The following is a 53,188-nucleotide window of genomic DNA, read 5'->3' as shown; positions in this document are numbered from 1 at the left end:
CTCCACAACGGGAGAGGCCACAACAGTGAGAGGCCCGCGTACCACAAAAAAAAAAAAAAAAAAAGAGTGAGGGGTGAAGCATCAAGCTGAGAGTGAGGGTACCCGGTGTTTGGAGGGGGCGGAGGGTCCAGACTCCTGGGTCGTGATCCCGGAGCGGCTGGGATTCTGGACTCTTGAGTCCTGGGGTGGTGGGGGCGTGGGGTGGGGTAAAGGACTGTTGATCCTGAATCCTAGGTCCCGGGGGTGAAAGCGCTGGGAGCGCCGACTCCTGCCTGGGTCCTGGGAGGAGGGGGCTGGGGACCCGGACTCCATGCTGTAGAAAAAGAGGCTGGATCGAGTCCTTGGGGGCGTTGTTTGAAATCAGCCAAGGTCTGGGTGGGCAAGGTCCGGAGCTTGGCCGCAGGAATGCACTCTGGCCGTGACCCTGCCCCACCCTGGGATTTCCCGAGTCGCCACCCGGCCCGGGTCCCCGGGCTGAGCAGGAATTTCCCTTGTGCGGGGATTCCACGAGCGCCACGCTTGGCCACGCATCGCGTCTCGGAGCGGGACACCTGGGTCGCCGGGCGGAGAGGAAGAAGGAGATGGAAGATTCCCTTGCGTGAGCGACGTGACGTCAGTGCGTCGCGTCTGGGCGGTTTCCGAGTCCGCCCTCCGGCGCTTAACCCTTCCTATGCTCGAGCGGAGCTCGGAAGGGTGAGGGCTGAGGGCCCGGCCTTCTTGCGTCGTGCGAACAAGGAGTCTGGAAACTGGGATTACCAGGTCCTAGAGGGGAGTAGGCTGAGGGCCCGGACTCCTGGGTCCTGAGGAAGGGTATGCGAGTCTCCCAGACTCCCGTGAGGTGGGGCTTGGACTTCTGGTTCTGAAGAGGGGGGCGAGGTCTGAACCTTTGGATTCCTAATGAGCTAGGGGGCTAGTGACTTCGTGGCTCCTCAGGGAGAGGGGCTGGGGACTCGGATGCCTGGTATCCCGAGGAAAAAGTATCAGGGCAGCTTCTAGGGCAGAGAGATATTGGGAACCTGGATGTGCGTCTCTGGGGAGTGATGCCCGGCGACGCCCCGAATCCCTCAGAACTGGGAGATCTGGGGGTGGGGTGGGGTGGGATTTTTCACGGAAGTGTTAGGCAGAGGGAGGGGGGCTGCAGAGGGCGCCCTCCACCTCCTTCCTCAGTTTCCACGACGCTGGTGGAAAGTTGGGTCAGAGGGGAAAGTGCGGAGCAAAAGGAAGGAAACCGCGGAGGCGGCGCCGCACCCGAAATCTTAGATTGGCTTTGGAGTTCTCAGGCGGCATCAGTGTGCCAGTTTTTCCGCGCGGGAGGGCGAAGAGGGCGCTCAGATCCACTCCCCGGCGCACTTGGGTGACGTAAGGACCCCTGATAACTTCCCTCCCTCCTCACCCAGCAGTGAGCCGGAATGAACGCAGCCACTGCCCATCACAGACGGTGAAGAAGCTCCTAGAAGAACAAAGGCGCCGCCAGCAGCAGCCTGACGCTGGTGGGCTACAGGTGAGGCCCATGAAGCGCTGTAAACTACACCTCCCGTGAGGCCTTGTCCTGTTGGGCAAGGACTTGCTGCCTTGCTGGGCCCTTGGGGCTGATGAGAGATGTAGTCCTGACTTAGATGCCCTGTAGGTGGGGAATGGATGCTGAGGAATCTGCCAGGTAAATTCACCCTTGTTTCTCTTTGCTTATGCCTCTACAGGGACAGTTCCTGGCTCCCCTGGCCCAGCCCCTGACCCCAACTGTGAATGAGGGTGAAGCTGGTAAGTCTGGAAACTCACCTGGTTCCCTCAGCTCCTAGCCCCAGCTTCCCTCAGGGACTCAAACATCCCAACTCTTAGAACTTTCAGGAACTTAGGAGTTAGACCCTCATTCTTGCTGAGACCCGCAGAGGAGAGCCAGATTCTCTGGAGCCCAGTAGTCTATGCACATAGTCCTTCAGGGGCCCAGGCTCCCAGCCTGGAATCTAGGCCCTCAACCCCTCAGTGTCCCAGGCATTTAGGTCCCATAAGTCCAAGCTTCCAGCCCCTTGGTGCCCCAGAAGTACTAGCTTGCAGTACCTTGGGGACTCCAGGCCCTCACACAGGTCCTGTCTGGGCTGTGACTTCCCTAACTCTGGTAACCAGGCCTGCCTCTGCTCCTCCTCTCACATGCAGGCCATACTCACTTCCCAGCACACCAGGAGACTGTGGGTTCTGGACTTGGCAGCCTGGCGCCCCCCATGGGCTTTCCAGACTGGGACCCCAACACGCATGCTGCCTACACGGACAGGCCCTACTCTTACCCTGCTTCTGCTGCTGAAGGTTTCCTGACTCCTGACTTCTACTCACACTCGGACCCAGGGCGGCCGTGTTCATTTCCCCTGGGGATGGAGGTGAGACACAGAATGGGAGGTGGGTGCTGAAGGGCTCCTAAGATTCCCAGTTGCCCTTATGCAGCATTCTGAGATGTCTGGGGTTGGATTAGGATCCCATTCCTCAGATGGGCAAAACTGAGGCCCAAAGGTCCAAGGTCACTTGGCGCAGATGGGACGCCCAGCCACTCTGCCTGGCACTCTGTATGTGTATGTGTGTGTGGTAGAAAGAGGGAATTCTCAGCTGACTGGCTCTCCCCATCACCTGTACCCTTCAGGGCCCCCTGGATACTCGGCCCTATGCAGAACCTCCCCTGCCACAGGCAGGATCCTGGAGAGGTTCTGGACTCCCTTCAGGACCCCCACAGTTGCCTCCTGTGGTCAACGGACCATCCCTGGACGCTGCCCGTGCTCACATGCTGGCTTTGGGGCCACAAAAGCTGCTGGCCCAGGATGAGGAGGGAGACACGTGAGTATAGGGGAATGGAGTCTGCAGGCTCTCCTGCTCAGCTGGGGTGCTGTGCTCATTGCTTCCTTCCACCTATCCTCAGGCTCCTGCACCTGTTTGCGGCTCGAGGGTTGCGCTGGGCCGCATATGCCGCAGCTGAGATGCTCCAAGCGTACAGACATCTGGACATTCGTGAGCATAAGGGCAAGGTGAGGGCTGAGGGCCTGGACTCCTGGATCTGAGGGCAGAGGGTCTGGAGGCCTGGATTCCTGGTTTTCAGAGGGGAGGGGGCTGGGGGCCCAGACTGACCTTTCCTGACTCCTGCAGACCCCTCTTCTGGTGGCTGCTGCTGCCAACCAGCCCCTGATTGTGGAGGATCTACTGAACCTGGGAGCGGAACCCAACGCCACTGACCATCAAGGGCGCTCTGTCTTACACGTGGCCGCTACATATGGGCTCCCAAGAGTTCTCTCGGTATGTTCACCTGGCAGGTGGGATGAGTGGGATGGACTGATTGCCTAGATCCTGGCTTTCAGGGCTAGGAGGCCTGGGGAGACCCTAATCCAGCTCTCTACCTCCTCCTCCTCCCAGGCTGTGATTAACTCAGGGGTTCGAGTTGACATCGAAGCCAGAGACTTCGAGGGTAAGTTGGGTGGTGGGCAGGGTGGGTGGGGCTGGTGGCTGGGTGGGGTCGGTGCTCCAGATGTAGAGTCTTCACTGTCTCTACTCTGCAGGCCTCACCCCTCTCCACACAGCCATCCTGGCCCTCAACGTTGCTATGCATCCCCCCGACCTATATCCCCCAGTACTGAGCACCCAGGCCCAGGACAGGCTGGCTTGCGTCAAGATGTTGCTGCACATGGGTGCTGATCATACCAGCCAGGTGAGCTGGGCAGTGGGCAGCTGGCCTCCAGGAGGGCACGCGGGATGGGGGCGCCTGGATATCCAGGGGCTCGAAACAAATTCTGACTTGCCTCTTCCCAGCTGTGTGACCTTGAACATGTGACTTCACTTCTCTGTGCGCCAGTTGTCAACTGGGAATAATATTACTGATCTTAACTTGTATTTACCAAGCACTTACTATTCATCAAACACTGTTTCATGGATTAGCTAATTGAATCCTCACAAACGCACTTTGATGTGTATACTATTATTACTTTCTCTCTTTCACTGATAAGGAAACTGAGGCTCAAGGACTTTGCCTTGTGAGTGTCAGAGAGGGGATTTGAGCCTAGGTGGCCTGACCCCAGAATCCAGCTGTGAATACGTATAGTCTCCTCCTTCCTGACAGTGGCTCCTTCAAAGGCTGGCTGAGAGAATTAAACATCTACTCATTGTTTTGGATTTTTACATTTTAGTTCAAGAACTTTGAACATAGATAAAGTACAGAAAATAGTATAATGAACTCCATGTAGCCAACATAAATAACCAGCAACTCATAGCCAGTCCTTTCCCATCCACTTCTCCTGTATTATTTTTAAGCAAATCCTAGCTTATAGTTTTACCCATAAATATTTGTCTTTAGAAGACAAGAACTCTTGTTAACCTCAGTACCTTTATTCCACCTTTAAAAAAATTAAGTCTCATAATATCAAATATCCTGTGTTCAAATTTTTATTTGGCTCTAAAGTGACATACATTTATTTTTTTCATTTGAAAAAAAAAACGAAAACAAAACTAGGATTCAAATAAAGCCCACACATTGCCGTGATACGTCCTTTTAAGCTCTTAATTTAGAGCTTCCCCTCCTTTAGAGTTTTCTCTTCATAATTTTTTTGATAGAGCCAGCTAGGTTGTTTTGCCCTATATAAACCCAGAATTCTTTTTAAAATTGCAGAATAGTTGATTTACAGTGTTGTGTTAGTTTCTGGTGCACAGCAGAGTGATTCAGTTGTACACATATACACATACTCTTGTTCATATTCTTTTCCGTTATGGATTATTACAGGATATTGAATCTAGTTCCCTGTGCTCTACAGTAAGACCTTGTTGTTTATCTGTTTTACATGTAGTAGTTTGTATCTGCTAATCCCAAACTCCTAATTTATCCTCCCCCATCCCCTTTCCCCTTTGGTAACCATAAGTTTATTTTCTATGTCTAAACACACAATTTTTAATGTTTATTATCATTACAAATTCTTTAAAGGCACATAGTAAAGTTTCATTGTGGAAAATGTCTTTACTTGCTTCAAAATATGAAGAGAGGGGCTTCCCTGGTGGCGCAGTGGTTGAGGGTCCGCCTGCCGATGCAGGGGACACGGGTTCGTGCCCCGGTCCGGGAGGATCCCATGTGCCGCGGAGCGGCTGGGCCTGTGAGCCATGGCCGCTGAGCCTGCGTGTCCGGAGCCTGTGCCCCGCAACGGGAGAGGCCACAACAGTGAGAGGCCCATGTACGGCAAAAAAAAAAAAAAAAAAAGAGAGAACAGTTCAGTATGGAAGTAGGTACAGGCTTAGATAGGCCACTGATTAATGCTGCTCAGTTCCCATCTTTATAGATAAAATACAGTCCATGAGGGATGTGGGCGCATTTTACTGTGTTTAATAGAATGTGGGCTGGCCAGGGCAGCTGCTAGTCCAGAGAGCTCCTTTGGAGGAATAGAAAAGAAATCTTTTTCTCAAAGATACTTGGGCTGGAAAATTGTCTTAATAAATGTACCGTTTGGTGATGTGTGTGATCTGAACGGCACCCCCTTAAATCTGGTATTCCTGTAGAGTGCACAGCACGTACAACTGTATAAGGCACTCCTGGGTGCTTGAAAAAGAGAGACGGGGTGTCTAAAGGCTCTTGGGTTCCATGGGTGGAGGCTTGGGTGTGAGGACTGGCCTGACCTCTGTCGTTCCCCTCCTCACAGGAGATCAAGAGCAACAAGACAGTTCTGCACTTGGCTGTGCAGGCTGCCAACCCGACCCTGGTTCAGCTGCTGCTGGCGCTGCCACGGGGAGACCTGCGGGCCTTTGTCAACATGAAGGTAGGGGCCTAGGCTGGAATGTGCAGATTGGGTGAGACGTGGCAGAAAGCGGGCAGTGGGATGTTGGGAGTCCCACGGGCTGTGTCTGGGGAGGGGCTGCTGTGTGGGACGTGGACGGGGCACGTGTAGGGCCTAGAGGGGTGTGTGGAATGTGGCCCTGGAGGGGGCTTCTGAGGGATGTGAGGAGGGACATGTGGGACCCGGGTGTGACGGAATATGAAGTGCGCCGTCGAGGGCCCAGGCCAGCTGAGCCTGCGTCTTCAGCAGGGCCCCCCTCACCGTCCCCAGGCCCATGGGAACACAGCCCTCCACATGGCGGCCGCCCTGCCCCCTGGGCCGGCCCAGGAGGCCATTGTGCGGCGCCTGCTGGCAGCTGGAGCGGATCCAACGTTGCGCAACCTGGAGAACGAGCAGCCCGTCCACCTGCTACGGCCGGGGCCGGGCCCTGAGGGGGTGAGCACTGAGCCCGCCCTGACTGCAGGGTGCACCCCCGACCCCAACATTCCTGACTGTAGAGGGTGACTTGTAATCTCAGAAGGTGACCTTGACCCTTATCCAACCCTGACTTCAAAATGTGACCTTGAGGGACTTCCCTGGCGGTCCAGCGGTTAAGACTCCACGCTTCCACTGCGGTGGGCATGGGTTCCATCCCCGGTTGGGGAATTTAAGATCTCACATGCCATGTGGCACGGCCAAAAAAAAAAAATGACACTGGACCTCAGTGTTTGCTCCCTTGCCTGATAATGGTGACTCCTCCTGACCTCTACTTTCAACCCTGTATCCTGACCTCAAGGTGTGACCTCTGATCCCCAAGCATGACCTCCAGCCCCTGACTTTTAGTCCTGACCTCAGAGTGGGACTTCCGACCCCCAAATGTGACTCTGGCCCCTTGCTTCTCCCCTTTGACTCCCAGTCCTCAATGCTAATCCCAAGGTGGGAACGCCCAGCCAGCAACACCTTTGCTCAGGAGCCTTGATTCATTGTGTGAACAAGCCTTCACCCCCAGCCCCGCATCTTGACTCAGAACCTCTGACCTTCAAACCCAACTGACCCTACTCACTTCTCTCTGACCCCCAACTTCACACCCCAACGGGCTGTGCCTGTTCTCCTTGCAACCTCTCAAGCTTCTCCCCCGTCTTGTCTTGTCCACAGCTCCGGCAGCTACTGAAGAGGAGCCGTGTGGCACCCCCAGGCCTGTCCTCTTAGGACTCAAACCCAGAACCTGGACTGATTTTCCAGTCCCCACCGTCCTGTGGGACAGCCAGCGTATGCTAATGTTGCAAATCCGTCATAATGTATGTGCATAATGTCCTGCCATCGGGGTCTTACATTAAAACCCCAAAATGGCTGTTGGTGGGTAAACAGTCCCCAATATTTGGGGTGGTGTGATACCCTTCCTCCACCCACAAGGAGCCCCCTTGATGATTTCTGTGAAATCGAGGCCCCTTGATTGTTTCTGTGAAACACACTGGACCCCCAACCCTTTCCCCACCAGGATCTTTTGGGGTCCAGATGTAACTCCCCTATATGGTACTTGGGGTACGCCAAAAGAGCTTCCAGTACCATCCTAGTAGAGCTCCTAAGATGACCCCTGACCTCCCCAGGACCCACCCCCTTCAGGTCCTTAACCCTGAGACATAGGAAGGACTCTCGATCATAGTCCCCTAGGTCCTACTGCTTTAAGTCAGAACACAACCAGGCCGCTGACCCAGACCTCAGTATTTCTAGTGAATCCCTCCCCTATCTGAAACTCTTGATTAAACTCAGTTTGGACTAGAACCGTTACTGTCTAATCTCTAATCATTGTGCAGGGAAGCGGCTGAGGAGCCGTGTTGGGTGGATGTGTCTGGGTGGAGGGTTGTAGCAGACACGGCGGGTGCCGAGTCCATATTCTGTCCCCCTCACCCTGTCCACACCTGGTGGTCTAACTGCCAGGGCCGGCACGTGACTCTGCCTGTGGGCATTCTCAGACGACTGGTGCCCGCTTTGCCCTGGGTATGAGTGTGGCAAGACTTCCATGCCAGAAGGATCGTGCCTCTTCCCACTCCAGCAGCTCTCAACCAGTGACTGACTGAAGGGAGACGGTATGTAAATCCTCCAGGTCCCCTGCCTCCGTGGGGATAACTGGGAAGTGTGTGTTCCGCACGGGCTCTCCAAGCTCCCAGTGGAAGGAAGCTCCGGCTCTCCACCATGGTTCTGGCTTGAGAACGTACCCTCTCTTGGCAGCTTCCCCTTCTCTGGGCCCCTTCCTGCTCCCCTATCAATGTTCTCCACTCCTTGCAGGTAATCCTGTCCTCAAATCCTTGCCTAAGCCTCTGCTTCCGAGAAACCCAAACGAAAGACGGAAGACCTCCACAATGCCCCCTTGTACCTCTGTCCCACAGCCTCTGCTCTGTCCGTCCCAGTCTCGTCGCTCCAGAAAGCCCTCTGACGCACGGTAGCCCCCACTGCTTGGAGCCTCTCACGGACAACAAACCAAGCACACTTCAGGGCATATGCCAGTGTCTCTACCCCAAAACTTAAGGCTTAAAACAACCACCACTTTTGTTTTTTGCTAAATTTATTTTGTTTATCTTTGGCTGCATAGGGTCTTCGTTGCTGAGCGCAGTCCTTCTCTAGTTGTGGCGAGTGGGGGCTACTCTTCATTGTGGTGCACGGGCTTCTTTGCGGTGGCTTCTCTTTGTTGCGGAGCACAGGCTCTAGGCATGCAAGCTTTCGTAGTTGTGGCACCCGGGCTTCAGTAGTTGTGGCTCGTGGGCTCTAGAGCGCAGGCTCAGTAGTTGTGGCGCATGGGCTTAGTTGCTCCGCGGCCTGTGGGATCTTCCTGGACCAGGGCTCAAACCCGTGTCCCCTGCATTGGCAGGCGGATTCTTAACCACTGCACCACCAGGGAAGTCCAGCACCGCTTATTTTGTTCATGATTCTGCGATCTGGGCTGGGCTGAGCTGGGCAGTTCTGCTATCTTGCTTTGGTCTCACACGTGGCTGCCGTCAGCTGGAGGCCCGATTGGCCTAGACAACAGCACTTACGTGTCTGATAGCTCAGCTGAGATGGCTGGAACTTCTGAGAGTGAGCCGAGCATCCCTCTCCCTGTGGTCCCTCCAGGAGGGTAGGAGGATCTCCTCACGCAGGAGCTCCAAGAGGGAATATTCCAAGAGAAAAAGCCCCTGCTTGCATCATGCCTGCTGATACCCCATTGGTCAAAGTCAGCCATGTGGCCAAGCCCAGAATCAGTGGGGAGGAAGGTACTGCACTAGAACAAGAATATTGGGAGGTGGAGTTACTGGTGGTGCCAGCACAAGTCTCCCACGTCAGCTGCCTCGGACCAGCATGAGTGTGCTCTTCTGTGTGTACTCACATAGGGGCAGCTGACCCACGGAAAATTCATAATAGTATGTTGTATTTCATTAATTCTAGGAAGAACTTAATTGGAATTCATCTTACATCAGGTGGCATAGTTTAATGTCTGCGTAGTTTTCCTTGTGGTACATAAAATAATGGTATTTCTTATTATTATTTTTTTTTGCGGTACGCGGGCCTCTCACTGTTGTGGCCTCTCCTGTTGCGGAGCACAGGCTCCGGACGCGCAGGCTCACCGGCCATGGCTCACGAGCCCAGCCGCTCTGTGGCATGTGGGATCTTCCTGGACCGGGGCATGAACCCATGTTCCCTGCATCGGCAGGTGGACTCTCAACCACTGTGCCACCAGGGAAGCCCGGTATTTCTTATTTTTGATGGCATCTTAGATTCTGTTGACATATAAGATGTGTTTCCTGACATGTATCAGCGCGCACGCACACACACACACACACACACACACACACACACACACACACACCACTAACGTGATAACAAGTCTCTAGGAAATTTTGCTTTACTAAAAGAAGAATTAAATCGTATTCAGTGGGAAAAGAAGAGTGGTTTAGGGGCACAAGAGCATCAAATGAGCAATAGTAAAGTTATTTTTCCTGCTGGAATTTCAATAAAAACAGTGTTTTTGAACTAATTACTCTAAGTATTGCCATTAAAATGCAAATATTATTAGGGAATCATGCACTGAGCGTATTGAGCAAAATGGCCTTTCATTTCCTATCCCACCTGCTTGGAGCTCCTTACCTATTGTTAGCCTGTTAACCACCCTTGGCTGTGAAAATACAAAGGCAGTTTTTCCCCTGCTTGTGGTGCTAGTTATAGATTTCTACTAGAATGGTCTGAGTATACCTGATGGTAAAGCCGGTATCAGAATGATGTTGCAAACTGGGTTCTTAAGAAAGCTGTGGCATTGTATCCAACTTGCATCGTGTAGGCATTTTCCTCCCAATACCTACCACATCTATATTTAATATACATGACCTATAATTCATGTATATATTATGTAGAGCTCATCACTGTGAGCTCATCGGTCCGTTGGAAGAGTTAAAAATACGTGCTCCCTCCCTTAGCCATCTGTCAGAAAATTGTGCTCTCCTGATATTAGAACATGGCACACTACTGCTATCTGCTGGGAAGTTGTGGTAAAAATGCAAATCTACAATGTCTAGGAGATGAATGGTATCACTTAAAATTTTGCAAAAAAAAAAAAAAAAAAAATTTTGCAGTGAGCAACCCAAACACCATATGAGACGGCCATGAATTATTAGGCAGGAATGTAGCAAAATGGCCTAGAGTACGGGCACTGGAGCCAGGTTTCCTGGGTTGGATTCCTAGCTTCATCCCTTCCTAGATGGTGACCTTGGGAATGTGACATAACTTCTCTTTGCCTCCATTTCCTAATCTATAAATGAGAATAGTCATAGTACCTACTTCATGGGGTAGAAATAACGATTAAGCGTGCCAGTGCGTGAAAGCCTTGGAGCAGTTCCTGGCACAGGGTGCCGTATGTTTGCTGCCATGTCATTTTAGAATTTATTCAACAAGTACTTGCGAAATGCCAGGCACAATTCTAATGTCCCAACAAATATCACTCCTTTTAATCCTCATAACAACCCTCTTGAGACAGGTAACAGTATATGTAGAGGGACAACTCTGACATGTCACAAAATGAGATGCACTTGCAGACATCACATAACCCTCTCTGGGACACATGGCTGGATTTCCACACTCCAAGGGGATTCTTATCACCTCCCCCAGAAGGGCTTAAGACTCAAGGATGGGAAGAGCAGTTCAAGATTCCCTGTCCCTCATCGAGTTCACAGGTTGGGGGTGGATGTTGTATGTGACGGTGTATGAGGGTGAGTGGGAGGCAGGGGAAACTTGCTAGAGCCCAGCCTCCTTGGAGTCCACCCTGGAACCCAGCTGATACAGGCTTAGAAGTGGCTGCCCATTCAGTACCACGGAAAGCTCCTGGGTGGGAGCCTAACCTAGATCTCTGGACCCCGCCCCTTCCCAAGGCCCCGCCCAGATTTAAAGATCTCTCCAACAGTTTAAAGAGGTGAAGGAGGTCTGGGCGGGCTTGCACACCAATGTCCAGAGCTGATTACACCCTGATTCCCCCACAGAGACGGAGGATGGCCTGGTGGGGAAGAGGACTTTATTGGGATATTAGTGGGGGACACGTGGGACGGTGAGTTCAAGGGAACAACAGACAGTGGGACCAACTGGTGGCCACCTTAAGGAACAATACATAAATGTACAAAATAAATTAAAGTGAGGAGGTCCCAAGCGGGGAGGCAGCTGGGAATACCTGGGGATTTCTTAGGGATTAAATTTGGAATTGGACAGGGGAAATAAGAATTTCCAGCCCCCTCACAAAGGGTGTGAAATGAACTTTTTCAAGACCCTTCTCCCAGGCTGGGAGCTGGGGTTCTGGGGCTCCAGGAAGAGGGAAGGTCTGGGCTCAGCCAAAGGGGTGAAGGGGGCTGGTTCAGGGTCGTTCCTCCAGGAAGCGGTAGGTGGGGTTCTCATAGCCGTGACGCTGCAGTTCACGCAGCTGCTGCTCCTCCAGGGTCAGCATGGGGTCCACCTGCAATAGGGGCAGGGGAGGCAGAGTGGGCCACAGGGGCCTGACCGCAGACCTCACAGCCACTCTACTCCCAGGCTCTGGAAGTCCTCCCCATTCCAGGTCTCTTTGCCTCTCACCTCCACCACTCCATGGCTGATAGCCCCGTAGGGTTTCTTCCTGCGCAAGAGCAGCATGGAGAGGATGATCAGGGAGCCACCACCCGCTCCCATGATCAGCAGACCAGACACAGCCTCTCGGGACATGCCTGTTCCAGCTGGTGCCTGCAAGGAGAGGAGATGGGGCCGGGGTCATCTTGGAGGCTCACCAGGGCCCTGTGTGGCTTTGGGAGTCACAGCCTAGCCACTGACGTCTGACCTCTTCCCCTAAGTACCCACAATATTCCTCCTCTTACCAGCTCATCTCTCTGAATCTCCGACGAGTGGAAAGGAAAACCCCTTGGAACAGACACATTCACCTGGGGGAGCAGGAGGTGTCAGGGACCCAGAAGTCTGGGCCCCTGCCTCCCCCTCCCCTGGGCCCCGAGAGGGCATCCCCCAGCCCTCTTCTTCCCTAGGACCCTGAAGTCCATGTCCTCAGTCCCTTCTTTCCTCTGAGGCCAAGGAACCCAAACCCCTAGCACCCTCCTTCAGACCTAGCAGTCCAGGCCCCCTGGCCCATCCTCCCTCCGATGCCCGTGGGTCCGACCAACTTACCTTTCGTTCATACTGCTCCAGGGGGGACATCTTCTCTTTCTCAGAGGATGCAGCATCTTGTTCTGTGGACCCTACCCCCCAAATCCTATCTCATTCCTGAGAGTCCAGAATGGTGCTACCCCCGCCTGAAGAGGGGGTCAGAAGGGGCACCGGACTCCACCCCAGGAGGCCTGGGGTTCCCCGTGTACGGGCCCTCTTCCATTCTGGGCTCAAGGACTCAGAGGGATTTGGTGGCTGGGGGCTACTCTGCGAGATACTCACCTTTTGGAAGGGCCATGGGGGTGTCTGCTGGCAGTCAGAGGAGGCAAGACAGGTGGAACAGTGAAGAGAGGAGAGCATCACCAAAGACAGTGTGGGCAAGCCCCCTCCCAGGGGCCGAGGATCCTACAGAGGCCTCTACAACCTCAGACATTCCTTCCCACCCTCTTCACTCACTGTGGTGGCTAAGACACCCCCAGATTTTAGGGGATTAGAATTGAGGTTGGGGACCTGTACCCCAAAGTCTGGGATTATGTAGATTTGGGTTAACTCACCATCCTTGGAATCCAGGGGCTGCAGCCCACCCTTGTCCTCATTGCTGCCCCCCGGGGCAGGGACTTCCAATTCACTGGGGCCCAGGTGTTCAGAGTGGAGGAGCTCCTCTGAGGGGAACATGCAGAAAGGTGGTGAGGTTGTGATCACAGGGATCCACAAAACAAAAATGGGTGAATGGATGGCATCCTAACGATAGAGCGATCGGAGGGGGGAGCCATACGTGTGACCTGGGGAAGTGGAGCTGAGTGTTGGAGGATGGAGGTTGAAGTTCAAGAGAACAGCCTCCTTAAAGAGCAGGAGAATTAGGGTTTGGCATGGGACATCCAGGAGGAAGTTGCAGTAGATCTGGGGGTTACACTTTCTGGTATTCATGCTCTTGTGAAGGCCCTGCAGCTTGAATCTGGACTGGGTTTGTGACTTGCTTTAACCTACAGAAGGTGGGCCCAAGTCTTAAGAAGGCCTGGCAGTTTCCACTTGCACGGTATGGGGAGCCTGAACCACCATGTAGGAAGTCCAGCTCCCTTGTTGGACAGACCACGTGGAGGGGCTCCATGGAGAAGAGAGGCCCTGAGCCTACACAGAGAGGGAGAGAGGCTCATTTGTGCCAGAGTCCCAGCCCTTAGCTGACCTGCTAGCCAAATGTAGTGACATGCTTGACTACTGACAAGACCGGCAGAAGAAGCACCCAGCAGAGCCCAGAGCAGACGGCAGAACCATGAGCAATGAAAATGGTTGATTTAATACAGCTGTGATACCTAGTCCATGCTGTCCTATGACCAGAAGTTGAAGATTTCCTATCCTCAGTGTGCATTTGATTTACTCAAAGAAGTTGTTAAATGCAAATTTTCCATCCATGTCTCAAAAGATTCTAATTCAATAGGTGTGGAGTGAGGTCCCTAAACTTGCATTTTTAACAAACTTTTCAAGTGATGCTAATGAAGGTCCTTGAAGAACTGTGGACCATTTAAATTTAAAGAAAGACTGGAATAAACCTTGGTTTTCCAAACTCAAAAAAAAAAAAAAAAAAAGAAAGAAAGAAAGAAAGAAAAGAAAAGAAAGTGGTTGATTTAAGCCACTAAGTTTTGCAGTTTGTTACACAGGAATAGATAGCTGAAATGGCAGGGGAGTCAAAGGCTGGGGGTCAGGACTGGGCACTCACGGATCTGGGGCCGCAGCTCCTGAGCCAGGCGGGGGTTCTGGTCAAGCAGCCCCAGGCTCTGATTCATCCTTTCCTCGATTACTTGAAGGTGAGTCTGCACCTGTGGGGGAGTGAGTACGAGGGATGAACTGAGCAGTGCAGGCTAGAGATGGGGAAACGGAGGCAGGGTGAAGGAGGAAGGTCAAGAGGGTCCAAGCAAAATTAGCACATAAAATGTACAGGAAGTAGGGTACAAGGGCAGGGACTTGGCCATGGGAGGAAGGAAACTGGAGAAGGAGAAGTGGAATACAATGAAAAGGAAAAGATGTACAGAAGACAGGCTGTGAGCGTCTTGGGAAAGAAAGTAAGGAAGAAGGAAAAGGAGTAGCTGCTAGGAAAGGTGGGGCACAGGAGACAAGGTAAGTATAGGGTACAAGGAATATGGTATAGAAGATGGTAAGTGGGTAGGAGGGGCAGAGAGTAGGGTCTGAGGAATAGGAAGTGAGGCTTGAGGAGGTTCTGAAGAAGGAAGAATTGGAGGGTCATATAGAAATGATGTGGTTCAAGGGCAAGACTTGGAGTTCAAGAGCACAGAATGGAGTATTCTGGGACAGGAAGAGGACATCCAAGAAACAGGAATTAGGATCTGAGGGCACAGAGCAAGGGTTCCAGGGAGAACAAGTTGGGTTAGGGAAAAAGGAGAGTTGAGGGGCAGGAACAGGGTTCAAGGCACAGGAGGGGGATTCTAGGAAAGGAAGAATCCAAGGGACAAGAAGTGGGGTCGAGGGACAGAGAGTGGGAATTCAAGAAAGGGGTCAAAGGCACAGGGGTCGGGGAGGCAGCATTCCAGGGTCAAGAAGTAAGGATCTGAGGGACTGGAGTGGGTCCCAAGCACAGAAGCACAGAGGTTCCAGGGATAGGAAGGTCCAAGGGATAGAAAGAGGGTATGAGGGGCAAGAGAAGAGTTAGAGGTCCCAGAGGCCGGGGTCTGAGGGCTAGCTGAGAATTTGGGAGCTGGAAGAACCTGAGCACCTGGAGGCGCGTCTGCTGGGCCTTCTCGGGGTCCACGGCAGCCACGTGCTGGTAGTGCCTCAGCGTGTGCCTTTGCTCCTTCCGTTCTGCTCGCAGGTAGCGCCGCAGGGCCAGCAGGACGCGCTCTGGCTGTGGAAGCGATGAAGGCTGCCCAGGCCTGCCCCAGCCCTTTCCACCCCCTGCCCTCTGCCCCCACGGCTCCCGCACCTGAGGCGGATCCTCCTGCAGTGCCGCCAGGAAACCTTCCAAGGCAGCCCGGCGCTGGTCGTTGATAAGGGCAGTGACTCGGGTGGCATGGGTCTCCACCAGGCGCTGTCGCTCACCAGACACCTGCTCCTCCAGGGTCTGCAGAATGGACTGGAAGTGCTGGCGAGGGGGTGGGCACAGGGCCAGGAGAGGTGTAGTGGGGTGAAACCCGGGTCAAAGGCAGTCTGGAAGGGTAGGGCTATGGGGTCAAGTGGCGGGGGAGAGGGAGGCGTGCAGTGGATCTAGGCCTGGGCAGAGTCAACCTGGGGTGGGACTAGATGACAGGAGACTGACTGGTGGAGCTGGGGCTTCAGGGCCAGGTGGAGTGGGGGCAGGGCTAGGCCTGCTGGGAGCCCCGCTGAAGGTGTTCACTACATGGGTGGGAACAATCTAGGCACAGAGCTGGCCTGTGTCGAGATGAAAGGAGCCAAGTATTGTAGGAAAGGTAGGGCTCAGGCCTGGGCAGGACCCACTGGAGACAGGCTGTAACTAAATAAGACTGAGCTGGGTAGGAGCAAGAGTCAAGTAATGGGGCGCAGACAAGTGGGGTCTACACAGGGTAGGGCGGTACTAAAGTGAGGCTGAGAGAGGTGGGGCAGAGAGTCATGAGGCTGGGACTACTGAGGAGGGACTGAGTAAAAGGGAGATTACAGGGGCAGGATCAGAGTCAGGGAGCAGGGCCGAGCATCAAAGAGAGGCTGAGAAGGACCGGGCTGTGTCTGCAGGGGCCCAGCTTGGGAGAGGCCTCCAGAGCCAGCCCTCAGAGGCTAGGATCAAGTTAAGACAGGGCAAAACATGGCCAGTGGGAAGAGGAGGGAAGCAAAGTCGGGTTAGATGTAGGCCAAGAGGGGCCCGAGCCGAGTGTAAGGGTGGGGCCCGGAGAGGCCCGCGCAAGTAGGAAGGGGTGAAACTGGATGAGGCCAGACAAAGCCAGTGTGCCCCAGGGAGTGGACAGGCCTGAGCAGGACACCCTGGAGGCTGTCCTACCTCATTCAGGGCCTGTCTGTCGGCTTTAGGCAGGTTCTTGGACTGGTTGTCCGCCATGGCCCATTCACGCATCACCTGGGGACAAGGCGAGCTTCAGGATCCTAGAATCCACCCTGCTCTACCCACTGCATCTCCCCCGCCCCCATCCTTCCTCAGAGTCTCCAGATCCCTTAAGTCCCTCTGCCTCTTGGATTCCCGAGAGGATTCAGAAAGAATTTAAAGTGGAAGAGTACCATGCATCAGAGTTTCCATAGAATCTGGTGGCATCTCAGTGGGATTCTAGGTGGGTCAGAGATCCCTGGTCATCTTAGGGGGGGTGTTGAGGACTGGGGGTTAATGGGGACTTGGGGACTCTTTAAAGATAGTCTCAATGTGTCCCTGAGGAATTTCCTGGTATTTAGGGAGCTCTGCGTTATGGGGGGTCCTGGGGCCCCCGGCACCATCACCTCGTTAATCTGACGCATCCTGCGCTCTTCCAGATCCATCTTGGCCCGCAGGAACCCCTCGTGCTCGCTGATTTCTCCAGGCATGCCAAAGTACACGTCCACACCATCCGTGGGCCTCGGGGTGGGAGTCACTGCAAGGCCAGGAACCAGGGAGTCAGCCAGAAGCCCAGCTCCAGGTCTCCTTCCCTTCCCAGAGAACTGCATTTCCTAGAGCGCACTGGAGACCCTCATGTGTTCACTTCAGCCATAGCTGCTGCCTGGCCTCATGCGAAATGTGGTTCTGAACTGGGCCTGTTCTTGTAAAGCTTAGGAATCCATTACACTATCCTCTAAGCTTTCCCCCCAGTAATCCTTCAGACCCGCCAAATGACTCCTCCACTTCTGGGCACCCCCAAACCACCCTCCCCCTTTGCATTCCTCACAGGCTGCCCCTTCCACCTCTACTTTATTCAAAGCCATTCCCATCCCTCCCATTTCCCCCAACAGGGCTTCTCCCCCACAGGTCCCTCCCAAAGAGGCCCCTATACCAAGGCTCCCTTAAATCATCCTCCCCCAAGGGTGGAGGGGACTGGGGGTGCAGAGCCTGCCTCACCTTTGCTGACCCCTGCAGGGTGATGGGAGCTTGAGGGTGGGACTCTTTCCTCCTCTTCTTCCTCCTCAGCCCGTGGGGGCTCCACAAAGTAATCATCTACTGGCTGTAGGAAGGATTCCTCCTCTTCCTCGTCCTCACCCCCCTCAACTCTGCCCCCGGGGGGCCACGACCGAGTGGAAGGATCCCTGAGGGAGCAGAAGACCCAAGGCAATGAGAACCTGGGCCCAGGCCCCCAGGCTTCCATCTCCTGCCTCAGGAGCCTTGGGTTGGGCATGGAGGCTTCCCTCCCACTCACCCAACTGCTGTCCCAGACGGGTTGGGGGTCACTGGAGGGGGGCAGCACACATACTCCACACCTCGGAACCGATCCGCGCCACAGGGCAAAAGCATGCCCGAGCCATGCAGGATGAGGCCCTGGGAGCTGCAGGCCTGTGGGAAGAGTGGGCCCAGATGCCAGGACTGTGGGGTAACAGAGGGTAGGGGGTAGCCTGGATGCCTGGGTCTTGGGGGCTGATGGGGCTGGGAGCCTGGATTCCTGGTTCTGTCCCATTGGGAAGAGAAGGCTGAGGCCCAGACTCTTGGGTTCTGGAGGAGGAGGGTGTTAGAGGACTGGATCCCTGGGTTCTGGGGGGCGGTGAGAATGAGTGGGCTGAGTCCTGACCTCCTGTGCCTCCTGACGCCTCCGGGTTGAACTCTCGCACTGGTCCATGCGCTCCTGGTGCAGGAACCGGCAGCCTTCAGGCACCAGCAGGGCCTCGCTCACAAATTCACCCTCTGGCAAATGGGGGTCATCGATGTGAGACACTGCCGCAGCCACTAGCCCTACCCTCCTCAGAATCCAGATCTCTTATCCTCATAGGCTTTTCTGTCCCACTCTGGACCCAGGCATCCATCTCCCTAATGTGAGCCTGAAACCAGGGCCAGAATCTCACCCCTCGGAGACGCCCCCCCCCCCCCCCCCCGCCCCTTCCGTTCCCCTCCCCCAGCCTGTGACTCACCCAGGCAGCGGAAAGGCACAACCTGGTGGTGGGGGTGGGCACAGCGGCCACCTCGGGCATCCCCGCACCATTGTTCCATGGGGATGGGCTGTGTCGCCTGTTCCACACGTGCAATCTGCAGCTCCGGGTACATCTGGGGGCACCGGGTGGGGCTGATCAACCCACGGCCCCGCCTGCGCTTCTGCACTGGCCATGTCCCTTTTCAAGTCTCTAGTATTCATAAGGACCTCTCCTCCCTAGGCCCCGCTTCTCTGTAGAACAGGTCTTAGATATCTAAGCCCCTCAAGCCTGTTGGCCACGCCCCCTAGTACCTCTCCCTTAAGCCACGCGATCCTTAGGCTCCGCCCCTTTGCCTGTCCAGTTTCTTAACGAAGGTCCCTCCATTGCCCAAAAACTCAATCCCTCTAAGCCCACCTCTCTTGTAGTCGCCTCTGCCCCTTCCCCCTATCAGGTTTATCTCCCCATAGATTCCTCCCTTCGTTAAGCCTCGGCTCTCTCTCTGGCCTCTCAGTAAGTATCCTTTCTTTGTGTTAGACCTGCTTTCACAGCCACGCCTCCTAGCTTTCCACTCTCCCATTGGGTTCCACCCCGTTCCCAGTCACGCCGGTCCAAAGGTCTTTTTGTCTTAGCCCCGCGTCTCCTTTGGTCACGTCCACCTACACCTGCTCTTTAAGGAGTCCACCACATTATTGCTAAACTCTGTCTCTTCACTGGACACTTTCCTCAGCGGGCCGTCTTTGCACGGTTCTTCCCCTTTCCTGACCTAGTTTCTCAGAAACAGGTCCTGTCCTATCCTAACTTCGCCTCTTTGTTGGCCACGTCCCCTAGTTTCCCATGCCTTCTTGGATCCCTCATCTCCCTGGACCTTGTCTTTGCACGACTAGCTTCTCACGCGCTACCCGGCCCCAAGCTGGATCCCCTTTCTTGCTGGCCACGCCCCTCCCAGTAGGTCCCGCCTACCTGTCTGCAGTACTCCAGCACGCGTTGCGGGTCCCGGAGACAGCGTCGTGAGAGCTGTGGGTCTGGTTCCCAGCGGCCGGTACGCAGGTCCCGGTGAAGCGTTGGGCGCCCGCATAGTCCAGCCACCTGAGCAGACCCTGGGGCCTGGGGGTGGGGACGGAGGGGTCAGCGAGGGCACGGGGGACGCGGGCATGTGACTCCCCTGGTCCTTTGCTCCCTAGGACGCAGATATTCACACCCCCAGCACCAGCCCCCTCCACCAAGCACCGCGCACCGCCTCCATAGACGTTCGGTTCCCCGGGAAACAGCTCCCACAGGGCGGGGGCGCCCCAGCTCTGCCGTTGCTATGGCGACCCGGGTCCCCCGGGATTCTCGCGGCCTTGTTGCCGCGGAGACAGGCTCCGCCCTCACCCCAGCTCAGCCGCACTAGAGCTGAAAGGGTTAAACGTGAATGGCGGGGGAGGAGGTCAGAACCCAGGCGTTCTGGCCCCTCCTCCCTCCATCCCTAGTTCATGCTCGCATTCTCGGGTGCAAAGACCACAAGGCCTGGTTTCAGGGCCCTGCAGGCCTGGACACCAAGTCCTTGAGGGATGGAGAGCTACATCCTGGGTTGGGGGGCGGTGGCTGGAGGCCTAGACTTCTGGGTCCTAGGAGCCTTGCGGGAGGCCTCATATGGGTCCAGAGGATGCAGGGGGCCCAGATTCCTGGCTGTAGGTGCCTTGCTGCCTGGTGGGTCCTGTTCAGGTGGGAAGGGTCTGGGGCTGAGTCACCTAGGTTGAGAGGGTCTGGGGGGGCTGGACTTCTGGGACCAGGGGCTCTGGAAAAGCCAGTTCCTACGCTGCGGGCTGGAGGGGACTGGGACGACAGATGATGAAGGAGATGGGGCCTGGACTTACGGTTTTCTGAATGCCTAGTGCAGTTAGCGGCGCCGGGGGGCCCGGCCACCGAGCTGGAAAGACTGCGCTTTCTGCTCTGGACCTGTCCGCATCGGGGTCCAGAGGCCCGGTCCCGCCCCTTCCCCCATCCCCTTGGACCCGGCCGGGCCTCACCTCGGCAGCGCTGGGACTCCCACCGGCCAGGCTCCCGACGGCGAGCTGCGCGCGCAGAAGCAGCAGCAATAGTGGCAGCAACAGCGGCAGCGGGCCCAGACCGCGAGCGGCGGGGATGGCTGGTCCCATGTCCCGGCCCTCGCGCCCTCACGTCCCCAGCACTTCCGCCCGGCCCGGCCCGGCCCCAGCGGTGACAGGAGCTCCCAGCGCCACGGCCGCCGCCGCCTCCTCTTCCCGCCGCCCCCGGGCTGCGCCGGCGCCGCCAGCCCCGCCCCGCGCTGGCCCCGCCTTCCTGGCCAGGACAATAGCGTGGCAGCTCTGCGCACAGCGGAGAAGCTTGGAAACCCCGGGTGGGAACCTGCGCCAGGCCCCCGCCGCCTTGAGATTCTAGGCGTCCCACCCCATGCAAGCGCCTAGCCAGGAGTCTGGGTCACGGGTTTCCTGGTTGGGGATTTTGAGTTCTCCCTGAAGACTCTCACCACCAGTGTTCCCCTCCCTCGGATCCAGATAGTCACAAATCATCTCGCTTCTCCTCTAGGGATGCAAGCATTGGAGAGCGGCCCCCACCCCCAAATCGTCTCTTGAGGCCCCAGGAATACAGGCCTCCAAAGTTTCCCCAATCAAGAACATAGCACTTGGGCTTCCCCGGTGGCGCAGTGGTTGAGAGTCCGCCTGCCGATGCAGGGGACACGGGTTCGTGCCCCGGTCCGCGAAGATCCCACATGCTGCAAAGCGGCTGGGCCCGTGAGCCGTGGCTGCTAAGCCTGCACGTCCGGAGCCTGTGCTCCGCAACGGGAGAGGCCACAACAGTGAGAGGCCCGCGTACCGCAAAAAAAAAAAGAACATAGCACTTGAGACCCAGTCCCCTTCTCCCTCAGATCCAGGAGTCTGGGTCCCAGGTACCTTCTCTCTCAGGACTAGAGACCAAGCCCTCAGCCCTTTCTCCCTAAGACGCACGAGTCCAGGCCTTCTGCTCTGCTTCCCAGGAACCCCAGTCATCTAGACCTTTAACTCCTAGATCAAGGATTCATGAACCAAAGCCCCCAGACCCTTTCTTTAAGGATGAGCTGAGTCAGGTAGCCAGCACCTCAAGATAAGAGTTGACCCCCATCCTTGCTGTAAGGATCAGGGCATTTCTATTTTCCCACCCCTAGCCTCTCCTTCGCCCCCTCCCCTTCAGGGCTCACTTCTTTGTCTCCTCAAAATGCAGTGTAGAATTGTCTTCCCCAGGCTGACTGGGGCAGTCCTGTCATGTGTGTGCATCTGTGCATGTATGTTTGTGTAGATGTATCTTAAAAGAGCCTAGAGTGCTCAATGGGTAGCAAAGGGCTGGGGGGTGGCTCACGGTTTTTTCTACAGCCACTTCATAGTCTAGGGTAAGAAGAAGGGCCTTGGGGCAGCTTCGATGGACCCCTTCTTTGATAGACAGTAATAATGCCAGGAGAATCTCTAAGACATTCACTTCGCAACTTTTTTTATTAAACATAAATATGCTTATTCTCAGATTCCAACACCACCCCCTCACCACCCGCCCCCAACCCCACAACAGCTCTCACCCTATCCTTACTCCTTGGGTCCAGTTCTTCCAGGGCCTTTAAGGAAGGTAGAAAAAATCAAGATAGTGACCATCTTGGATTCCCAGGGGGTGAATGGCCATTCTGGCTGCAATTCCATGGGTGAAGCAAAGTGCCCCTTGGGGAGAGCCAGGACAGGTCCTCCATCTTAATCTGCCTTATGTTGCCTTTCTTCTCAATGCAGGTGGTCATCTTGAAATATCTTCTTTCAGTGTTGGGAAACAACTTCCTTCTCTGCCCCTAACTCCCATCACCCCCTGCCCCCCCATCCCTCTGCAGAGGGTCCATGTGCCATCTTGCATCTCTTTTACACAGGGGAAGAGGTAGGCACAGTGGCCTTCTTGCTCCCACTTGGGGCATCCCCTTTGGCTGAGCTGACTGTATATCAATGACCCAGACAATTGTAACGATCTTTCCCTCCCCTCAATGTTCAATGTTGGAAGAGTAAGGTCGCCAACTTGTTCTGGTTCCTCAGAAATCAGGACAATCCATTATGGCAAGTTGAAGATCCCAGGACTCTTCAGTTGGAGAGATGTCACACATGAGTCTGGAGACGTGGGTGGCTGGGGGCGGGGAAGGCAGCATATGGGAAGGGGGGAGTGCTGGGGGCCAGATCTGGGGGTCCAAAGGATGTGGGTTTGATGTAGCTGGTAAAAGCTCGAGGATGGGGTGTGGTGAGATAACCTGCCTTGGCTCTATATAACCTGCAGGGGGGGACAATGCCCACATGTGTTTTGAAATCATAGAAGGTAGGGGTCCCTGGAGGTCCAAGAGGGGAGGAGGGTGGTAGGAAGAGACCTCCTCCAGGGGCTTCTCCAAGGCTCAGGCTCACACTGACTCCTCGGACCTTGTAGTAACCATTGGTTGGGTCCTGAGGGGACAAAATGGGACTTGGTAAGGTATGTAAGGGTACAGCGGGGTGAGGGTCACTGATGGAGAGACACACTGAGATAGAGCCAGACCTAGGGGGAGACGAAAAGATAGAAACAGGAGCAGTCAGAGACCCAGAGACATATGGACTGGTAGAAGAACAAAGTGACACAGAAAAACAGTGACAAGAGATGAAGGGACAGAGGAGATGGGCAGAGAAAGTCAGAGACAGAAGGATATAGGCCTGCTGAGCGGTGGCGGTGTGGAAGGAGATGCAGAGGGAACAAGAGAGAGAAATGGAGATCAAGACATTCATTCATTCATTTGCCCAACAGCCTTGAGGCTTTGATTCTGAGTCATGCCCTGTGCTGCATGCCTAGACATCTCTCACTAGGATAGACCTAGCCCTGTCCTCATGGAGATCCAGGCCAAAGGAGAAACGAGGAATCACTAGATAGAGCCAGGAAGGTCAGGGTTGTGATGGAGGAAGTTCAGGGAGTGACTGGGACAGCTATGGGGGGATCTTCAGACTGAGATGGGGAAGCCTAGCTCACAGTGGTCATGGCTATGACGGGTGAAACACAGACAGAATGATCAGGGCTACGAGGAGGGAAGCAAGAGCTTTCTGGAACCAGAAGTGTTTGAGTTGAGACCAGAGGAATGATGGAGAGAACTAGGTAGGTATGTGAAGAAAGGTAGGAGTGTTTCGGGCCAAGAGAATAGCATGTACTAGGTACAGAGAAGAGAGAGGAGGGCTCTGGATTGGGGACTGGGGTCAGTGGGGCCTAAAAGAGATGGGACCCTAAAGGATATACAAGTTTGGGGAAATGTGAGGCCAGTGTGGAACCTGGTAGGTAGAAGGGGCCTGGGTGAAGCAACCAGGGAGAGGCATCTAGGAGGCCTGAAACATGACTGTGTTGGGGAAAGCACAAGCAGACTGAACCTTGATCTGGGGCTCAAGATGGAGGCCAAGGCTGGGGCTGATATGTGGGCATAGTCAGCAGATAAACAAACTGAGACTGGAGTTGGGTGAGGCAGCCCAGGAGGCAGCAAGAAGTGGGTGGAAGGGGTTAGGTGCCAGCTCTGGGGGCAACAGAATGAAAAAGGAGGGAACAGAATTGGAGAGAGGGACTGCTCTGGTGGTGCAGTGGTTAAGAATCCACCTGCCAATGCAGCGGACATGGGTTCGAGCCCTGGTCTGGGAAGATCCCACATACCACGGAGCAACTAAGCCCGTGTGCCACAACCACTGATCCTGTGCTCTAGAGCCACAACTACTGAGCCCGCATGCCACAACTACTGAAGCCAGCACGCCTAGAGCCCATGCTCTGCAACAAGAGAAGTCACTGCAATGAGAAGCCCACGCGCCGCGAGGAAGAGTAGCCCCTACTCGCCACAACTAGAGGAAGCTCGCGCGCAACAACGAAGACCCAACACAGCCAAACATAAAAAAATAAAAAATAAACAGAAAGAAGTGGAGAGAGAGTTGGAGATACAGTGAAGGGAGCCCCTCTTTTCCCAACACTCACCTTGGTCTCCAGAGCTCCCTCCTCATCCAGAGCCAGGTCGCTGTGGTCTGTGTGCACGATGGGGCCCTGGGGTAGGGTGCTTAGTGAAAGGGAGTGTAGAGGATCCTCTGGCCCCAGTGCCAGACCCCAGAGACCCTCAGCTGAACATCTGAGGCCAGGCAGGAGGGACCAAGGGCACCTGAGAGCTGGGGTCTGGGCTCAGGACAACAAGGAGCCTTAGGGACTTATTGAGTCTAGGGAATAATTGGGTCAGGGGTGTATTTGGATTTGGGGGATATTTGGATCTGGGGATCCCTGTTGGGACTACGGCTCTTTTTGAGTTTGGGGCGCCCAGTTGCGACTGGGGTCACAACTGGGACTGGGTTACTATTTGGGTCTTGAGGTACTGTCAGGTCTGGGGACCCTGGCATCCTACCTGGTCCTTGCTGCTGCCTGTCTCCTCCTCGGGACCCCTCGAACTGGAGCCGTTGCTGCTCCCTGGGATTCGCACCAGATTCTTTTGCTTGGAGAAAGAGGCTGAGGCCAGGGACATTGGGGGTGGGGGCAGAGGTAAACGATGGGGCTGGATCACGGTCTGTGGAGACCAGTGCGCAGGAAGAGAGAGGACTGGGGCAAATCAGGTCGGGAGACTGGGAGAGAACTCTGGCCTAGGAGAGTAAGGGGTGTGTGACCCTGAAGAGACGGAGTTAGAGCTTGAGCAGGGAATCAGGTCCTGGATGTAAGCCAAGGCCAGTGAGGGTCTAGAGAGGCAGGACTGGGACCAGGTCCCAAGGCCAGGCCAGTCAGTGGGCAGGGCCTGTATATGGGCCTGCGGTGGGGCTCAGGTACTGACCCTTGCCGTGGCACCAGCAGCAGAGGGCCACCCCAGTGCCGGCCATAAGGAGAGTCATGGCCACAGCGGCCACTCCAGCCACAATCCGCACAGCGGGCAGCAAGTCTGTGGGAAGAAGAGGGGGTTCCTGAGGATGCTGAGCAGGAACTGGGGAACAGGGCTTGGGGCTTTTGTAGGGAATCTCTGGGTTCAAAGGTCACCAAGTTTGGGGATTCCAAGTTTTGCAGTCCCCTAGCTTGGGGTCCCTTGGGTTTAAGGACTCATGAACTTGAGGTTTCACAAGTTTAAACTCCCTGGCTTTAGAGAGTCTTAGACTTTGAGGGTATTTTTACTTTGCCTATATTTGGAGGTTGCCTTCTTTGGAGCCCCTAAGTGTGAGGGGTCTCTTAGTTTAGGATTCCGTATTTGAGGGAAATTATTGTTTGGGGATCTCAGGATTCAATGGACTCATAGTTTTGAGGCTCCCAAGGTTTGGGGGTCTCTGCACTTGAGGGTCCTCTGTTTGGGGGTTGTGGCATTTTGGGGGCTTGAAATATTCAGATTTGGGGTCTTCGGGCCCAGGGTCTCACCTCTACGTCCCAGGCTGACCTGGGTGCCTCCTTCGCCCAACCGGTTCCGGGCAGTGCAGTTGAAGCCCCGGCTAAAGTCGGACTCCTGGGTCCCCGAAATGTGCAGCACAGAGATCAGGCCTGGACCCTGTCCCCCGCGGCCCTCTGGGGCTGGGAATGTCTCCACCAGGAACCGACCCCTCGACCCCGCCGTCAGGAAGCCCTCATCCCAAGACCAGACCTGGGGGCACAGAAGAGGAGGGTCACTGAGGAGACGAAGGAGGGCGGGAAGAGGAGGTCAAGGCGTCGGGAAAGTCACAGATCATCCCAGCAGTTTTGGGGGTCCGGCTAGGAGGTCTGGGATCACCGCTGGAAGGGTCACGAGAGTGGGAACTTTCCTTACCACGGCTTCTGGGGCGGGGGAGGCGAAGACTAGACACTGGAGGCGGGCGGGGCCCCTCAGGAAGGCGGGCGCAGAGTGCAGGGCGGTCACCACTGGGGGAGCTGGTTTGGAGATTGTGGACCAATCAGCGGAGAGGCCCCGCCCACCCAAGTCCCGTTCTCAAGCAGGCGAGGCCAGGCCTGGGCACTCCCCACTAACCCCGACCAACTAGGCCAAGCCTCTTAACAAACTTCGAACCCCTCTGAGGCTTGCCTTCCCTAGGTCCCGCTTCAATCCAAGGGCCCCAGCCGTCAGTTAAGCTCCCCTTCTCGAGGCCACGCCCACTCCCATTAGCCCTCGCCCCCTCTGCCCACTTCTTATCCCAGGACATGCCAGGTCCACTAGGAAGCACCGCTTTCTCACCGTTCACAGTCAACCTAGCTTCCGCAGCGCCACCCCGCAGGCCCGAGAGCCCCGGCCCGGCTCTGCACACGTAGTCGCCTGCATCCTCCGGCCCCACCGCGAGAAGACGCAGCGTGGGCCCGGAGGCCAGCACCTGGGATAGGGAAGGGGCGTCAGGGACACGACCATGGGAGAAAGCCCCATCTACTGCTAGCCATGGCCACAAGCCCCAGGTCTGGCCTCACCTGCGCGTCCCCGCGGCGGGTCCAGGTTACCCGTGGAAGAGGATTCCCGCGCCAGACACAGCTGAAGGAGGCGTCTTCCCCTACGTCCACGGATAAGGGTTTCGGCTTTGCCTGCAGAATCGGCCCGACTGGAGGAGACAGAGGAGGGGTCACATGACCAGGGAGGGATGCAACTTCTGACTTGGGATTAGCCACTCCGAAACGACACTCCCAAGGGCCATTGGGTTTAAGCCCCCGGTTCACAAATCAGCTCGTATGTCCGGCTCACAAGCCCCAGCCCCGCTCGCGCCCCGCCCCTACTCCACTTTGGTACTGATCCAGCACAGCAAAATCCCGCCTAAATCCTACTTCGGGCCCCACCACCTCCCGCAGTCCGTCAGAGCCGCGCCTCACCGTAGCCCCAGTCCCATTTCTCTCACCCCACTTTGGCCACACCCATGGCCCCGCCCCTGCTCACATCGCACATCCAGCGCTGTGCTGCGGTTGGCGCTACCCACTGCGTTGCTGACCTCGCAGGACACCGGCGCAGTCAGGAATGAAGCGTCCGCCACTACCTCCAACATTGGCCCGCGGGCCCCAAGCACAGGGGAGCCCCCCTTTGCCCACCTGCGAAGGTGGTGGGCTGTGTTGTCCTTGCTTCCGAAGCACACCTACTCACGTCCTAGCCCCAGCCCTCCCCAAGACTGTTCTCCCGGCTGGGGAGAAATGATCTGTGTCCTCACCTATAGCCAGTGACAGGAGGCTGGGCTGTGGCCTGGCATAGGAAAGTGACCTTCTCTCCCTCCTGCACTGTCTGTGGTTCTGCAGACAGAGTCACCACTGGGGGGTCTGTAGAGGTGAGTCAATGGTCAGTGGTGGGCAAGGACATGCAACACCTCCATTGATGACCTAGTGGTCCAATTCTCAGGTCCTCCACCCCAGGAGTCTGAGTCCCCAGTCCCCTCTTCCCTTCCAGCTAGGAGTCTAGGCTTCCAGTACCCAATTCCCCCAGGGACCCGAGGTCCACAGCCCTCTCCTTTCTCATACCCTGAAGTCCAGGCCCCAGCTGCCTCTTTCCCCAAGGACCTCAGGCTCAAGGCCCAGTGTCCAACTGCACTCACACTGCAGGCTCACTGTGATAGCTGTGTCCTTCCCCGCAGGCAGGGCCTGGCTCCGAGCCCGGCAAACCAAGATGGCTCCATCATCGTGGCTGGAAGGGGTCAAAGATAAGATGCTCTCCACTGACCCAGCGGTTCCTTCCTTCAACAGGGTCTGTAGGTTATGAATAATAATGATGATTTCATCTACCCTTAGGTAGTACTTACTTTATGTCAGGCGCTCTTTTAGGCATTTATAAATATTACTTTATTTAATCCTCACAGCTATCCTAGAGGTGCATACTATTAACTCCATTGTACAGATAAGTAAGCTGAGGGATGGAAAGGTGAAGATCAACTAACGAGTGGCTGAGCCAGGATGTGAACCTAGGTAGTCTAGCCCTAGAGCCCTTATACTTAAGTACGTACCAAGGATCCCAAGCCTTGAATCCCTGCCCTCCCATGCCTCCTCTGGAAGAGCCTGTGGTCTGAGTGGACCCCCAAATTTCCCTGAATGAGCAAGGGCTGGCACAGAGACTTGGACCTGACCTGGCGGAAGGTGGCCCCATCTAGCCGGACCCCATCTCGGAACCACAGCAGCTCAGGGGTGGGGCGGGCATCCCCACGGCTCCGACAGGTCACATTCGCAGGAACCCCAGCAACCAGAGACACAAAGGGGCCACCCAGCACCTGGGGGGGTTCTGGAGGCACTGTAGGGTGGATCTGAGGTCAGAGCTGGATCCTGGGCCCAGAGACCCTGATCTTCCCAGCTCCGACCGACCACTCCTCCGTTCTCCCCGGACTCTCATATTCCCAGCTAGCACTGGCGGTCCGCCTGGGCTCCCCAGGGACAAGTGGGCTGGGTCCTCACCCAGCACGTGCAGTTGGGCTCGTCGAGAGCGGAGGCCTGCTTGTGTAGCTTGACATTCGTAGGATGCTTGATCCTCTATCTCTACGGGCCTAATGTGGAGGTCGTGCTGGCCACTGGCTGCATTCCCTGATATCCAGTACCGGGACCACCCTGGAGTCAGGGAAAAGGCAGTCACACCATGGTTCTGAGTTCTTGGCCCCAGGCCTCCATCCCCAGACATCCCACACCAGAAAGACACTACCAAAAGTGGGTGCTGGGCCAGAGAGACACTAATCCTCTCCCAATCCAGAGTCGCTGCAAACTTGCGGGGGGTGGGGGTGGGGTGTGTGTGTGTGTGTGTGACAAATTCAGGAAAAAGAAAAAGCAAGAAAACAATTGTCATAAAAGTCAGATGAGATACTACCTCCTGGGTGGGGAGGGAGTGGGCTATGACAGGGGAAGGGAACAAGGAGGGCTTCTGGGGAGCTGGCAATGGACCTGGGTAGTCGTTACATGGCTGTCTATTTTAGAATTATTTGGCAAATCTTCCATTTATGTTTTATGAGCCTTTCTGCACTTATGCAATATTTTACAATAAAAATTAAAATTCCCAAACCCTATGGGTCACCTCCAAAGAAGGAGCTGAAAATTCTGAACTCCCAAATGTTTCCTTGAGCCCATTCATTTCCCAAACTTGAAAACGTCAAAATAGAAACTTCAGTCATAGCCCAAGCCCAACACCCTCACCCTGGAGTCAGCTCCTCCCTGAATAGATAGAACAGCCTCACCTGGCAGGTCTCTTTCGCCCCCTAGAGCCAGCCCATCCTTAGTCCACTGAACCAGCCCCCAGTATGCGCCCAGGGCACAGGGCAGACGGGCCTCGTCCCCCAGCAGTACTACCAGGTCTTCTGGCTGTTGCAGGAAGTGGGGTGACAGGCCTAGGAGAATGGGGCGGAGGAGCAGAGCTTAGCACATTCAAGAGTTCCCTCACTCAGGAGGGAGTTCAGTCCCCAATCCCCTCTGCCCTCAGATCCAGAAGCCCAGGGTCCCTCAGATCTAGGAGTCTGAACCCTCAGCTGCACTTACCACAGTAAAGCGACAACTGGCAAACAACCCTCTCTTGTATTTATCTGCCCCTGCCCCTCGCGGTACCTGCACGCCCTCTGAGGCAGAAGAGAAGGACAAGGAGTGCGGGGACCAGCATCCTGAGTGTGTGTCCCCCAAGATCCAGCAGACTTGCTGTTGCACTGGCTTCCCTGCCAGCTCCTTCCTCGGCAGCACACCTCCCACCACTCTAGCCTGGAGTCCCCTTCGCTCCCAACTCTTCTCTCCAGGCTAGCAGCACCCCCTGTCTCTGGCCCGGAGTTCTCCTAGCCTGCTCCGCCGCAGGCTCCGCGGCTCTGAAACGCAGGCCAGTTCCGCGCGCTCGGTCTCGGAGAGACCCTGGAGGGCCTGATCCCCCTCGCCCCGCCCCGGCCCGCCTTCTGGGAGACCCGCCCTCTTCCCGCTGAGAAACTCCCGCGGCCCAGAAGCGGATGAATGGGGGCATGCAGGGCCGGGTTCCCCCAGCGGGAGGACACCCCAGCGCCCTTTCAGTCTGGGAGCTGGAACACCTGCGTTGAAGGAGGGGGTACCGGCTGGGTTGGACACCTGCACCCTGCCGGGGTTGGGGGATGGCTGGGGGTGAGGAGGAGGGAGGGGAGGGAGTGGAAGAAACTTGCTCAGCCCGGGTCCTGGAGGGACCGCGCTGAGTGGAAACGGAGCTATAAATGGGAACCCCTGGGGACTCGCTAGTTTCCGCGCCCCGGAGAAGCGGGGCCCGGGGCTCCTCTGGCCTGGTGGGTCAGGAAGAGGGCACCGTGTTTGCCTGGGGGGCAGCTGGGACCCTCCGAGAAGGGGAGGTTCAGCTCTCCCCACCTCAAAACCCCTTCTCAAAATATCCCTCTGCCTGCCTTGCTACCGCTGCAAACCATAGCACGTCCTAAGATCCAGGAATCCAGGCCCCCAGCCCCTCCTTTCCCAGAACCCTGCGGTCCGGGACCACCCCCTCGCCCCACTCGGCCGTGGTTGCCGGGCGACGGCTGGGAGGCGGCGGTGTCCGGGCTGACTCAGGCGGGGAGGCTGGGAACCACGCAGCTTGTCCTGACGGCTATATGCCGCCCAGCTGGGGCGTTCCCACGCTGCCGGCCCGCGGTGCGCTGCGCAGCTGGCCGAGCAGGTGGGAGGGACCCTGAGCCGACAGAGCGCGGACTGGGGGTCTGACATTCTTGAGCCTGTAGGGACTGGGGCTCCACACTCCGTTGTTCCTGAGCTCAGATTCTTGTGTCCCTGAATAGCAGGGGCATGGATCCCCAGGATTCTAAGACTAGGGGTTCAGACCTCTGAGGACTGAGAAGCTAATGTCCTGAACGCCAAGTTTCTGAGGAGTTGGGGACTCAACTAGGTCCCCTGCCTGCAGCAGAGTGTAGTTGGGAAAGGATGACCTGGGGTCAGAAAATCTGGCCTTAAATCTTAGAGTCAGTGGATTTAACCACCAATCTCTCTCCCACCCCCACTCAGGACCAGAAGGATTTGAAAATCAACAGACAGTGAACATCTGCCCTAAGTCCTGTGTGTGCATGGGGGGTGGGGGGGGTGGGAAGGATTGGAGGCCTGAGCTCCCAGGTCCTTGGGAAGAAGGGGCCTCGACTCCTGAGTCTGAGAGGGTAGATCCTGGGGGCCCAGACTTCTAGAACTCTTGGCTTTTGTTTTGGGGATCCAGCCCCTGGATTTTGAAACAGGATGAGCTTGGGTCCAGGACTCCTGAGTCTTGGGGTGGAAGTCAGGTAGTAAGGCTGTTTTTCCAGACACCTGACATCACTTCCCCTTCCTGGCTCTCTGGGGCCACAAGCATGGAAAGATGGAGAGCCTGAGGTCCCAGGAATATCCAGAGAAGGAAAACATCCAAGGTGGAGGGTGGAAGGTTTGTGCTAATTAAAGGTCCCAGCAATGGACAGCTCTATGCCCTGGCCCCGAGGGACACCATCTGGTGACGGCGCTGCATCCAGCCCATTCCCCAGGAGGCGTGGGGGCGTCGGGAGAGGGAATGTGGAAGGAGGGCAAGGAGTCAGGAATGGGAGGCAAGAAGAGAGATTAGAGGGAGCATCAAGGATGGAGATGTGGGGACTTAGGCCAGATGCCTCATCTTGTTTCTGGATGAGGACCAGATGGGGGTCATAGTGGGGGAGAGAGAGAGAAAACGAGCAGTTCCAGTTCCTGCAGGAGATAAGCGGGCGGAAGCAGCTTATCCCATGTGGGTGTGTATGCACACACTGGAGTGGGGAGGGCAGGCCAAGCAGCATATGGTTATAAAATCCAAAGATGTGAACCATCAGGAGGACTCAGAGATGAAGAAACAAATGAAAGAAAGACACACAGTCAAAGGCTGACTGAGAACAAATATTTATTGAGCTCCTGGTGTGCGTGAGAGACAGAGTATGGGGTGGGGGAGAGATAGAGATGAGAACAGAGACAGAAAGCGAAAAACAGAGAAACATACAGGCACAGACAGTGACAGAGTTAAAGGCTGGCTGACGTGTAACCACCTAATGGAGAGAGAGAGGGGGAGAAAGACACTGAGTCAGAGAGGGAGAGTCTCAAAGCGATGGAGAAAGATAGGAAAATAAATCGACGTGGCTTGAGGGAGGGAGAGAGACAGACACCCAGAAGGCAAGAAGAGACAGAAAGAGATAGAGGGAAGCTACGTGAACTAGAACTCACAAGGCCCTTGCCAAAGTGTTCCCACACTGGGCTCAGTGCTTGTGGCCTCGGACCCTACCTGTCACTCCTACCCACTCAGATTGCCAGGCACACCTAACACCTTAGACATTTACACACTGCACAAACTTCCACAGATCACAGCTCACTCTCACCTTCCCCAGGCTCACACGCATGCTCACACACTCACAAGCACTTCACACATATGTGTGCACACAGATATCGGCACTCTCCCAGTCCCTCTCACACACTGTTGCACACTCCTCAGCAGAGACCCCTGACGTCACTGAGAGGGGGATGTCTACTCAAAGAAGGAAGGGATTTGAAGGTCAGGTACCAGGGTAGGAAGAGCCGAAGAGTCTTACCCCCACGCTGGGTCCAGCTCTCAGCTCCCCATACTGAGCTGGGACCTCCTGGGTCTGAACTGCTCCTCCTTTACCCCTGGCCCAAGCCAGGCCCTTGGGGTCATGGGGGCTGGGGAGGCACCGAGGAATGTGCCTGGCATGTGCTGACAGGGGATTTCTTGCTCCAGCTGTGCCGGAAGGAGCTTCTTGGGCAGAGGCCTGAAGCTGGAGACGCAGGAGGGTGCCTGGGGGAGGTAACAGTGTGAGGACGAGATTCGACTGAGAACTGGACCCAGTTCTGCCATTGACCGCATCCTCGCTCTCCTGGGCTCCCAGGGCCTGCGCGACTCAGCAGTGGGTCCTCCCTGAGGGGCTATGAGTGGTGAGAGGAGACCAGGGGTGGGAGTGGCACAGGAGAAGAAAGAGAAATAGACCCTGACTTCGGGGAAGGAGATAGAGACTGAGAGAGAGAGAGAGAAAGAAAGAGAGGAAACTTCAGACCAGGAGAGCACGATAGAGAGAATACAGGAAGGAGATCAGAGGGGACTTAGGGCAGGAAGAGGGAGAGAGAAAGACAGTGTGGGGGAGGGGAGACTGACTCCTGGGAGGAGAGAAAAACAGAGAAGGAGAAGAAGAAAAAGAGAAACAAAGAGAAAAGTAAGAGACGGAGACATGGAAAACCCAGAGAAAGACAGAGGCAGACGCAGGAGGCGGGCAGTGGTCCCTGTGGGAGCCACAGGCAGAGGACCTGGGCTGGCTCTGAGGCTCCCCATCTGGACACCGCTGCTCCTCTTGGGGCTGCTGATGACAGGTGAGTGGGATCCTGGCCGGTGACCAGAGCCAGGTGGCCCTCATTTTCCACCCACATTCTCCAGGCAGACCCTCCGCCCTCTCCTACTGATACCTCTGTGTCCCCAGGCCTGGCCCAGGTGCCAGTCCCTGCCTCAGCCCCGCGAGGCTTCTGGGCTCTGCCTGAAAACTTGACGGTGGTGGAGGGGGCTGCCGCTGAGCTGTGGTGTGGGGTCAGCGCCCCTGGCAGCACAGTCCAATGGGCCAAGGATGGGCTGCTCCTAGGCCCTGATCCTAGGATCCCCAGTTTCCCGCGGTATCGCCTGCAAGGGGACCCTACGAAAGGTAAGAGACAAGAGCCTGAGATTCTGAGCCACCAGCAGAGGCTAACCGCGGCCCTGATCTGGGGTCCTCCCTGCAGGTGAATTCCACCTGCACATTGAAGCATGTGACCTCAGCGACGACGCAGGGTATGAGTGCCAGGTCAGCCGCTCAGAAACAGGTCCTGAGCTCGTGTCGCCCAGAGTGATCCTCTCCATCCTGGGTACGGGTGAGAGACCTCCAGGACCCATGAGTCTGGACTTCCACCCTTGCCAGCTCCAGGGTCCAGGAGTCCAAGACCCCAGTTCCCCACCACCCCCTTCCTTAGACCCAGGGTGCAGAACTCATTTCCTGAGCAATGAGACACGAAGCCCAAATCCTCATATCCTCTGGCTTATCCCAGACCCTTTCTCACCAGTGCCCCCCAAAGTGCTTCAGCTGACCCCCGAGGCAGGGAGCACGGTCACGTGGGTAGCTGGGCAGGAGTACTTGGTCAGCTGTGTGTCTGGGGATGCAAAGCCAGCACCTGACATCACCTTCCTCCTGAGTGAGTGTGGGTGAACTGATGGGGGCAGCGGGAAGCCCCTGGAGTGGGGAGGGGATGTGTCCCTGCCCAGGGTTCTCCTGAGATGGGATGCAGGAACAGGCCTGGGGAGATGCTGAGGCCACTGTGGGACCCAGTGGATGGGAGGGGACATCCAGGAAAGGTACCAAGGAGTTCACAGGACTGCTAGGCCGGGACTCAGGGGAGAGGCCGAGGCTCCAGATAGAGATACGGGTGTCCTTCTGGTGCAGTAACGAGAAGCTGAGGTGATGGGGGTGGGTAATACAACCCAGCAAGGAGGGGAGGGGAGAGGGACTTCCCCGGCGGTCCAGTGGTTAGGACTCCACACTTCCACTGCAGGGGGCACGGCTTTGATCTCTGGTTAGGGAACTAAGGTCCCTGCAAGCCAGGTGGTGTAGCCAAAAAAAAAAAAAGGAGAGGAGGGGAGAGGCCCAGGCCAGGACTCAGCCCTGAGTGAGGACTCCAGGATTCAGGGAGGCTAGAATGTGTGGAGGGAATGGATATAGTGTTTTTCCTCCGGAACCAGGAGGGAGGGGTTGTATGTCCACCCTGAGGAATTCCAGGCCATGCTCCCCAGGATCTACCTTGGGGGAAACCTGGTACCCCTTCAGCCTTCTTGTTACCCTAAGGTGGACAAACAATTTCTGACATCTCTGCTAATGTGAATGAGGGATCCCAGGAGAAACTCTTCACCACAGAGGCCACAGCCAGGTATGGAAATTGGGGTGCCCTCCCCGCAGACGGATCCCCAAATTTCTCCATGAAAACCCCATATCCTAGGGATTCAAGCATGGAAACTTGGGTCAGGTAGGAACATCCGGGACCCAATTCTTCACCCTGACCCTCTAAAACTTCTTCATGGAATCCCAGTTCCAGAGGATCAAGTACAAAGGTTTTGGCCAGGTGTGGGCCTCTGCGACCCCAGTTCTCGCTGTTGACCCTGAAATCTCTTCCATGGAACTCTATCTAAATCCTAAAGGAAATCATCATAGAGACTTAGGCCAGGTGTGGGGAGCTGGCATGCCCACCTCTTCACCTTGACTGCCCAAATTTCAGATGATGACTCTGACTTTAGAACCCCAACTTCCCACCCCAGGGTGACACCCCAGAGCTCGGATAACGGGCAGTTACTGGTCTGTGAGGGGTCCAGCCCAGCTTTGGACACCCCTATCAAGGCTTCAATCACCATGAATGTTCTGTGTAAGTGGGGAACTGAGTCAACTGTTGGCACTAAGAATGGGGAGCTGGAATTGGGGGGCCCGGGGAGCACAGGGATTATGGAAGGCTCAGACTCTCAAGAGGGAAACATAGGGGTTCAGAGGCAGGTTGTGGGGCCTGGAAGGAATGCATGGGGTCCCCAGGCCCATGACTGCTCTTCCCCAGTCCCCCCAGGACCCCCTGTCATTGAGTGGCCAGGCCTGGACGAGGGGCACGCGAGGGCAGGGCAGAACTTGGAGCTGCTGTGCATGGCCCGAGGGGGGAATCCGCTAGCCACACTGCAGTGGCTGAAGGTGAGGGCAGAGGCAGGTCTGGAGATGGGGGAAGGGGCGAGGGCCAGGAGCCGGCCCTGAGCTGGCCAGGCCTGTCCCTGTCTCCAGAACGGCCAGCCAGTGTCCACAGCCTGGGGCACAGAGCACACTCAGGCAGTGGCCCGCAGTATGTTAGTGATGATCGTGCGGCCGGAAGACCATGGGGCAAGGCTCAGCTGCGAGGCCTACAACAGCGTATCTACAGGGATCCAGGAACGCGGGGTCACGCTGCAGGTCACCTGTGAGTCCTGGTGCCAGCTGCCCATCTGTCAGTCTGTGCCCCAGAGAACCATCTGTCTGTGCCCCCAGATCATGCCTGTCTGATGCCAAAAACCTCATCGTCTGTCCCCAGTCTCCTCTCTGTCTGGGCTCATCTGTGAGCCGTGCAGCCCAGCTTAGTGTCTCTCTGTCCGTCATCCCTGCAGTTCCCCCCAGTGCCATTACCATCCTGGGATCTGCATCCCAGTCTGAGAACAAGAACGTGACACTCTCCTGCATCACCAAGTCCAGTCGCCCAAGGGTCCTACTGCGATGGTGGCTGGGCTGGCGGCAGCTGCTGTCCACAGAGGAGACGGTCATGGATGTGAGGCGGGGGCCGGGCTCCTGGGTCTGAGGGAGGAGGGAGCTGAGGGCACAACTCCTGGATCTGGGAGAGGAGGGGTCTGGCAGCTTGGATGCCTTGGTGTCTGGGGAGCTAGCATGGACTGGGGCCCAGGGCCTCCTGGGTCTACCAGAGGAGAGGGTGGAGATGATTCATGTGTCCCTGCTGGGGTCTGGGGTGGACCCAAGTCACTGGTACCATGGATGGGGGTGCCCTACTCCCCCAGTCTGAAGCTTGCTCCCTGCCAGGGCCTGCATGGTGGCCACATCTCCATGTCTAACCTGACATTCCTGGCGCGACGGGAGGACAATGGTCTGACCCTCACATGTGAGGCCTTTAGTGAGGCCTTCACCAAGGAGACCTTCAAGAAGTCACTCGCCCTGAATGTGAAATGTGAGGTTCCACCGTCACCCGGGGGTGCCCCATGCCTTAGTGACCCCCACCCTCAGGCCCCAGCCGGGAGAGAAAATCCACTCTTCCTGGCTCTCCCCACAGATCCTGCCCAGAAGCTATGGATTGAGGGCCCCCCAGAGGGGCAGCGTCTCCGGGCTGGGACCCGGGTGAGGCTGGTATGTTTGGCCATTGGAGGCAATCCAGACCCTTCCCTCACCTGGTACAAGGTTGGTGCCAAGCAAGGGTTGTGGGGTGGCCGGGAATGTGGGGGAAAGATGAAGCCCCTTCTCTCCTCCTCTTGGGAAATCTTGGGAAACCTGAATTTCTTGAAAAATACTGGAGATTTTGAGTTTCGGCAGGGAATTGGAAAAGACAAACGCCATGAGAGTTAAATGCGACCTTAGAAAAAGTGAGGAAATTCTGGGAAAACAGTGAGAATTCTAGAATAAAAGAAAGAATTCTGGATCCAGATTGGGAATTCTAGAGAAAAGGCAATTAATTTCATTAAAATTAAAGGAAATTCTGGTGAAATCTTGGAATTCAGGTGAAATGGCAGGAATTTTAGGGAACGACTAAGAATTCCAGAAACAAAGACAATGGTGGGCAAAGCCTAGACATTTGGGGGGAAAGACTAGTAATTCTCCAGCACATTTGAAAAATCCATTAATATTAAATTGAATTCTTGGGACTTGGGGGTAATAAAATGAAATTCCATTAAAATTTTAAAATTCTGGCAGAATTCTGGGAGACTCTTGGGAAATTAGGAATCTAGTGGAAATTCTGGGGGAAAGACTAGACATTATAGGAACGAAATTGAATTCCATTTAATTGGATGGAGTTTTGGAGAAATACCACGAATTGGGACAATACAAAGGATTCTAGTAAAAGATTAGGATAATAAGAGAATATTGGGGAAGGATTCAGAAATTTGCGACCAGCCAATGGAATTAAGGGAAAGATCAAAGGAAATCTTTGAGGAAGGTGGGGAGTTTAAGAAAAAGAACTAAGGATAGGCAAAAGTGAAGGAATTCTGGGAAAGGTTTGGGAATTCCAAGGGAGTTTCCTGGCGTAGGGTGTCTGGTAAACATAGCTGGAATGAATTTTGAGGAGTGGGGCTGAGGGTCGGCCGAGGGCATCCAGAGAGCAGGGGGGGGGGGCGGGGGTGGTGAGGCGTGGGACTGGAGGCGGAATCAGACAGCAAAATCTCGGGGCTCCGGGGGCCCAGTCGGCGGGAGAGATTCCGGTAGGATGTGCTCAGTTCCAGTCCCCAATCCTCTACCCTAGCTGGTGCCCACGGAAGGGGGCGCCTTTTCCTCATCACACAAAAGCTTTATCTGGGCTAGCAGCCAACCCAGTGGGGCGTCTCGCGGGGAATGGCAGGGCTACCCGCGGTCCCCCAGTCATTCTCGGCCCCCAGGACTCGCGCACAGTGACCGAGCCGCGGCCACCCCAGGAGCCACGGCGGGTGCAGCTGGGAAGTCTGGAGAAGTCCGGGAGCACCTTCTCCCGAGAACTGGTACTGATCACCGGTCCGTCGGACAACCAGGCCAAGTTCACGTGCAAAGCCGGCCAGCTCAGCGCGTCCACGCAGCTTGTGGTGCAGTGTGAGGGGGCGCACGGCCGGGCTGGGGGCGAGGGCTGGGCCGCGGCGGGGAACTGAGCCGGAGCCGTGGCTGGTGGCTTGGGGATGAGGGGCGGCTGGGGGAGGGGTGGATGCCGCAGAGCCCCGGCGCGCTCGGGGCTGGGCGGGGCCTGGGTCACTGCCGGCGGAAGCAGGCCGGGCCCCCTCCTCACCTCTGAGCCTCGCTCCTCCCACCGGTTCTCGAAGTCCCCCCAACTAACGTGACGATCCTGGCCAACGCGTCGGCGCTGCGCCCCGGGGATGCCTTAAACTTGACGTGCGTCAGCGTTAGCAGCAACCCTCCGGTCAACTTGTCGTGGGACAAGGAGGGGGAGAGGTGAGAGTGCGAGTGGCCCCATCGCTCCCTGGTTCTGGCCACGCTCCTTGACAGTCAGAATCCCGCCCCCGCCCTACTTGCCGTTCTGTCCAGTACCCTGCGCAGTACCCAGACTCTGGCTCTGGTCCTACTCCCTGCCCGGTCCACAGGCTGGAGGGTGTGGCCGCCACGCCCCGGAGTGCTCCATTCAAAGGCTCCGCTGCCGCTAGGAGCGTCCTTCTGAGAATGTCATCCCGCGACCACGGCCACCGCGTGACCTGCCGTGCCCACAGCACCGAGCTACGGGAAACCGTGAGCGCGTTCTACCGCCTCAACGTGCTGTGTATGTACGCAGGCGTGGCATCCCTCTTGATTCCCTCCTGACCCTATACTACGTGGGTCTTCATCTTGATACTGTCTTTGACTTCCATCCTAAACTTTGAAACTTTCCTGACCTTTATCCTCACACCCGACCCTGCACCAGCTCCTATCCTGCCCAACCCCCATCCTGCCTTTTGTCCTCTATCCTTACCCCTGACCGTCACCCCCATCCTGAACGCTCTTTCCATCCTTAAAGCTGACTCTGGCTTCTCCTGAACCTAACCCCCATCTCAGCTCTGAACTTAATTGCTACCTTGTCCACAACCTTAAAATCTAGTCATGATCTCGACTTTAACATTTCATGCCTGCTCCTGATCTCAGATCCTCCCCGGATCCGAACCTTAACAATCTTGACTCCCAGCGGCGCCTCCTCCGCAGACCCTCCAGAGTTCCTGGGTGAGCAGGTGCTTATGGTGACCGCGGTGGAGCAGGGCGAGGCACTGCTACCCGTGTCCGTGTCTGCCAACCCCGCCCCGGAGGCCTTCAACTGGACCTTCCGCGGCTACCGCCTCAGCCCAGGTACAGGGAAGGGGAATGAAGAGGAGCGCAGGTCTCCGGGACTCCGGGACGGGAGGGTCTGGCAAGCCCCTCAACCTTTACTTCCCCCAGCTGGCGGCCCCCGGCATCGTATCCTGTCTGGTGGAGCTCTGCAGCTATGGAACGTGACCCGCGCTGACGATGGCCTCTACCAGCTGCACTGCCAGAACTCAGAGGGCACCGCTGAAGCTCTCGTGAGGCTGGACGTACACTGTGAGCCCCCTCGTCAACCTAGGCAACTAGGGAGCTTTGGGAACCCCGCCCACCATGGAAACCACACCCACCCAGGGAATCTTGCCCACTGTGGAGTCTCCTCATTGTGGAAGCCCCACCCACCCAGGGATTTTCACCCATCCTGGAAGCCTCCCACTCTGGGAGCCCCCACTGTGATGGAGCCACGTCCACTTCGGGAAATCTGCCCACTAGAGAGACCCTATGTAGAATCTCTGCCCACCTACTCCCATCAGGAAGCCAAGCCCACTGTGGAAGCCCCACTGCCACACAATTCTGGAAGTCCACCGCACCTACTCTTGTCACTACGGTCGTATAGTAGAGGGTGGGGACAACCTCATTAACCTTGAGAACTTTACTCTAAAGGCAGACTTTATCCCACCCATGACTTTCTCGGGCACCTCTAAGACGCCTCACCCACCTGGGGCCCTCTTCCACCATGGCCTGTCTGGGCCCAAGTGCCTTCCCCAAGCTCCTCCCTTCCCTAGATGCTCCCATCATCCGAGCTCTCCAAGACCCCACTGAAGTGAATATTGGGGGCTCTGTGGACATAGTCTGCACTGTTGATGCCAATCCCATCCTTCCTGAGATGTTCAACTGGGAGAGGCTGGTGAGGATCAAACCTTTGGTAAATGGAGTGGCCTGGGGGGATGTGATTTCTTGACTGTGAGTTCCTTGGGAGGAGGGGTCACGTCTACATGACCTTCTATAACTATGTACTTGTCTGGGCATGCTCCAAGAAATAACTGTTGAATGGCAGATGGATGGGTGGATGAGTAAATAGATAACCAGGTGAGTGGGTGGGCAGGTGGGTGGATATATGGATGGATAGGTAGATGGGTGGATGAATAGGTGGATGGATGAATGACTGGATGGAAGAACAGATGGACAAATGAACAAGTGAATGACTGGATAAATGGATCAATAAATGGGCAGTTAGATGATTGAATGAGAGAAATGAGTAGATTAGACTAGAGAGTAGATGGATGGATAGATACACTATCAGTGGAAAAGATGTCTGTGGAAGGATAATGGGTAAATGGATGGATGGATGGGTGAGTGCACAAGTCAATGGAGAGATGGAGAGATAGATAAATAGGTAGCTAGATGCATTGATGAACAGATGCATGTATTTATTGGTGTGTGTGTCTATGAGGAAATAGATGGGGTGGATGGGTTAAGAGATGGAAGGGTGAATGGACAGGTAGAAGGAAGACAGATGGTTGGATGAATGAATGGGTGAATGGATGAATGGATGGAATGGGAGCTTGATGGATAGGATGGTTAAATACATGGATGGATGGATGAGTGGGTAGATGTTTCCAAGCATGAATGGTTGAATAAATGGTTGGGTGAGTGGTTGGATGGATTGATGGATGAATGGATGGATCCATGCATGAATGGTTGGATAAATGGATGGTTGGGTGCATGGGTGGATGACAGCAGACATTTTTTCTTTGCTAGAAATGGTGATTGTGGCTGGGAGAATGAGGCTACAGAGGGGACTCAGTTTGGAGGATAATGGAGCTGGGGCCAGACTTGAGGACCATCTCCTGAGTCTTGTGCCTCCAGGGAGAAGAGGAGGAGGACCAGAGCCTGGATGATATGGAGAAGATATCAAAGGGGTCCACAGGGCGTCTTCGGATTCACCATGCCAAGTTGACCCAGGCTGGTGCTTACCAGTGCATTGTGGACAATGGGGTGGCACCTCCAGCCAGAGGGCTGGTCCGTCTTGTTGTTAGATGTGAGTAACAACCAAAGCCCTAACTTCAAAGCCTGCCACTAAGTCCACATATCATGTCCTTCCATACACCTCATGTTGACCTCCAACCCCTCTAGTTGCCCCCCACGTGGAGCATCCCTCTCCTCTAACTAAAGTGGCTGCAGCTGGAGACAGCACTAGTTCTGCCACCCTCCACTGTCGTGCCCGAGGTGTCCCCAATATCGTCTTCACTTGGACCAAAAATGGGGTCCCTCTGGATCTCCAGGATCCCAGGTGAGCCCAGGCCTAGCCAGGTAACAGTCCAGCCCTAACTTTGATCCCCCAGCCCCAATCACCCTCCCTGAGCCCCTGCCACACCTCCTCTCCAGGTACACAGAGCACACATACCACCAGAGTGGTGTCCACAGCAGTCTCCTGACCATTGCCAACGTGTCCGCAGCCCAGGACTATGCCCTCTTCACGTGCACAGCCACCAACCCCCTCGGCTCGGACCACACCGATATTCAACTCGTCAGCATCAGTATGGTGGGAGTGGGCTCTGAGGGTGTTGGGAGGGTGCTCCCCTAGGTCAATCCCCAAGTCTCTGGTTGCTCTCAGAATGGCAGTGTTCCTGAAACCTGAGAAGTGTTTAGGAACGAGGATGGAGTTTTTGCCTGCCCCGAAATCCCAATGGAGACTGGATTTTTAGGGAAACCCACACAAAGGAAAAAAATGGAGGGGGGTTCTTATTGGCCCAAGTAACTGAAAAGTAGATTTTTGGGAGTTGCTGGATCTAGGTTCAGCCGTCATCAAGAACTCCCCACCTCTCAGGACCGCTTATCTCTGTGTTGGCCTTATTGTGAGATGTCTGTTAGACATCTAACAACCACTATGAGAAGCTTTACAGTAAAGTAAGCCTTCCTAACAGTGGTGTGAAAGTACTAGAATTAAGATCCATTGGTTGCACTTGGCTCCCAGCCCATCCCTGATCCAATCAGGTGGTGAGGGGAAGACAACCTGATCTGATTGTTGCTCCTGTTGGCTAGGCCTAGTCACATGTCCATCCTACAAGGAGTGGAGTCACTTCCATCAGAAGCACGTGGCCTGAGAGCGTGGGCGAGTGGTTCTCCAATGGATATTCAGGGTTCTGTAACCAGAAGAAATGAGGGGAATGGATATGAGATAGGCACAAAAATCCACTACAAGAAACATATATTATACAGTCAATCCTCCTTATTTGTGGAGGCTGTATTTGCACGTTTGCCTGCTAAAATTTATTCAAAACCCTCAAATCAATACTCATGCTGCTCTCTCAGACATTCAGGGGACTGTACAGAGCGGGTGAAAACTTTGAGTCACCCAATGAGTACATTCTCAGCTGCGGTGGAGCAAGACAACACTCTGCTTTCTCACAGCTCTCATAGTTTGCACCTTCGTCCTTTTTGTTAGTGATTTTGCTAAATAAAATGGCCCCCAAGCACAGCACTCAAGTGCTGTCTGGTGTTCCTAAGCTCAAGAAGTCTGTGGTGTGCCATTTGGAGAAAATACTTGTGTTGGATAAGCTTCGTTCAGGTGTGAGTTATAGCACCACTGGCTGTGAGTTCAATGGTAATGAATCAACAAGATATATTAAATAAGATGTCTTTAAGCAGAAACATGCATAATACAAGATCATGTATTAATTGGTTGATGAAAATGTGACTAGAGGCTCGTGGGAATCTAAGCCTGCATTTCCCCTAGAAGCAATGGTTTGGTATTTGCTCGCTGAGGGTTCACAGTGATTTTAGAGAACATGACCACCATGAATAATGAGAATCGACTGTATATTTAAAATCATGCTTAAGGAATCTGGAAGGAATCTTTCAGAATCCTTCTGTATCCTCTGACTATGTCCCCCATCCCTTACCTCAAAGGCCGCCCTGATCCGCCATTGGGATTGAAGGTCGTGAGCATGACCCCATACTCGGTGGGGCTGGAGTGGAAGCCTGGCTTTGATGGGGGCTTGCCACAAAGTTTCCAAGTCAGGTGGGTCCCTGTCATGGCAGGAAGGGGTGGTAGCCAATAGGACTGGGGCACCTCCCTGAATGACTGCCCTCCCTTTCATGCAGGTATGAGGCTCTGGGGACTCCAGGGTTTCTCTACGTGAATGTCCTACCACCCCAGGCCACCGCCTTCACACTGACTGGGCTGCAGCCTTCTACACGATACAGGGTCTGGTTGCTGGCCAGCAATGCCCTGGGCGACAGTGGAATAGCTGACAAAGGGTCCCAGATCTCAGTCACCACTCCAGGTGGGAAGGGACATTCTTGGGCAGGTTGCAAAATTCCTCAGAGAACTTATAGGGTGGTATAGTGAAGTCAGTACTATTATTCCCTTTTTGCAGATGGAGAAACTGAGACCCAGAGAGGTTAAACAAACTGTCAAAGTTCACACAGGTGAAAGGAACTACAGAGAAGTAGTTCAACTCAGATTTAAACTCAGGCAGATGAACTCCAAAGACTAGTTTTTGCCACTAGACTCTACTGTTGGAATGTGATTGATGACACAAGGGAAATTATAAGAGAATTTGAATCGAATTAAAATGAAAACATGAAAATTGTGGGGTGCAGCTAAAGCAGTGCTTAGCAAGAAATTTATAGCATTAAGTGCTCATATTAGATTGTTTTTAAAAAGACTTCAAATTGTCTCTCTAAGTTTCCATCTTAAGAAACTAGAAAAACAAAGACAAATTAAATCCAAATCCAAAGTAGACAGAAGGAAGGAAATAATAAAGAGCAGAAACTGATGAACTAGAAAATCAAAAGACAATAAAGAAAAATCAATGAAACCAAAAGCTGATTTGTTGAAAAGATCAGTAATGTTTATAAAGCTAATCAAGGCAAAAAAGAGAGAAGACACCACTTACCCAGTATCAGGAATGAAAAGGGGGACATTACCACTGATCCTACAGACATTAAAGGACATTAGGAAGTATTACAAACAATTTTATGTCAATAAACTCAGCAACTTGATGACACGGATAAATTCTTATATGACTGAGAACATTTTGACTCTGGTAGACACTACAGTGTAGTGGCTAATCACACAGAGCCTGGTTCAGACAAACCTGGGTTCAAGTCCCAGCTCTGCAACTTCCTAGATGTGAGACCTTAGGCAAGTCACTTAAGACTCAGTATAATCTTTGAGTCTCAGGCTCTAAAGATAAGGTGTATCTCCAGCCTCTGTATCTCAGCTTCTGAAAATAAGGTCTATCTTAGACAGTTGTGAGGATTAAATAAAATATATCTAAAACTCTTAGAACAGGCCCCTGTACAAAGTAAGTGCTGTGTAGATGCTAATTTAACGAAATGCCCCCTGCTCACCTTCTGTTTACTTTGCCCCATGAAAGCTCCCTTTTTCTGTCTTTCCCTTCCTGACAGAGCAGCCTTTTTCCTCCTGGAAGTAAGGACTCTTTCCCATCCCTACAATCTTCCCTTCCCTTCCCCCCACCTCCATTCCAGTTTTCCCTTTAAGCACTAAAGCATAAAGTAGTACTATACTTACCTCCCTTGCTCTAGAACTTATACCTCTATTAAGGCATCCTGAGAACCCAGCATCTTTTTTTTTTTTTCCAGCATCTTTTTTGATCAACCCCCCAAATTGACAATTCAGGTTAAAAGAACCTTCCACACCATAAAGCACTCATCAATAATTTATTATTATTATTTTTATTATTAGCATTATTATTATTAGCATTAGCGTTAGAATGGCTATTAATAGTATTGTCATTATCATCAGCAGTTTCCAGTTCTCTTTGAAATATTCCTAAGAAGTCATAAATTAGTTCCCATGAGTCTCAAAATGGGTTGCAAAGCTTAATAGGAGGCTGAGAAATATTTAAGGCTTGTCTCAGATTAATGGTGTTAATTTGCACTCTCTATATTCACCTCCCAGGTCTAGACCAACCTTCTGGAGAACCTGACTACCAGCTGCCCACAGAGCAGCCCGCAGGCAAGTCCTCAATCCCCAAACACCCTCTCTCTCCCGGAAAAAACGTTCTGGTCTGGTCTCTAACCCCACCTCCTCTTCCTTGTGGCCACAGCCCTTTAAGACTTAGCTCTGCCCTGTAGGCCCTCACTCATATCCTTAGCTCTTCCTCTTACCTGGATGTGATAAATTTTCTCTCTTCCTAATTCAGTTTAATTCTGAAAAACAAAGCAAAACGAAAAACTAGCTGATTCCATGCCCTGTGCAGAGCCTGTGTCAGCTGGCTTTTGCCGCGTAACAAACCACTCCAAATATGCACACTTACAGCAACAAACATTATTTCTTGTGATTCTATGAGTGGCTGAACAGTTCTGGTCTGGGCTGTAGTCATGTAGCAGCTCTGCTGGGACTGGTTGGTCTGAGGGGCCCCTCCTCGCACGTCTGACAATCTGGCTCTCGGTTGGGACAATGGAGGTAAGTGGGCCGCATGTGTCTCCTTGCCTTGTTCACATGGAGGTGGTCACTGGAATCCCAAGAGCAGCAGGAGAGGGCAAGTTCCAACTTACAGGCACTCTTCAAGCTTCTGATTCTGTCTCATTGGCTGAAGCAAGTGACATGGCTCAATCCAGAGTCAGTGTGGAAGGGAAAATCTCAAGGGTACGCGTATAGGGAGACAATTATGATCATTTTGCAAATAATCCCCTTTAGGGTCTGAGAAGGTTGCAAGTGACAGAAATTCAGCTGTCGTTGACAATAAAAAGAATGGCTTGGCTCATGACATTGAAACCTCTTAGTGTGCCTGGATTCAGGTGCTCAAAATTTTCACCAAGGATCAGTTTCTCACTCTCTCAACTTTGCCTTCAACTCGGATGACTTCCTTCTCGGATTCTTCTCTTAAGAAGGCAAAGAAATCCTCCCACACCTTCAGCTTTTATTTCACTTCTTAGCAGCTAGCAGAAGAGTGTCCTAGATGTTCTTGCAAAAATCCACCTTAGGTTAAATGCCAGTCTCTGAACTGATCACTGTGGGAAGAGGGATGGGTGCTCTTATTGGCCAGGTCAGGCCACGTGTCCTCCACGGAGTCCTGGGGAGCCATCCAGACTGAGGAGAGCAGGGAGTAACCACCGTCAAAGGAAAATGAGTCCTGTTAGCAGAAGTTGGGGAAATGAGTGCTAAGCAGATGTCTGCTGAGAGGGACTTAGTCCTGTCCTCAGGGATATAGCAGAGGATTCTGATATTGTCTGGGATGGAAGTTTGTGCAAAGAGGAAGTCATTCGAGATGGAGTTTGAAGGGAGAAGCGAAGTTTGCTTGAGATGAAAGGACATTTAAAGACAGACACTTGACTATTCGAAAGTTTAGAAGTGTGGGTTTGTCTCAGTGATTCTGGAAACAGCCAGCTGTTAGTTTTGTGTGGCTGGAGGGTCAGTAGTTGATGAACAAGAGTGGGGACGTGGAAAGAGGCCAGATCATAGAAGGTCTTGAATGCCCAGCTAAAGAGCTGAAGTTCCTGCTTGAGTCCATACAAGTGGCTTAGGCAAAGGTAGGACCCACTGCTAATGGCCTGATTTGAGAAAGGAGCCACCTTCCCTGGGGTGGCAAAAGGAGTAGACGTGGAAACCCCTGCCCATCTGCTTTCCTGACCTAGGAGGAGGACTTTGCTTGGTCAGGGGCAGGCTTTTCCAGAGAACCCCAATTGAAGTCTAAAACCAATTGTCCCCACAGGACCCTCAAAGCTGCCCCTGCTGCCTGTGCTGTTTGCTGTTGGGGGTCTTCTGCTGCTTTCTAACGCCTCCTGTGTCGGGGGATTCCTCTGGCAGCGGAGACTGAAGCGTCTTGCTGAGGGTGAGGAGGGACCTTTCCCCTGCCGGGATGGAGGCCCTGGGTTGGCTGCATATTGAAGGTATCCCAGGGCCAAGTGGGCTCGAGGACCATGTTTCTGACCCTTTTTTTCCCTACTTCCCTCAGGCATCTCAGAGAAGACAGAGGCAGGGTAAGTGGGTATATTTTTCTGTAAGGAAGCCTCTGGGGAGGAGGTTTGAGGGAGACAGCTGTCAGAGGGTCAACACCCAGCTGCCCCCATGTCTCCATCCTGGAAGGTCGGAGGAAGACCGAGTCAGGAATGAATACGAGGAGAGCCAGTGGACTGGAGACCGTGACACTCGAAGCTCCATGGTGAGTGGGGGTGGTCCTGACACTCCCCTGACAGGGAATTGACAGTGACTAAAATTCCACTGTTAGCTTCACGTTAATCATTGCCCTTTCCAGGAATGATGGAGTCAAAGGATGGAAAAGACTTTATCTGTTTTTTTGGGGGGGGGGGCATTGACAGGTTAGCACAACAGATGTAGAGCCTTATTACCACTCCATGAGGGACTTCAGCCCCCAGCTTCCCCCCATGCTGGAGGAGGTGTCTTATCCCCGAGGTGAGTGGTGAACACAGTGGAACCCCCCCCTGCCAATAAGTAACCCTGACATCTGGACCTGGTGTCCTGATCATCTCTCCCTTCCAGGTGTCACAGGTCTTAAGGAGGAGAATATGGCTTTTCCTGGGCATGTGTATGATGAGCTGGAAAGACTGTACGCCCCGTCTGGGGCCTGGGGACCCCTCTATGATGAAGTACCAATGGTGAGGAGATTTGTATCAGCAGAAATATTTCTTGGCCAGTGCTAGAAACCCACCTCCTACTGCTTGTATTAATTAGGGTAAGCCAGCTGCTGTAGCAAAGAGGCCTTGGCCATAATCCAGTGGCCTAAACGAGATAGTCTATTTCTTTCTCACATAGCAGTCAGAGGCGAGTGGCCCTGCTGCATGTAATTATTCTGGAACCCAAGTTCTTTCTGTTGTGTTCCTCTGCTGTCCTCTAGTAAGTTGACCAAGTTTACATGGATGGGACAGTTCCCTGTGGGTTTCAACTGGTGGGAAAGGGAATAAGAGAGCATGGGAGAGGCACAACCCTGACTCATGGTACAGGCCCAGAAACGGGCCCATAAAGGCATTATACAGGTCCATAAAAGGCCCATTATACAGGCCCATAAAAGCATTCTGCTTTTATTCCACTGGTGAGAATATGGACATGGTCACACCTAACTGCAAAGGAGTCCGAGAAATGCAGCCTATCTGGCAGCTATATCCCCTACTACAATTCTGTTACTGTGGAAGGAGGAAGGTATGTATTTGGTTGGCTAATTAGCCATCTCCACTATACTGGTTAAGCAGAGAGATATAGAGAAATAATTTTTTGGCCTACTCAATGGAAAAGTCAAGGGATAGAAATGTCTTCAGGCCCACCCAGAATTTCCTCTCTAAAGATGTCCCTAACAAATTCAGGTTTGTATCCTATTAGATTAGAAACCTTCAAATAAAGGGAATGCCTCTTTTTCAGTAGCTCCAAAGCCCCAACGCAGACGCTTATTGTTTTAGTTTTGCTCATACTCATTGCTGAACCACTGAAGTGGGGAGTAGAATATGCTAATTGGACAAGTCTGAATCAGTGCCCACCCATGGCATCAGGGAGTAGGGGCCAGCCCCATTCAATCCACTGGGCTGAGAGTGGAAGAGGGATGGAGAGCACAGAGGGAAATGAAGATTGTGGCTGGGCAGGCAAAAGCAGCCGACAGGGACCTTGGCCACAAACTAAGCCCCACCTACTGCCTCACAGTAAGGGAGGTGGGGCAGAACCCCTACTTTCTGTGTGGCCTTGACGAATGCTCTGGCTACAGTGGGCCAAAGATTTCCCTCTGCAACTTTGTCCAGACGGGGAACTGTTCTCCCCACAAAGGTGGAAAGAAAGTGCGCGATGCTGTCCATGGTGCTGAACCACACGAGCCCTCCGAAGCACAGATGCAGTCTGCACACTTTCTGAAAAGGGCCAGATAGTCAATATTTGGGGCTTTGCAGGATATAGTGTCTTTCTAGAAACGACTCACTCTGCCATAAAAACAGCAATAGACAATAGATAAACAAACAATTGTGGCTAAGTTCCAATAAAACTTCATTTTGGGGCACTGAAATTAATGTAATTTTCACATGTCACAAGTACCATTCTTTTTTTGATATTTTCCCAGCAATTAAAAAATGTAAAACTATTCTTAGGCAATAAAAAATACAGTGGGCCATATTTGGCCCGTGGGCAAGTCTGCTCTAAAGTTTGCTGATCAAAAAGAACCATTTTCTCCCAAATCTAGGGACAGCACAACCCCAGTAGCGACCACCCTACATCGTCTTTTATCTCTTCTATTTTGATGAGGGAATGTCTTGGACCTTCATAAGACTGACAGAATCAAGACTCACATTCCACAATTCCCATATCTGATATCGTGGGCTAACTAAAAGTTTCACATGTCTGACATTTAAATTACTTTTTTGACAGTAAATCACAAGATATCTTGGACTTGCTTAAAAATAATCCAGTCGGGGGTGGGGTGGGGGATGAGAAGATAGAGATATAGATAAATAAAGATCGACCAAAGGTTGATATTGTTGAAACTAAGTGATGGGCTCACGGGGGTACATAATAATCACTCTCCTCTTTGTTTATGTTGGAATTTCCCCCATAATTAGACGCTAAAACATTTTTTTCTATGAAGTAGAGCAGGAGGTTGTATCCCCCAGAGCTGCAATGATGACACACAGAGCATCTCTCTATGGTTCTAACTTCACCTTTGCTTGTCAGGGCTCCTGTGACCTCTACTGGCCTGAAGACAGGTATGAAGATGCAAGAGGAATCTATGATCAGGTGGCAGGAGATTTGGACCCTATGGAACCTGATGCTCTACCCTTTGAGCTGAGGGGACAGCTTGTGTGAGAGGCTTCTCAACACCCTTTTCCTACACCTGCAAGACATAATATCCCAACTGTCCTTTTTATTCCAGCCTAGGCTGAGCTTGTTAAGTGATCTCCATTGGACACAAAGGGACTGGACTTTTTCAGAAAGGGAGGTGGAGGGGTGTGTGTAAGTGACAGAAGATGGTTCAAGCTGGTGTCAAAGTATAAACAAGCCTCCTCCTGGGGTTGGATTTAGAGTTCTCCATAGGGACACAGTGAATTGTAAAAGACATCTCAATAATGAAAAGGTAGTCTGAGGGTCTTTATGCTTTTTAAAGTAAACATTTCAGAAGTGGGAAAAGACATGTTAAAAACTCAGTTCATTTTGAGTTCAACTACATCTGAAATAGCTTGATTTATGCTTTTCCATAGTTATCTACAACACAATGTATAAACTATGACACACATGTAAACATAAATAGACTCTATAGAAAATAAACAGCCTTTATTGAAACAAGCTGGACACAAAATTATACATGCTATGTGATTTCGCTTATAGAAATTCTAGAACAGGCAAAGCTAATCTACAGTGACAGAGCCAGATTAGTGGTTGCCTGGGGCCATGGGAAGGAACTGACAAAAAAAGGGTATGAGGAAATTTTTGAGGGGGTGATAGAAATGTTCTTTATGATGATTGTGGTGGTAGTTATATGAATGTATAGATTTGTCAAAACTCACTGAACTCTACACTTAAGATGGTTGCATTTTATGGTACATAAATTACACCTCAACAAAAGTGACTTTAAAAACAGGCACCATAGGGGCTTCCCTGGTGGCGCAGTGGTTGAGAATCCGCCCCCCAATGCAGGAGACATGGGTTCAAGTCCTGGTCCAGGAAGATCCCACATGCCGCGGAGCAACTAAGCCCGTGCGCCACAACTACTGAGCCTGCGCTCTAGAGCCCGCGAGCCACACTACTGAAGCCCACACACCTAGAGCCTGTGCTCCACAACAAGAGAAGCCACCGCAATGAGAAGCCCGCACGCAGCAACAAAGACCCAACACACCCAAAAATAATAAATAAATAATAAAATAAATAAATTTATTTTAAAAAGGCACTATAATAAAGCAGCCCAGCAAGAGAATTCTTATATTTTTAAATTTTTTTATACAGCAGGTTCTTATTAGTCTCTTATTTTTTTGTATTGAAAAGCAGGAAAAGTTAACTGAGAAGCTGTCTATTTCCATGGAGAACAGAGTATAGTTAGGAATAATCTTTCTTTAGGCCCCCAGTTCTATTTTATTAATCATATTGTCAAAACTGTTTAGTTCAAATGTTTGTCCAGGGACTTCCCTGGTGGTCCAGTGGCTAAGACTCTGTGCTCCCAATGCAGGGGGCCTGGGTTCGATCCCTGGTCAGGGAACTAGATCCCACAGGCCACAACTAAGAGTTTGCATGCCGCAACGAAGATCCCACGTGCCGCAACTAAGACCTGGCACAGCCAAATAAATAAATAAATATTTTTTAAAAACCCACAAGTGTTTGTCCACATATTATTTTTTATCAGCATAGGCTAAAATAAGTTTTTATACCACAGCACTTGAATACACAAATACATTGGAGTCCAACTGATTTCCCTTTAATTAAAAAAATACTCCATTCCTAAGAATAGAATTTTTCTAATTGTATATTTTTCCTGTTCAAAGAAGAAAACTACAGGGTATTCCCTGGCTGCCCAGTGGTTAGGACTCTGCACTTTCACTGCTGAGGGTGCACGTTCAATCCCTAGTCAGAGAACTAAGATCCCACAAGCCAAGCAGGGTGGCCCACACCCACCCACCCACCCCCAAAAAAAAAGAGAGAGGAGAAGAAGAAGGAAGAGGAGGAGGAGGAGGTGGAGAAGGAGGAGGAGGAGAAGAAGGAGAAGGAGGAGGAGGAGGAGGAGGAGAAGGAGGAGGAGGAGAAGGAGGAGGAGGAGGAGAGGAAGAAGGAGAAGGAGAAGGAGGAGGAGGAGGAGGAGGTGGAGAAGGAGGAGGAGGAGAAGAAGGAGAAGGAGGAGGAAGAGGAGGAGGAGGAGGAGAAGGAGGAGGAGGAGGAGGAGGAGAAGAAAAAGGAGGAGGAGGAGAAGAAGGAGGAAGAGGAGGAGGCGGAGAAGGAGAAGAAGAAGGAAGAGGAGGAGGAGAAGGAGAAGGAGGAGAAACATACAACATTCTGTTTCCACTTTGGCTAAGGAGAAAAGGTGAATTTATTGAAACAAAACTATGAGGGGTCTATCTCTCTGTATCTCTTGGCTTTGCTGTTCTCTGTGTTGACTTCATTCTCAGGTAGAGCCTTCATTTGGGGACAAAGATGAGCACTTGCCGTTCTAGGCTGGCATTCCAGAAGCTCAGGAGCCAGAGTACATCTTTTGCCAATAGTTCTGGAAGGTCTTGGGGCTGTCTTTCGTCAGCCCAGCTTGGGTCTTACGTCCATCCCTGAACCAATCATTATGGCCAGGGAACAAAATATGTGGATAATCCAGGTCCTGGGTTGCTCAGAACCACATAAACCACTTGGGTAAGGCTCACCAAAGGAACCCCCAGGCTGTGGTTGGGTCTCTTCATGCACTTTTTACTTCCTCTTTGCTACTGTCTGAATCAATGTAACAGATATCTATTGCT

General features: G+C 53.6%; 4 protein-coding genes across 10 annotated transcripts; 2 read left to right on the top strand and 2 right to left on the bottom strand.

Annotated features, from left to right (window-relative positions):
• Positions 1-697: 697 nt before the first annotated feature.
• On the top strand, positions 698-9,233 carry NFKBID (NFKB inhibitor delta). 2 transcript variants are annotated; one of them, XM_073796585.1, is made up of 12 exons: positions 698-838; positions 1,401-1,501; positions 1,698-1,758; positions 2,152-2,369; positions 2,627-2,817; positions 2,900-3,005; positions 3,124-3,270; positions 3,388-3,439; positions 3,552-3,679; positions 5,649-5,765; positions 6,054-6,218; positions 6,918-9,233. In XM_073796585.1, the coding sequence occupies exons 4-12, from the start codon at positions 2,217-2,219 to the stop codon at positions 6,969-6,971; spliced, it is 1,113 nt and encodes a 370-aa protein (XP_073652686.1). In that variant the 5' UTR covers positions 698-838; positions 1,401-1,501; positions 1,698-1,758; positions 2,152-2,216; the 3' UTR covers positions 6,972-9,233. The 2 variants fall into 2 exon arrangements, with proteins under 2 accessions (XP_073652686.1, XP_033700858.1); XM_033844967.2 differs by having other exon boundaries at positions 3,531-3,679.
• A 2,042-nt stretch (positions 9,234-11,275) lies between these two features.
• APLP1 (amyloid beta precursor like protein 1) lies at positions 11,276-20,643 on the bottom strand. 6 transcript variants are annotated; one of them, XM_033844904.2, is made up of 17 exons: positions 20,402-20,643; positions 19,353-19,496; positions 18,393-18,525; positions 18,056-18,168; positions 17,690-17,823; positions 17,395-17,579; positions 16,803-16,933; positions 16,357-16,431; positions 15,331-15,489; positions 15,124-15,252; positions 14,113-14,212; positions 12,953-13,060; positions 12,681-12,707; positions 12,420-12,490; positions 12,119-12,181; positions 11,844-11,987; positions 11,276-11,727 (listed from the first exon to the last, which is right to left on the bottom strand). In XM_033844904.2, the coding sequence occupies exons 1-17, from the start codon at positions 20,528-20,530 to the stop codon at positions 11,629-11,631; spliced, it is 1,944 nt and encodes a 647-aa protein (XP_033700795.1). In that variant the 5' UTR covers positions 20,531-20,643; the 3' UTR covers positions 11,276-11,628. The 6 variants fall into 6 exon arrangements, with proteins under 6 accessions (XP_033700795.1, XP_033700796.1, XP_033700798.1 ...); XM_033844905.2 differs by having other exon boundaries at positions 12,681-12,704; XM_033844907.2 differs by lacking the exon at positions 12,119-12,181.
• Positions 20,644-21,882: 1,239 nt separating this feature from the next.
• Positions 21,883-30,021, bottom strand: KIRREL2 (kirre like nephrin family adhesion molecule 2). The gene is made up of 16 exons (XM_033845396.2): positions 29,862-30,021; positions 29,498-29,647; positions 28,731-28,880; positions 28,409-28,569; positions 27,884-28,034; positions 27,506-27,611; positions 27,241-27,389; positions 26,784-26,911; positions 26,560-26,692; positions 26,158-26,258; positions 25,776-25,995; positions 25,209-25,311; positions 24,790-24,898; positions 24,375-24,440; positions 22,808-22,846; positions 21,883-22,538 (listed from the first exon to the last, which is right to left on the bottom strand). The coding sequence occupies exons 1-16, from the start codon at positions 29,911-29,913 to the stop codon at positions 22,467-22,469; spliced, it is 1,890 nt and encodes a 629-aa protein (XP_033701287.2). The 5' UTR covers positions 29,914-30,021; the 3' UTR covers positions 21,883-22,466.
• Positions 30,022-33,481: 3,460 nt separating this feature from the next.
• NPHS1 (NPHS1 adhesion molecule, nephrin) lies at positions 33,482-50,567 on the top strand. The gene is made up of 29 exons (XM_033845395.2): positions 33,482-33,620; positions 33,728-33,943; positions 34,020-34,142; positions 34,338-34,466; positions 35,114-35,195; positions 35,581-35,684; positions 35,868-35,995; positions 36,083-36,254; positions 36,439-36,596; positions 36,863-37,007; positions 37,110-37,234; positions 38,425-38,611; positions 38,836-38,965; positions 39,115-39,287; positions 39,704-39,844; positions 39,935-40,075; positions 40,582-40,703; positions 41,666-41,837; positions 41,933-42,089; positions 42,185-42,336; positions 43,709-43,820; positions 43,904-44,085; positions 45,729-45,785; positions 47,485-47,604; positions 47,728-47,752; positions 47,859-47,934; positions 48,092-48,185; positions 48,273-48,388; positions 50,436-50,567. Exons 1-29 carry the CDS (start codon positions 33,482-33,484, stop codon positions 50,565-50,567), a joined length of 3,810 nt encoding a protein of 1,269 aa, XP_033701286.1.
• The last annotated feature ends 2,621 nt before the right edge of the window (positions 50,568-53,188 follow it).

The sequence above is a fragment of the Tursiops truncatus genome, chromosome 19 (assembly GCF_011762595.2).
Source record: "Tursiops truncatus isolate mTurTru1 chromosome 19, mTurTru1.mat.Y, whole genome shotgun sequence".
NCBI lineage: Eukaryota > Metazoa > Chordata > Mammalia > Artiodactyla > Delphinidae > Tursiops > Tursiops truncatus.
The sequence above is the reverse complement of the archived record's forward strand: the minus strand, read 5'-3'. Positions and strand labels throughout refer to the sequence as shown.

Bases quoted from the DNA above. Each gene is read 5' to 3' on its own strand.
- NFKBID (XM_033844967.2), top strand. From the start codon at position 2,217: ATGGGCTTTCCAGACTGGGACCCCAACACGCATGCTGCCTACACGGAC. The intron at 3,271-3,387 runs GTATGTTCACCT...TCCTCCTCCCAG, and splicing joins GGCTCCCAAGAGTTCTCTCG to GCTGTGATTAACTCAGGGGT. The intron at 5,766-6,053 runs GTAGGGGCCTAG...CACCGTCCCCAG, and splicing joins GGGCCTTTGTCAACATGAAG to GCCCATGGGAACACAGCCCT.
- APLP1 (XM_033844904.2), bottom strand. From the start codon at position 20,530: ATGGGACCAGCCATCCCCGCCGCTCGCGGTCTGGGCCCGCTGCCGCTG. The intron at 14,213-15,123 runs GTGCTCAGGTTC...ACTCCCCCACAG, and splicing joins CCCAGCAGACGCGCCTCCAG to GTGCAGACTCACCTTCAAGT. The intron at 13,061-14,112 runs GTGAGTGCCCAG...TGTTCCCCTCAG, and splicing joins GGAGCTGCGGCCCCAGATCC to AGGAGCTCCTCCACTCTGAA.
- KIRREL2 (XM_033845396.2), bottom strand. From the start codon at position 29,913: ATGCTGGTCCCCGCACTCCTTGTCCTTCTCTTCTGCCTCAGAGGGCGT. The intron at 26,693-26,783 runs GTGAGGCCAGAC...TCCCTATCCCAG, and splicing joins CCCGCCGCGGGGACGCGCAG to GTGCTGGCCTCCGGGCCCAC. The intron at 25,996-26,157 runs GTAAGGAAAGTT...CTGTGCCCCCAG, and splicing joins CCCCCGCCCCAGAAGCCGTG to GTCTGGTCTTGGGATGAGGG.
- NPHS1 (XM_033845395.2), top strand. From the start codon at position 33,482: ATGGAAAACCCAGAGAAAGACAGAGGCAGACGCAGGAGGCGGGCAGTG. The intron at 39,845-39,934 runs GTACAGGGAAGG...TACTTCCCCCAG, and splicing joins CGGCTACCGCCTCAGCCCAG to CTGGCGGCCCCCGGCATCGT. The intron at 43,821-43,903 runs GTGGGTCCCTGT...CCTTTCATGCAG, and splicing joins CCACAAAGTTTCCAAGTCAG to GTATGAGGCTCTGGGGACTC.